Genomic DNA, 72,089 nt, shown 5'->3' with positions numbered 1-72,089 from the left:
AACTATCGTGATACCTTTGGTTCCCTTTTACTTTCATTCTCAGTCTCTGCTGACTTCTTATATTAGAGGAAGGTATGATTCAGATACAATTTGTTTCCAATTCTTATTCTTTCTAAGTTTCAGTGCATTGACCCTGAACAACTAGAAGTTTTAAGGGACAAAAATGGCAGCCTTCTTTCCTTGCAGTGCTAGGCTTTTGGCTCCTCATACATTCTTACACACATCATCTATCTAGGTGTCTGTGAATTTCAGTAAAAGCTGTACATCACATTGAACAGTTGAAACTTACTCTGTGGAAATTAGAATGAATACACAATCATTTCCCATTCACAACATCTAAAAAATATAGTGTGCTTATCTCATGCATTCTTCTAAAGCATTGCTTGCTGCTTCAATACAAATGAATGATACTTATGTATCTACACAGAATAGAAAGTATTATTGATCATTTTGAGTTATTATAAGAGAAAAAGCAATTTCTTTTTGTATATGTGTTGTACCTTTTTTTTTTCTGATGACTTACAGATGTGTTTTTCTAGGTTGGCTAACTTTTAATGACATTCCACATTCGTATGTAGTACAAACCTTTCAAAAATCGTATATTTTGACAATTTCTTTTGTCAAATATAACACAAGACTGTGTCTTTCACTCATATCTTTATGCTGAAGCCTCATGTCTTTCACTCATACCTTTCTCTTTGCATTGGTATCCAAAAGTTAACAAGGGGTAGACAAAATGTCTTTTTGGCTTTACGATCAATGATCTATATTGGTAAAATCTAAAATCTAACATGAGTCATTTAAACATCAGTTTCTCTTTGAAAAATGTGCATAGAGCTGTTTCTGTTTAGTCAGGAGAAGCAACAGCAACAAGAGCAATCAGGTTCTATTTCAGGAGTGAGCAGAAGGGCCACTTGACCTACACTAATAGAGGAGGTATGTAAATGCTGATGTTTAGATTGGAACCTAGATCTCTATCTATATCTGTTCAATAAACAACTATATTTTGATGCCTCATGGTCGCTCACGTAAGCACTCTAGGCCATATTTTTTGCTTTGGATTTTGCATGACTAGTGGTCTTTGTGAATGTCCTTTTTCTGGTGTTTGAAAATCAATGCTAACTCCAGAAGTGATATACCTTGTATGTGAAGGAGAGGAAGTGATGCTGTAGAAATATAATGCCACAGTAGTGCTATATAACAATGCCACCTCAAAATTCAGTGGCTTAACAATAAGCATATGTAATTTTACACACAAGCATATGAGCTTGATGGACCGTGTTTCTAGTTGGTTCTCACTCACACATGTGCCTATTAGCACTGAAGCTTTGCTCATCTTTGCAAAGCTCTTTCCTATTTCTGGGTTTTCAGCTGGGACAGCTAGACTGAATTGTATCTGCTCCATATGTTTCCTCTGACAGTATAGATCAGGTAGGAATCCACAAGAAAAAAAGAAGACAGAAAGCAATGAAGGCCATTAGGCCCAATTTTGATACTGGGATATCATCACTTTCACCATACTCTATTAGTCAAAGCTGATAAAAAAAATCTATCTTTGAGTCATTGTGTAGAGAAACAGATTCCTCTTGTGAAATCATTTCATTGCGTATAGCAAGACACATGGAGAATTGGACTATTTTTTTCAATAAATATACCACAAGGAATTCTACATATACTTCAAAAGATAAAAAAAAATGTTTTCTTATAAATATTCAGTTCTCATTTATAGTCTTCACAATTCACTAAGAAATTACTTGAAATTAATTTCATTTATCTAAATAAAATTTCAACTAGATTATTCTATCATTCTTAAAAATAGAATGCTTGTATGCTAATGTCAGCAGGTGAACAACATTAAAGTTACATCTCTGTGTTTCAGATCTAACACTCATCTGTATAATTACTGATCTCCTAAAAGAGTGAACTCAGCAACTTGGTGTTATGCTCTAGGAATCCCTCTTTGGAACACACATCAATGTAGCAAAACATTGTTTTTAATTAACAAAATGCCAGGTCCATATGTTGCCCATGTCCTCACTGAAACTCCTGTTGACATCAACAGGAATATTTTACACAGCATATGGTCTTAATAGGTAACAATTTTTATTTTGAATAATGATTTTAAATCCCAAGCAATAGAAGCTTTAAATTAATAATTTTGCTTTTTCCTTCAATTACCATTCTTTTAAGGGGTCTTAGGTTTATTAGCAACAACATTGTAAGACATTTTAAAAGCCCATTAATTTGGACAGAAGACAGTTTTGCAATGCTGATATGTGTTATAATAAAATATTATGCAAAAGTAATAGTTGATAAAAAATGTGTTAATTATAGAAGTAAAGACAATTCCCTGTAATTTTACTCATTTCTAACTTTTCTGATTTATTTATTTTAAAAAATTTTTATATGTTTGTATTTATTTTTGAGAGAGATACAGTGTGAGCAGAGGAGGGCAGATAGAAAGGGAGACAGAATCTGAAGCAGGATCCAGGCTCTGACCTGTCAGCACAGAACCTGATGCGGGGCTTGAACTCACGAACCGTGAGATCATGACCTGAGCCGAAGTTGGACGCTTAACCAAGTAAACCACCCTGGCGCCCCTGATTTTATTTTTATACATGCTTGCTATTTGAGGAAGAAAAATATAGATGAGTTCTTAACTAAGTTCGCAAGTTTTATCTGAAAGTAAAATGGACAGATATTTACATCATAAGCAATTTATGATTTATTTTACTAAAGTGAGTTTTAGTGGAGTAACACCATCCAAGAATGAACAGAAAAAAATAGAGTTCAAGAGCTCAAACAGTAGTGTCTGACAGAATAGGTATTAATTCAAACTCTGCAGTAAAATGAGCTGGTAAGTTTTCTTACCAAAGTCACAGTATTTTTACCTATGATATGGAAAAACAGTGATTCTGTAAGTAGATGATGACATGAGGATTAAATGACCGCATGCATAAAAAAGATTTTGCTTAGTACTGGACAGAAAAAATCACCCAATAAGAAAATGTATACTAAGTAAACTGAAGCTTTTGTGTTTTGTACCTATATTTGTCATTATTGTGATAACCTTCTCACATAGTTTTACTTTCTCCATCTTTCCCTTCTTCTACTTTCTTCTTGCTCCTCTTCTTCCTCTTCCTCCTCCTCCTCCTTTTCATTATTAATATTAATATTAGAGGGGCGCCTGGGTGGCTCAGTCACTTAAGCACCCAACTTCGGCTCACGTCATGATCTCAGGTTCCTGAGTTCGAGGCCTGCCTTGGGCTCTGTGCTAACAGCTCAGAGTCTGGAGCCTGCATTGGATTCTGTGTCTCCCTTTCTCTCTGCCCCTCCCCTGCTCGCACTCTGTCTCTCTTTCTCTCAAAAATAAGTAAACATTAAAAAAAAATTAAAAGAGAAAAGAAAATGTTACCACTACAGATGTAATAAAACTAAGTTTATTCACTTTATTACTTTATAATTTTTCCCTTCAAGTAAGCAAACAGAGCAATATATAAGATCACATATCTAGTTAGCATTCCTTTTGGTAACTTGACATGGTTTATTCTTTCCTCATTCTGGTTGCAGATCTTTCACAAAAGGCTTTTCATATATCAGGCATCAACTCACTCCAGAGAATCACTAAGTGACCTAGCAAGATATTCACTCTCACTTTTGCAAATTACAAGAGCCCTTTAGTGAGGTGGAAAATGAAGATGACATTTAAGGATGATTTCCTTTTAGGTTTTCTTCAGTAAAATATTGGACTGATGAAAACTGAGTAGTATGTAGTTCACGATAAGGGCTGCAAGTGAGTTAATTAAATATGTACAGTAATTTTTCCTTTTTCAAAAACAAACCTATAAAAATGTAAAAAATTATTTTGTTAAATACATATTATTTACATAACCCTACATAAATTTGTTTAAAATGTATTTTTTAAACTATCACAGATGAAATGCTTCAGAATAATTTAGGAAAAAAGGACTTCCATTATCAGTGGTTGTCAGTTTTCTTAATCAGCATATGTAATAGAAAAAAAAGATAAATGCTACATCACACAGTTTGTGGAAACAAATATTTATAAATACCAAATCTCTGTATTGACCAAACCCAGGTAAGTAGATAAATACTACTCATCTGGGAGTTGGGAAAAAAAAAGTTTGACTCATGTAAATAAATTTCTAGTTCTGTTACGATATGATTATTAGGATATTTAGAGTTTGGTTGAAATTTTAGTCTAGTTAATTGGCTTTTTAAGTCTGCTATGGAAATAGATTTCATAGCAGTTTACCATTCTCGTTTTATACAAATATGCCACTTGGTAATTCATTAGTTACCAGTTGGTGAGTTTGAAGTTCACATTGATATTTGGAAGCAATCATGGTGTGGTATCTCTTTGTGGGCATATTTATATAAGAGAATGGGGAGTGATGGAGGAGGAGAAGTGTATAAAGGATGTGTCAGTTTCCAATTCAATTAAAATGAGTGAAGAGGAGAGATTTTAGACAAACACCCTATCAGTACTCTCTCTGCACGCCTAATGAATTGGGAATGTAGGTCTCAAAGCACAAAACTACCTTGGGAACCAAAAGTTCTACCTATTTTTCCAAAAGATAACCACTATGTTTAATAGTGAATAATAATTTTATACTACACTGTAATTTTTAACCTCTGGAAAAGTGTGATCAAGACCTTTTGTGGTTCTTTTAATCATAATATTTTTTTTTAGGTTATGACCAGAAGAATTTTAACATAAATACCAAGACTTTGTTGTGTTTATTATGAAGGTTTAAAGTATATAGATGTATATTTATACATCACATAATTACAGATCCCCTCCTACAGTTAATCATGCATGCATATCCATTACACTCAATGCTTCCATTCCTTAATCAAGCATTCTGTGATTATGCAGATTTGAAAGATAATGAGGTACACCCTATAAGAGATAGCAAATCAGTGGTGTTAAATAAGTCCTGAAAAATGAGGAAAATTGACTCTTTTGGTCCTGAAAATCTTAGGGAACTTTCATAATTAGTGGATTATTTACATAGAGGAAAGTGGCACATTGTTATATCTTGGTTTTCTCTTTGCATTTATTTGGATCTTTTCTTATGCTGTGTGACTAAATATTCCCAACATTTCTGGTCACATAAGTTATCAGAAAAATTAGGAAGTACATAAAAGAGTACTTCAATCCAGACACATACTTGGCATGTCTATAGCCTATTTCTAGTTAAGGATTGCTTTTAGAGTTCATTGTCCATGGATTATTTGCCTAATGAAAGTGTGATACTTTCAAGTCGATGCTAGAATTTTAGGTTTTAGTATTTTCTCAGCCAGCATATATTTGACAGCAGACTGTTTTGCAGACATCAAGCAAATAACTGCCTTCCCCCCCACCCCATAATTTGCAGTTTCTTGTGCCACTGTTGATCTGTTGCATGTAATTTAGCTTTAATCATTACAATGGACTATGAAATGGTTATTTGAGAGTTGAAGGGCATTTTTTTTTAATGTTTATTTATTTTTGAGACAGAGAGAGACACAGCATGAGCAGGGAAGGGGCAGAGAGAGAGGGAGACACAGAATGTGAAGCAGGCTCCAGGCTCTGAGCTGTCAGCACAGAGCCCGACGCGGGGCTCGAACTCACGAACTGTGAGATCATGACCTGAGCCAAAGTCGGCCCGCTCAACCCACTGAGCCACCCAGGCGCCCCTGAAGGGCATTTTTGTTGAAAGTTTTCATTTCTTTCCCTTTTCAGAAAGGAATTTATAGCTTGGGAGGAGTTGAAACAAAATGTTAATGTGTTATTTTATTGAGCTGTTTGTGTTAATAGGTCTTTGTTAAGGAATGGGTTTGTAAATACTTCATCCTCAAAAACTGGGAAACATCACAATATAAACATTTTCTGTAAGAGATAGGAAGAGTGTTACAGATTGTTTGAAGAGCGCAATAAGTATTCAGCAATGTAATGTGGCTTGGAATTACTAAGAGGCCTTTCCCATCCTAGGACATTTTCTCCTGCTATATGTGATGGAGCCTGAAATGTTGGTTACTCTTTCAGTTAACATGTTAGTAGAGACAAACCCAGTGAGCAAACCATGCTCAGATTCCTAATAGTTAAAAATAAAATTGTAAGATATTTGATTTCATTATATATATATTTAAATAAATAAATGACAACAGTCATTCTTCTTCAGAATAATATTAAATGAGATATAGGTCTTGCTCTTAAGAAGAGGGAAAAAAAACAACAACCTGCAGAAGTCCATGAAGAAAACAATATTTCAGAAGATAAAATCAGATTCCCTCAAAAGTCTGTTTCATTGGCTTCAAGATGATAACTGGAAAACCTATTAGAATATTATATTATTCTAATATAGAATATATTTTATAGTATTAGAATTTAGAATATTATAAAAGAATAAATTATTTTTTTGTGGAAGAGGCATATTCATTTAAGGTGGAATAGAAAGTTGAAAGTGTAAGAATAATATCCAGTTGCCAGTAGTTTTGGTCTTTATTTGTTAAGTTGAATTCTCTCAAATACATTACACTTTGTTGATTATTTGCATCAGATAGTTACATTTGAAGAGGCCCAGAGTGTTTGTATTACTTTTCTAAAATTCCCATTTTCTCTTTCTTCAATAGTCTCTTATCTCTTTGTCATTAGAAGGTTTAATTTATATTTCAAAGTCTTTTTGATCCCTACTACAATGTTCCATTAAATTTTATCATGGGATAATATTTGAAGATTTTTAAACAAGGTATTTTTTATTTTTCCAGATGTTTCTTGCCATTCAACAAATGATATTTCCCTCCACTTCAGGAGGTAGTAGGTAGGATCTAGAGTAAAAAAGTCAAAGTAATGAAGAGATGCTTTAGCTTATAGTTGGTACTTTGATTTGAGATCAAACACTTTTGAGATGAACAGTGCATATAGACATGTATATGTTGAATTCCAGAGGCTCAATTTGGAATATTCAGACAGGCTCTATTCTGCTAGAATCTAGGTTATTGGACAATAGATTTAATGAGAATAAACTATAGAATAGGGATGGTGCAAATTAAGCCCGAGGCCTGAGGCCTGTGGAAAACGCAAGTCTAGATACGTTGAGGGTCAATCCAGTATCAGATGGCTGTTCCCTGCTTGCCATTTAAAGGGCTGGCAAGAGACCATCTTACTTCAAAATGGGAAATCCATGGGTTAAGTCTTACATTTTAATGAATATATACTCAAAACAGTCAAAGTTTAAAACAGAAGTGAGCCCATATCTATTAGTAAAGACTATTATAAAATGGGAAATTTTAATGCTTTATTATACAGTTATTTATTGAGCATCTGGTATAACATGTAGAAATAAAATAATGTCCCTAGTCTTATGGAAGTCACTTATAGGAAGAATGGTGGGCTGAAGTTAAGAGTTTTTAGATATCAACAGAATTAAGTGCTTCTCAGCTAAGTTGAATTTGTTATGGGAAATTAATGTTACATTTCCCATCTGAGCCATGAATGTATATTTAGAATATAAATTTAGAACTTATCCATGTTATCTAAGGTTTCTGACACAGAGTTCAACTATTTTAATCGTTTACAAAACTTTTAAACTTTAGAGAAGTAAACAAAGGCTCAGAAGCAGAAGCAATCACATTTTTTAAAACTACTTTTTTAATGTTTATTTATTTTTGAAAGAGCGGAGTGGAGGAAGGACAGAGAGAGAGAGACATAGTATCTGAAGCAGGCTCCAGGATCTGAGCTGTCAGCACAGAGTCCGATGCAGGGCTCAGACTCATGAACTGCGAGATCATGACCTGAGCCAAAGTCAGATGCTTAACCCACTGAGCCACCCAGGCACCCCACAGAAACAATTACATTTTTAAAAGCATCACTACTGCGTGCTATTTGTCAGCATTGACAATTTTTCATTAACAGCAGTTGTTTTCACATGACTCCTATTTTTTCTGCATTTCTTGTATGGAGGTTATCAAGAAAAAATCTTATCTATTGAAACCTAAGGAAACATTCCTACAAAACTTAGGTAAAAAAAGAGTGTACTTTTGAGCTAGACAGACAGACATAGTTTTGTTATCTTAATAGCGCCTCCTCAGGAACAGATTCACTAGTTATTTAATTGTTAATAACTCTTAAAGTTACTAACACCTTGTAGATGCTCATGCAATGCTTTAAATGTATTTGCCAATCTCAGCAGTTATGAGATGTGTTGCACTATGGCTAGGTTTATAATATTTACTAATTTAGTGAATCCTGTGTATGTGTTTTCATCTTAGTTGCATATTCCCTGAAGAACTATAACTAAAGTTAGGAAAATTACCATTGTTCTATAGAATAGACGGAGGGCCTTGTTAGTCAGTAGCACTGTATTCATGGGGAGCTAGAGTTGACCCTGATCTAGTAAAAGGAAAAAATGAGAATGTTAGACTTTACACAGAAACCCAGAAACAGAAGAGAGACACATTGAGAAAGTTGGGGGAGTACCAAAGACACGCTTTCCTCTATTATGCAATTTTGCCCAGGGCTTGCTTTGTTTTCCATTTATGATTTATGACTGTGGGAGATCCCCAAGCACTTACATGATTTCACATTATCATCCTTCTGCTTTCTGGAAAGATTTAAGTACATTGGAACAGCTGACATTGACACAAAGTTTTGTTTAGCATGGAAGTGCTCCAGGAATTTTAGTTCATATGTGGGAGACTCCTTGTCACCTAATGGTATTTTACATGAAACTTATGTGAAGAAATTTACAATACTTAAACATCTGCAAATATACATGAAACAATAGGGTGAGTGAAGACACACGACAGTGTTTTAATTGCCCTTTTCTTCCTTAAAGTGGAAGAAGTTTACCTTCCCTGTCTCTACCACACAGGAGGTCACTGCTGCTAAATGCCAACACTGTCACCAACACAGTGTTCATCAAAGATTTGGCCTTTATCATAAATGGAGCCAAGGCAGGAAGTTCTTGTTCCAGCTAGCAGTGATTTCTGGTCTGCCCTCCTCCAAGAAGAATACTTGTAGTAAATGTGGGCTCTCATGTTATCAACAAAAGACCTCACCATAAAAATAGAGTGCCTTGAACAACTTAGACCTAATTGGTAGAAATGGTTCAGAGAAAAGGTGCCAAAGGAATTTTTTTTCTTCTTCATGAATAAGTGATTGTACAGGAAAAGGAAACAGAACTGATAACTAGTGAAAGAGCTAGAAAACCATTGTTCACTCAACTTTTGGTTAGTTGACTATATATAACTAGAAAATAAAACCTATCTTATGGGTTTAATATACCACAAAAGATAATCACTGAAAGCACATCAACTTTACTTGCAAATCTGTGAATAGTTTTGCATGGCCCATTTTTAGGTTTGGGAAAACATCACTATCATCATTATTATTATTAACAATACAAATTTTATTAGGAGACTAAGTACAAAAAGTCCTAGGCTGCACTGTGCTATATCCAAGTAAAAAGGGAAATATTGTTAGATTAAAAACAAAAGCTTACGAAGTAATAAGAATAAACATTTGGTGTGCCCTGTCAGTTGCAGTAGGAAATCCCAGTGATTTTGAGACAAGCTGATTGGGAATTAAATTATTTTTAATAAGTTTAAATCTTAAATATTTGATTTTTGACATTTATAGTGGCATTTAGTATTGGCATGGCAAGGAAGAAAAATCATAGGATGATACCAGTTGACATAGAAACAACATTTGACAGAACATCCACTGAACTCATTAAAATGGCTAACTAACATCATACTTAGTGATGAAAAAGTGAATATGCCCCCCCTAGGATTGGGAGCAGCACTAGAAGTTCTAGGTACTATAAGTCAAGACAAATAAAGGTATAAAGAATGGAAAGGAAAAAATAAGCTGGTCTCTGCAGATGACATGATTGCATATGTAGAATAGCTTAAGGATCTAAAAAACACGTGTGCAACTAATATGTTTGCATGTCAGAGTTGCATGATACAAGAATGTAATGAGGGGTCTGACTTCATTATTGATACTGATTGTGAGAGCTTCTATGTGTCGCTCATCCTTTATTCTCTTGTGACCCACATTTGGACTAGCTGATGAAAAGCCTGGGCAGTCCATCCTTTGATACATGCGAGGAGTTCAAACCATGCAAGGAATTCACTGTATAGGAGCACTTTCCCTAGCTCCACCCCCTAACTATGATATAAAACTAAGCCAGCCTTCTTTCCTTGTTCTCTCAAGCCATTTTGGACCTACTTGAGAGGTCTTTTTTCTTCCCTCAGAGACTTCAGTAATATAATAAACCTTTCATACCTTCTTGGTGTATGCATTATATTGTCCTGTCAAAATTTGAGCTAAACATTTTGTAGTGTCCATCTGCCTCTGCAGGTAACTATTAAAAAGACCAATGTGTTAACAATTGCATTTCCATATATTAATAATGAACACACAAAAATGAAAATTAAAACCACAAAAACATTTATAGCTATGTCAAAGAAAATGAAATACTTTAGTAAACACTTAATAAATATGTATAGGAACTATATGCTAATTTAAAGAAAGCCTAAATACATAAACATACCATGTTTATGGAGTAGAAGACTCAAGATAGCAAATATGTTATGTTTTCCCAAATAGATATTCATGTTTAATGCAATTAATATAGAAATTCCTGCAAAGTTTTTGTAAACACAGGCAAAATTATTCAAAAATTTATATAGAAAGGTAAAGAAAATGTAATAGGTAATGCAATCTTGACTAAGAGTGAAGTGGGACTAGTCACTCTACTGAGTATTGAGTTTTGCTATATAGCTACAGTAAACAAGAGAGTTGCTATTGGTGATGTTATAGACACATAGATAAATTGTTGTATAATCACACAAATATGCCCACCTGATTTTTGACAAGGTGCAACAAAAGCATATCAATAGAAGAAAGATAGTCTGTTTGATAAATGGTGCTGGAACAATTGGTCATCTTTAGGTGAAAAAATGAACCTCAACCTGAACTTCACATAGGATAAAAGAATTAATTCAAAATGGATCACAAACATAAATGTAAAACATAAAACAATGCAGCATTTAGGAGGGAAAAAAGGACATGTCTGGGGCCTATCACTAGTCAGAGTTCATTATCTAAGGATGAAAATACCGTCCATAAAAGAAACATGTATGTTGGATCTCATCAATATTAACAACATTTGGTCTACACAGGCCAGTGTGAAAGTCCTGCAACATAATAGCAAAAACAAACAACAAACAAACAAACAAAAACCCCCAAAAACCAAAACCAAACCAAAACAAACAAAAAAAACATGAAACAAAACCAGATTAAAAAATGAACAAAGAATTTGAACAGACATTTCTCCAAAGAGAGCATACAAATGGCAAACAGGTATAGAAGATGCTCCTACATCATGAATTTTCAGGAAATGCAAACCAAAACTACAATGAAATGTCACTCCACACTTTTAGGATGGCTATTATCAAACAAAATAAAAGGTAAAAAGTGTTGTCAAGAATGCAGAGAAAGGGGAACGCTTGAATATTGTTGGTGGGAATGTAAATTGGTATAGCAGCTATAAAAACAGTATGAATATTCCTTTAAAAATTAAAAGTAGAACTGTCTTATGATCTAGCATTCCCACTCTGGGCATGTATATCCAAAAGAATTGAAATGAGGATCTCAAAACTGTATCATCATTGCAGCATTATTCACCATCACCAAGATATGGAAGCTATCCATGTGTCCATTGGCAGAAGAATGGATAAAGGAAATGTGATGTGTACATCATTCCATCATTCCATGTGGAAGAATATTATTCAGCATTGAAAAAGAAGGAAGTCCTGACATTTACAACAAAATGGATGAAGGACGTTATGCTAAGTGAATGACCTAGTCACAGAAAGACAAATATTGCGTGATTCTACTTATATGAGATATCTAAAATAAACTCATAGAAGCACAGAATAAATAGTGATTTACAGGAATTGGAGGATGGGAGAAACAGGGAGACGTTCCATGGATATAAAATTTCACTGATCCTAAAGAAGTAAGATTTAGAGATATGTTATACATCATAGTGCCTATAGTAAACAATGCGGTATTGTTGTACCATAATATTTATTGAGGGGTTCCTGGGTGGCTCAATCAGTTAAGTGTCCAACTTCAGCTCAGGTCATGATCTCACGGTTCATGGGTCCTGTGCTGACAGCTCAGAGCCTGGAGCCTGCTTCGGATTCTGTGTCTCCCTCTCTCTCTGCCCCTCCCCGGCTCATGCTCTGTCTCTCTCTCTCTCTCTCTCTCAAAAATGTATAAGCGTTAAATTAAAATTTATTGAGGGTTCATGTCACATTAAGTGCTCTTGCCACAGAAAAACAAAACAAACAAGAAACAAGAAAAAAAGCAAAAGCAAATAAGGAAAATTGGGTAGGTGTTGGATATGTCTGTTACATTGCTTGTGGTGATAGTATCACAGGTGTTTGCATATGTCCAAATGCATCAAATTATGCACAGTAAATATATTTAGTTCTTTGTATATAAGTTAGACTTCAGTAAAGTGGACTTAAAAAGGCCTATGTGAAGAAGATGAAAGACAAGCTACATTCTGGAGGAAAATATTTGCAAATATCTACAATAGGATCAATATCTATAATACACAAAGAACTCTCAAAATTCAACAGTGGAAATTAATTAGGAAAAAAAGTGTAATTTGGAAATAGACAAAAGACATGAACAGACATTTCACTGAAGATATTCAGCATCATTAGCCAGCAAGGAGAGGAAAATTAAAATCACAATGAGATGTCACTACATACTTCCCAGAATAACTTTTTAAAAAATGATGATAACAAATGCTGGTGAGAACAGGGAGAAATTGGATCACTCATAATTTGCTCATGGGAATGTAAATGGTACAGTCAATCTGTAAAACAGTTTGCCACTCTCTTAGAAAACTAAACACACAACTATCATGCAACTCAATAGCTATACTCTTGGTTATTTATTCCAGAGAAATAAAATTTGTGTTCACACAAAAACTAATACATAAATGTTTGTTGCAACTTTATTTATAACAGACAAAAACAAACAAATAAACTGCCGTGTTCCCAGATGTTCTTCAATAGGTAAATGATTAAACAAACTGTGTGTATGTACACGTACACCATGTAGCACAACTCAGCAATAAAAAGGAACAAACTGGATGTATTAACAATTTGGATGAATCTGTGTGAAATTCTGTTGAGTGAGAAATACCATTCTCAAAGGGGAAGTATAACACATGATTCCACTTAATCTAACATTTTGTAAATGAAAAACTTTTAGAAGTGGAGGACAGTTTAGTGGTTGCCAGTGTGTAGGAACAGGCAGGAGGGGCATGGGAGAAGAGCAATAGGAGGGAGTCTTTGCAATACTGGAACTGTTCAATATTTTGTCTGTGTAACCTGAGTTTAGAAATAAGTACACGTACACAAACGAATACAAGTAAAACAGGAGAAATCTGAATCAGATTGGAAGATTGTATCGATGTAAATATCCTGGTTTTAATATTAAACTATAGTTGTGTAAAATATTACCATTGGTGGACATTGGATAAAGTGTATGTAGGTTCTGTATTTCTTATAACTTGCATATGAATCTAAAAATCATCTCAGTACAAATTTCAATTACAATAAAATGAACTAAAGACCAAAAAACTAAAAATGCTTTTAATTGTATTAAAATGTATTGAATCACAGTGTATAACAAATGTTTCACTATCTTTCCTGTACAGTCAAAATATTATTTGTTAAACTGCATGTTCTTCAACCATAAATCAAGTTATTCCCTAAGGAGTTCCAGTCATTGTGTCTTTAATACAGTTAGTGCCTTTCTTTGTACTTGCTCTTACACACATTGGACTTAGTGAAAGTATATGCAACTAAGATCCATTAAATCTGGAGATATAGGCATTAACTTATGATCTACAAGGGGAAAATATAAAATACTTTTAGTCATTTTTTAGGTTTTTCAATATTTGGATTTTTTTCTTTTATCTTTTTGGCTATTACATTTTTGAAAAATGTAGGGCAATTATTTTGTAGAATATCTGAATTTGTTTTTCTTATGTCTTCTCATGATCTGATAATGATTATGCAGTTTTTGCAGGAGCATCACAGTTGTGATTTTGCCTTCTCAGTGTCTTATATTCAGGAGGCCTTTGAAATTGGTTTGATGCAATATTGATAATGTCTTTGATCACTTTGTTAAATATACACTAGATTCTCCATGTATAGTTGTAATGCATACTCTTATAAATTGTAAGTGATTTGTAGAAAGATTCTTTTAGACAATATAGATCTTGTTCTTCATCAACTTTTCACCATACCTGCTCTTCACTGATGAGTGTTTAATGTCATCTTTAGAAGAGATTTTTCTTCTTTTATTTATATTTTATTTATTTATATCAGAAAGAAATTGTTCCTATCATTGTAGAACTTAAAAGATATATATGCTTATATATAAATTTATAAATACATTTAAATATTAAATGCACATTTATATATATTTAAAATTCCAAGTAGATCTTTAAAATTTTTATTGTGTAGTTTTTATTCTGATTGCACATTTATTTGCTATTTGTTTTGTTTTTTATCATTAGTATATAAAGTTTAACATATATCCATATGATCTACCTAATATTTTGCACAACCAAAACTAATGTATGTGTTTACAGTCAGATTAGTGGTTACCTTTGGACAGGATGATTTAGTAGCTTTACATGTTTTATTTGTACATTTTCAAAATTTTCTAAAACTTTATAAAAATAGCAAGAAATTCTTCAAGAGGTTATTGATATGAGCTCTGGAAAAAGAAAAAAAAAAGACTTTCCTCTAGAATGTGCATGGCAGATTTCTATTGCATAAATAAGGTCATGCGATTTCATTAGTGTTTGAGTGAAATGTCTGGAAATATATGTACGTAACAGGGTTAAAATTAATTAGAAATTAATGAAATATTCATTAGGCAACTTTTTTTGCTAAGCTTTAAGGCACTTGGGGCATTTTACAAAGGGATGCAAGAATAAATACGACATTACTTCAAAGTTACACAGTTGAGTGGGAGAGATAGGAAAGAGAAAAAATACCCCTCAACTCTCATATTTCATATGAGGTTATTGCTCAAGTTGTGATATCAACCAGCAAAGGATGCTGACAAGAAATTCTCAGAAGAGTTGGGAGGAGTGACCTTGGGGATGAGAATGACAAACAAAAGTGATGAATTAAAATAATACAAGAGGTCATTGGATACTTTGAGGAAGAGCATTTTTAGTGGCTGTTGGGGAAAAGGAAATATTAGGTGAAGATGAAACATACTCTTTTGTTGAGTTTGGATAGAAGAAGAAAGAAACTATTTTTAAACTTGATAATTATAAGAAATTTTGAGGTAGATGGTGGCTTGAGGGTAGAGATACCACCAGAAAAGAATAAAGAAATTTAAAGAAACATAAAGCTTGAATACTTGGACTGTATTTCTGGGAAGACTGTAGAGTAGAGTGATTATCATAAAAAGAACACCTTTTGTCAGCATATCAAATACAGTGACAAGTAGATGCAATTAAAGAGACTTGAAATAAAAATTATTTCCTGGTGTTTTTAATTTTGTCTTTACCTATGAATCCCTGACCACAATTCGCTGTTTTTTATTACTCCCACACGCTTACTTTTTCTACCTCTGTTCTCCATTTCTTTAGTACCTCCAATCCCTGATCCTCACTTTTTTACACTCTCTTCTAATCTGACTGACTGCCACTGGATATGTACCTGATTAGTTACTGTCACTTCTCTCACATTCCATATTATCCTATCAGTCTTAACAAATCCTTTCTTTTATCCTCTCTTCTGTAGTTTGACTTCTCTCTTCCTGAAATAGAGAGTTGTAACTTCCATGTCTCCTGGACTAGGAAAGGTCCAGGTTGAAATCACGAAAGGTGACTGGAGTAGACTGGAGAATGGAACATTACTGTGAAATCCGGCTCCCACACAACCGTGGAGAAATTATCTCAGATGGTGCCAAAAGTTGGATTCAGAGGGAAGGGAAATTGTAAACCAGGTGTTTGTTAATATATCATCTAGAGGTTATAGTCATAAGTAGGGGTTTGAATAGTGCTCTAAAATCATATGAGATTCAGTCGGGGAAGATTTGTTTGTTGGTAGGAGGTGGTGGATTGTCAGCAGGGACATGGAACTGCAGCCTGACTGATGCATGAGGGAAGGAATGAACTCCTTTTCAGAGAGCTCTAAGGGATACTGTTTTGAGGGGAGGGAGTATGTAGAATTCCTGTTAGTGCAAAGAGGGCATGGGAAATAGGGGTACCCTCTAAGTTCCCAATATTTCCCACCAAAAAATGTCTTTGCAAAGTTGGCAGAGATTCTCATGAGCTGGCCAAGTCTTGTCTTCAGCTTCCAAACCAGTTGGAAGCTATCAAAGATCTCAGAAAGATCCAGCATGGGGAATCTATGGTAGAAAGTTTTCCTCTTTGTGTTTTTCTCTTTTTCTTTTCCTAGCATTCAGCTACAGAGGGCATCCTTCTATATCAGTGTATATTCATGGCCTGTAAACTGTGGGAATGGAGAGAAAATTTGTTCTTATTAAGGATCAGGGAGTATTACAGAAAGACTAGACCAGGACTCAGACTTACTCTTCTGTATACTTCTAAACAACCAGAGTTACCAAAACTTAACAAGAAGTAGAAGGTAATAATGAAAAGTTTTAAAAGAGGAACTTCTGAAGAAGCAAAGAGAACCTGGATGATGAAATCCCAGCCTTCCTTAGTATCTAATTCCTTCCGATAGGTCCTGGTCAAAGCTTGTTGCCTTCACAGGAGACAATTAGACTCCCTTGCCAAGCCCACTCACATACTTGTTTTAACATAGGATAATTTAGATGCTGTAGGTTGTTTCCCTAAATGTCTTTCTAAGACCGTTTCCTGTTTTTATGGCCAGATTTAATGTGCTGCCATGTTTTTGGTAGTTGGCTGCCAGACACTATTTTAATACTGGCATATCTCTTGCAAGGAAGCAACCTGATTCATTGTTATTAAGTTATCTTTTTTGGCAGTAAGTTCTGTGTGGCTCAAAGATTATGTAGAAGAAGAAGAATGTCCTTTCACAATCATGGTTGCCTCCTTGACGTTTCTCTGATAAACTTGTTTTGTATTATCTTCTGTTTTCTTTGTACAGCTTTTCTTCTAAGATTTCATTACAGTCAGGGTGACAAGGATTTTGTTGTTGTTGTTGAAGTGAGGTGGCATGTGCTAAATTGCCTCTGATAGAAGAAGAACTCAATCAAAACTGACATTGTCTAGTGCTTCACTAAAAGTCCACTAGGTTGTGATATGTTTTAGTGTTTAGACTTCAGTTCTGCAATGAATATTAAATCAACAATTCTGGTTCGCATACCAATTCGGCGAATTAGCACAGAGCTCAGAAACTCTTGAAAATAAGGTGTGACCCTGCTGAAGATAATTCTGGCTTCCAGGCTTTCATGGAGGATATATTAATTCATTAAATTATTCAAGCATGCTGCATACAAATGCTGACAGGGACTCAAAGGTTTGTTGTCTCCTATTAATCACTTTATTATTCATATCATTCTTTCACTAGAGGCATTAGAATATGTTTGATTAATATCTCATTTCTCTTGTTTTTGTGAGCAATGTTCATTGGCTCTGCTCTAAAGAACTTTGTTTTCTTTGAAATAAATGTGAACAGAACAATAGGTAATTATCAAATCTTGGTGTTGTTTTCTGTGGTTGCACAGTGTCTCCTAACAACCATGGCTGTCACAGCCTGTGTTTAGGTTGGATGATGGTGATAGGTGGTGTCTCATCTTAACCTGACAAGAAATGAAGAGTCCCTGAAGATCACTTGACTTCAGGCAAATCTTAGCAACCACTTAGTGTTAACTGGCTACCTCATTGTTCTCTAATTTGTTGGCTTTTATACTGGGATCCTATCCACTTGGTTTGAATGTCAGATCAAGAGAGACTGTTTCTACTAAACATAAAGAGAGTTGAGGGAAATTCTAGAAGATTCTTGATGCTCCAAATGTTGAGCTCAGGTTTGCATGTATTACTTGCTCTAATCTTTTTTTTTTTAATTTTTTTTTAACATTTATTTTTGAGACAGAGAGAGACAGAGCATGAATGGGGGAGGGGCAGAGAGAGAGGGAGACACAGAATAGAAGCAGGCTCCAGGCTCTGGGCTATCAGCCCAGAGCCCGACGCGGGGCTCGAACTCACGGACCGTGAGATTGTGACCTGAGCTGAAGTCGGACGCTTAACCGACTGAGCCACCCAGGCGCCCCTTACTTGCTCTAATCTTGAAGGCATAACCATTAGGTAAATCTTAATGGTTTATATGCCAGGTAATTTGCTTTGCTTTTTGAAGCATAAATTACTCTAGAGCATGTTTTGAATTGATATAGGAAAAACCCAGATTTGGTTGTGTTTCATGTACAAATGTTATAAATCAGTTTTTGAATATTATTCTTAATTAATGTTTTAATAAGAAAAAAACAACATTTACTATAAAAAAGAAGGTGAGCAAACTAATCCTGGAGAATAATGGAAACACAATGCACACAGAAGCATGTTTCATAGCCCAAAATATCTATTCTCAATTGCTAGTTTTTTTTTCTGTATCCCTAGATTTAGCATCTATTTTATTTAATATAGGTAGTTGCCCCTGACATTAGGGTTCTTCTCTCTCCAAATTGCTTTACCTTTTATTCCCTGGGCTGAGTGGCTCACCACAGGAAGCTCCACAGAACATGCTGCTTAGAGCTAACTCCTCAACATCCATATGGCTCGATCCAGGTCCTTTACAAGCTTGATTGCATGTACATTGTACCTGGTATTTATTGACGCTGCTGCTTTCCTTCTGTTTACCACATTGCCATTGTATGCTTGTTCTTTTTCAGCCTTCCTGAAGTTAATAAAATATCAACCAATTGGGGAGAAGATTGCCCCACAGAAGCTAATACCATCTCACTTATCCTAATTTCAGTTTTCTGTCTGTCTTAATTCTATACAATTTAGGTATGAGCAACCCCAGATGGGGAAGAAAAAGTCATTGAATAAGAGCTTAGATTTATAAGTAAGGGCAAGTCAGCATAGTACTATAAGGGAAAGGAGACTACCAGAAGTATTGCTGCTTTGGGTAAATTATTTCATCACCTTGGTACCATTCTTTACAGTCTTTTGTGTGTTATTAGAAGGGAGGTAGGGAGAAATAGGAAGAGAAACAGCACTTAGGGAGAGGGCATAGGATAATGGAAAGTTCATAAGTTTTTTTTTTTTTTTTTTTTTTTGGGACAGAGAGAGACAGAGCATGAACGGGGGAGGGACAGAGAGAGAGGGAGACACAGAATCGGAAACAGGCTCCAGGCTCCGAGCCATCAGCCCAGAGCCCGATGCGGGGCTCGAACTCACGGAGCACGAGATCGTGACCTGGCTGAAGTCGGACGCTCAACCGACTGCGCCACCCAGGCGCCCCAGTTGTTTTTTTTTTTTTAATGTTTATTTTTTGAGAGACAGAGAAAGAGCATGAGCAGGGGTGGTACAGAGAGAGAGAGAGAGGGAGGGAGGGAGAGAGAGAGAGAGAGAGAGGGAGGGAGGGAGGGAGGGAGGGAGGGAGGGAGGGAGAGGGAGAATCCGAAGCATACTTCAGGCTCTGAGCTGTCAGCACAGAGCCGATGGGGGACTCGAACTCACGGACCACGAGATCATGACCTGAGCCAAAGTCAGTTGCTTAACCAACTGAGGCCCCAGGCGCCCTAGAAAGTTCATGGGTTTTAAGTTCAGAGAGACAAAGTTTCAAATGTTGGCTCTGTCATTTATGACACTGGCCAGTTGTTTAAAGTTTTATTCCCTTCATCTGTTAAATAGAAAAATACTACTTTATGTTTATTTACAGGTTTTTGTGATTTCATCTGAAGTTTTTGACCCATAAATATATCCTTAATGATTGAAATTTTATATTTTCTTTCCTTTAATTTTATTAGTCCAGGTTCCCCTTTCTTGGGGACATTTCCGCATTGTATGATACAATGTCATTTTCCTCATTGTATCTTTCACATCTGGAAGGTGGGAAGAACCCAATAAGCATGTGTTATGTGAATCTATGAGTGAATATGTAATGCACAATGTTCCTTTAAAGAAATATTGGACTTTCGTAAGATATCTTTATAACTCCTAATCTTTTCTAATAAGGCTAGTTATCTCATTTTCCAAGATTCAGGAAAATGGAAAAAGTAAATTAGACTCAAGCTTGCAGACTGTTAGTTAGGCACATAGATAATAGTAAAAGTTACAGCTGACAGGTTGAGGATACAGAAAAACGGAAAAACACTTGAGTGTGACCTATTCTATAGCTCCCCAAGACACACTGATCCCATCCACTGTCATATTACAGAATAGATTGGCATTCATGTAGATAGACGCTTTGAGCTTTAATGGAAGGGTAAAATTATATTAAATTCATTCTGCTTTAGAAAGCATAAATGTGTGTAATATGTTTTAGAAATATTTCTATTAAAATGGTTACTTTCAGTGCTTGAAAAGTTAGGCTTCTATTATCTGTAAAATTAACATATGTGTACAGATCATTCTCCATCAATGTCACATTAATAGAGTGTTCTGCCTATTGCCATTACAAGTCATTCTTCCACCACCCTTTAGTATTTTTCCCCTTACCAAAGTGTGCTACAGTGACGAGTAGATTTTTTTTTTTTTTTAAGAAAGATTCCTTTTATGGAAGGTAAGAAGATCTGCTTTAAAATTAGCGAAGGCCATCCTAGACCTGGTTCATGTGATCATTCAAACTTATGTTTCACTGTGAGGTCAAGGAAATTCCCAGGCTCAGCCTGGCATCAGTGCCATTGTATGCACTAGTAATCTGAGCCAGACATCTGTGAGTGAACTCAACAAGCCCCAGGGCAGGAAGGCTGGCATTTTTCCACCTGAATGACTATTTAAGTAAAAGCAGGACAGAGGAGAAAGACAGAGTAGTCTGTTCTCTTTGTAATTGGTGTTGGCTTCAATGTATGCAATTTATAAACTGGCTCAAAGGCTGTTCATTTTCAAGACTACAGTGCTTTCGCATAATGTAGCAATCATCAAAGAGCTGGAAGATACAGTAAAGTTTTAAATATATGAATAATTTAAACTTTTTCTTATAGCTTTTCATTCATACCTCTCCTTCCCAAACAGCTCTCTCCTTCCCAAACAGACCACTACATCATTCACCATATACATATACCCATGTACCTAAAGTGTGTGGCAATTCCCTTGCTTTCTTGGCTAATTTGATATATATATACACACGCGTACACATACATATACGTATATATATATGTCTGTATATGTCTCTATATATGTATATATATACATATATGTATGTGTATGCGTGTGTATATATATATATATATACCCACACACATATAATATGTAAAATATTTTACCATAAAAGCAAGTTCCAAGTTCTTTTTGGTGGCTTACAGAGTTAAAACAATTATAGATTGCCTGATGAATATTGAATATGAATGAAAAATTCATTACAAAAAGCATTATCCAAATATTTTGATAGTCCTATGTATGTTAGAATTTAGAAATTTGTATGAAATTAAAAAGTGATTAATAGTGTCCAAAAGTAGAAGGTAAATGGGAGGCTAGTGTCAGTAATAATTTCTGAGGGCAACTTTAATATATTGCTGTGAATACTAGGACAGGTTACTTGGTATAGGGCCAGGCAGAAGGTTCGACTGGTGGCAAATTATGTATGGAGTGGCATTCACTGTTGACTGCAGAGATAAACATACTGTGTGGGACTTTATATGGGACTGTATCCTAGCAATGGGACCCTCCTGTATTGCTCTCACTTTTTTATGGGTTTTGTCTTCAGAGAATAAATATTTTTCCCTCCCATTAATGCTGAAGCATTAATGAAGCTTAGCCTAGTTGCCAGTTTTGAGGACACTGCAGGGAAATGCTGTCTGCCTGATACTAGCAGACATTAGGGGTCTTCAGCTCCTGTGGACAAATTGAATGTGGGCAGATCCCTTCCCCTGAAAGGAGGAATGACAAGTTCCCAGTCCTGATTAGGTCACTGCCAGATAACCTGTAATGAATGTCTATAATTCTCATCTTATTTTCCTAACTGCTGTTTTCCTAAAGGTTATAAAATTATTGAATATCAAATTTAAATCTGAGGTTTTAGTATTGCTATTTTAAAGAAAATAAGAATTTGATAAAATTTATTTAGAAAGCATAGAGTTAGGAGGATACTATAATTTTCATCATACCCTTCATTTTGCATGTGAAAAAAAAAAAAAGAGTTTAAGCCTTAAGTACTTGTTGGGAATTTTAACCTTTCTTGGTTTGTGCTTTTAGTCCTAAACCATCTTCTCAATATCTATCAATTTTCCTAAAGTAAAGTAGTTGCACATGTCTCAGGCTTTGCCAGCCACAGGTCACCTTTCTTTCCTTCTAATTTTTTATGCTTTCTTTTTATACTAATTCTGAGTGAAACAAGCCCCACCAGCTTCACTGACACAAATTAACTTCTGTTAACACATTCTCAGTTACTAGGAGTTTCAAGAAAGGTCTCCAGCTCACTCACTCACACACACACACACACACACACACACACACACACACACACACAAATTAGTCTGTCAGTTGAAGTTACTATGTGGCATGTGCCCTCTTTTTCTCTATGACTTTGACATTTTCTTTTTAATATCTGATTTTGTGAATCCTCATCTTTGGCTCTGCCGAAGTTTTGATCTACAGAAAAAAGCCACTGGCAGTTTCAGTTAGTGCAAATACTTCAGTCATAAGGGTGCAAAATCATTTCTGTGTTTTCTGAAAAGGCTAAGAGAATGACCTCTAACATACCCCAAGAGCCCTATACAATAATGTTTACTTTAGCTCCAAAACAAACAAATAGAAATCAAACCAATTAAAAAATCCATCAAAGGAGCTGACTAAATAAACCATGGTAATGTATATCTATACTAAGGCAAGGCTCCTCAGATAAGGAAGTGCGTCTGTGGAAAAATCCCCAGATTATTACATTAAAATAGATGGTCTCAGCATAGTATTTGTACATTAAGAATAACAATGAAAGTCTGCCATAAAATACAATATTTATGATTTAGGTACTTAATGAACCAAATGCATAAAACAAAAAGGACAGAAAAAAAAAAAAAACAGAGCAAGTTAGAAAAAATACTTTCCTCTGAGGAATAAGGAAGGCAATAGGGCTGGGGAAGCTGATCAAAAGGACTTTTATTTAATTTACTTATTAATATGCAATTACAAATTATCTTCTAAAGCAGTACACAGACAAGTAGGTCTTCTTGCTCAGTATCTCTTTTTTCTGTAAACTTCCCTTGGGAATTGTAAGTTGCAATATCAACTCTAGGGAGTTTCAACTGTGCCAGTGTTCCAGGAAAGCTGAATCATTCAAGTGCGCCCTCTGTTGGGCAATATTCAGAGACTGATTTTACTTTGCACCTTTAGGGGTCATCTGAAGAAAATGGGAGTAAAAGAATTTCTTGTCTAAGCAGACAATCCCTTGCTTGAGGACTACAAGTGCTGATGCCTGAGTAAACATTATGTTATTCAGGCAAGCTGTCTTGAACAAGTTTCTCCTTAGTCTCCACAGAACTGCATTTTGAATCAGGAACTCCAGTGCTCTTGGTGATACACCAAACTAACACTTGTTAAGTCCCCACCCCTCCCTGTCCTTTTGGTGAATTTTCCCTTGTTCTGCCTTCTGGTTCTGGATCTCCCCGTCTCCCGATAGTCTATAGGGGCAAGACCCCTGCTGAATAGGAAACTAATTTAAAGATCAACTCCTACTTGATGAAAATTTAGTAGTTTGTTTTTGTTTGTTTGGCTTTGCTCTTTTAGTAACCCGGAGTAAGTATTTCACACTCAGTGATGAAAGTCTCTGAAGTTACAGAGGTGAATTCTTTGCCAAAGTCCTAAACAAATAATTCAAATAAAGACTCAAGAACTTTCTTTACAAAATGTCAAATGAGTTTCTTCCTTTAGATAAAACCACTTAAGTTCATGATTGTTCCTTTTCTTACCTCCTCTGGGGTTTTAATTCATTGAAAGTTTTCTCTTTATTTCTCTGTAGTTCTCTCTCTTGTCTCTCTACAGTGAGCTGCCCCTCAACTTCTAAACTTACTCAGTCTTTCATATAAAATTAATGGACTGCCTAGCAAATGGAATGTTCCTCAGCTGTTGTTTACTCTCTTTTGCTTCTTGTGGTGCTCATTTCCTCATCTGTCATTCTTTTCATCCCTCAGTTAACTGTAATTTGTTTTGGCTTCTCTCAGTGAGGCAGGCAGGGAATTTTTAGGTATTAAGGTAACACATTGCTCTGAGAATCTGTTTAAAGATTTAGGGTCCCACTCCCAGGGAAAAAAATGAATATATCCATAGTATACTCACAAACAAAATTTGGCAGAGACCTATCTCTCTGTCTGCCCTGACATTGATTAATCCTCAATTAAATACATTGAAGGTAAAATCCATGAGTCCAGGAGACACAGATTTCTTTTTCTCTAGTACATCCTTAACAAGCATAGTTACCAGAAGCTAATAGGCATTTAATAAGCATTAAATGATTAAATCAGTGCCCTAGTTGCCATGGGTTATGAATATTTTTTGCCCTATTAATAACTAGAATTTATTGAATGGTAATAGTGGACCATGCAACGTACTAAGCCTTTAAAATTTTTTTTTAATGTTTGTTTATTTTTGAGAGAGAGCGTGCACGCATGCATGAGCCGGGAGGGGCAGAGAGGGAGGAAGACACAGAATCCAAAGGAAGCTCCAGGCTCTGAGCTGTCAGCACAGGCTGTACTAGGCTTTTCATATAGGTTTTATATATGTAACTCACATGCATTTTGGAATTAGTATCTGTCCATTATTACCTGGGAGGCATTCAAACCATTCAATTCAAATAGCTACAAAGAAAAAGACAATCCAGTCCTTACTTAAAGCACATTAAAAACAGAATGCAATTCTTAACCTCCAGCATCATTTCTCAGTACCTTAATTTTCACAATTTGAACTTCTCTGAAACTTTTTATCCACTGATAACATCCTAATTTCTCTCCCTGGAACTGCCCTCTATTTATTCTATTTACTTTCATCTTTTTTTCTCCTCAGAATTTAGTAATTTAGATTGGCTTAATCTCTTCATCTAAGTAATTTTCTCTCTCTTCAAGTGTTAATGACTCTGCCTTTTTGTGCTTGTCATATTATACTCTACAAAATTCAGGATTTGTCTGAGGAAGATCAATTTTATACACAAGTTGGAAGAGAGAGGAGGGGGTGTGTGGAAAGAGACAGCATTCTGTTTCTGAACCCTAAGTAACTGTAGGCTTTATTAATACTCTTCTATAACTTACCAGAAACAAAAGCTAAAAGATATAAAGCTGCTTTCTCACAGACTCACCAGGGTGACACCAAGACTCATCCGGATCTATTTGATTAAAAAAAAAATTAGCACCATACTTTGCTGTCCACTTGAAATGATATTTATTCAATACATCTATTGTGTACCAGGGATACGGGATTTAACAGAAAACTATATAAAATTCCTGACCTTGTGCATCTAATTTTCAATTGGGGAATACAAAATAAAGAGTAAAAATAGCAATGTAAATGTATGACATTTACAAGTGCTACAAAATATAGAAGAATATAGAACAAAATGAGGGAGTGTCTGGGGCCTGGGAGAATAAAGTTTTCAATGAATCTTTTGAAGTCATCCATATGAGAAGGGGACATTTAAGCAGGGACTTGAAGGAAGTGAGAGAGCAAACCAGAAAGATAATGCCAGGAGGATCATTACTGGTAATGGAATTGTCTGTGCAAAGGCACTAAGTGGTTCTGGCTGTTCAGAAAACAGCAAAAAGACTACCATGGCTAGAGTGGAATAAGCCAAGAAAAGCATAAGATATAGAAATGTATGAAATATTTTGTGTGTTTGTGTATTTTCCTAGATTAATGGCACATTATTAAGTCCTCCAAAGAGTCTTTGAGTCCAAAAAGCTAAATTTCACTGCCTTGGGGGAAAGAGTGTTGGTAGAGGGTTGGGGTACTCATCTTACGCACATTAGCTGCTAAATTTGTGTGTTATGTACTCCCTGAAATTCTTTACTCTTGTTTCTAAGATCCACTGCTCCTGGATCTCCTCCAGCTCTTGGAATTTGCAATTTATTTCCATCATGAGCTCATATTTCTCAGCCTAAGTGGTTGGAAAATGTTCATTGAAAAACTAAAGGAAAGAGAAACTAATGAATCAAATATTTGGAACCTGTGTATTTAGCAACAAAATAGAATATTGTGTTATAGGAACCTAGCAGAGAATTGATCCATATAGTGACTTTGAACACTTGTCATAAGCTTTCTGAGACTGACACTTGAGAGGCAAGCTTTCTATATTCTCAAAGTTCTGTCCTTGTCAAGAGTTAACTCACCAAACTGGCATTCCTGAGTTAAGTTTTCAGTTGTCCTTGACTTTTAAAGTGAAATGTTTTGTAAAAGAGTATCTACCTGAAAAGTGTATTTTGTCTTGGGAAATTATAATTCAATATATTTTTCAGTAAGTTCTGTTCCCCCTTACATGAGTGCCCATTTGACATAGTTCTCCTGGAACTCGTTGAAAGGTAAGTATTTGTTTTACGCATTAAGTTTCATGCTATTGTTTTGTTTTGTTTTAATGAGAACAACTTAAGCCCAACCCTTTTCTTATGTGCCTGTCTTCTGTAGAGCTTAAAACTATATTGAATATTTATGGAAAATCTGTAAGAGGATAGAGATTGGTACAGAGATTGATTGGACAGTGATACTGTTTTCACAAAGCCTGCAGCACAGTGTTATACTTTTGTGTGAATAATCATGGCACAAGAATAAAGTGATAATGACTTTAGTGAGGTTAAGGAGACAGATTACATTCAATAGTAGAGAACTATAGCAATTAACTCTTAAAAATGAGTATCATAGTTTAAAAATCTTTTTCCTTTTAGTCATTTTATTCTGTATGCCAAAGCTAACTTACATCCTTTCCACAGATAGGCAAGAGATATATCATTGTTAATAAACATTGCAGGCCCTATCATACTTGCAAACCTATATGATAATGACAATATAAGGACATCACACATCCCAATAATCTTCTATGTAATTTTATTTTATTTTAAATATTTATTTCAAAGAGAGAGAGAGAGAGAGAGAGAGAGTGAGAGAGGGAGGGAGGGAGGGAGAGAAACAGAGAGTAAGCAGAGGGAGGGGGAAACACAGAATCCAAATCAGGCTCCAGGCTCTGAGCTGTCAGCACACTGGGCTCAAACTCACAAACCACAAGATGACCTGAGCTCAAGTCAGATGCTTAACCGACTGAGCCACCCAGGTGCCCCTCTTCTATGTAATTTTAGGATTTGTTCTAAATTGGATGCAAACAAAGACAAATGTCACTCTGTAAGAATGATGAAATAAGAAAAAAAAATTAAAGAAACTTTTGAAGATTTTGTGGAAAAGACTGAGTAACAACCTGTTTTGTATTGTATAATTGCTTACCTTTCTTTTTTAAAAAAAATTTAATGTTTATTTATTTTTGAGAGAGAGACAGACAGTGAGTGGGGGAGTTTCAGAGAGAGAGGGAGACACAGGATCCGAAGCAGGCTCCAGACTCTGAGCTGTCAGCACAGAGCTCAACATGGTGCTGGAACTCATGACCCGTGAGATCATGAGATCATGACCTGAGCCAAAGTCAGATACTCAACTGACTGAGCCACCCAGATGCCCCAAATTGCTTAACTTTCTGAAGTTAAATGAACCAGATAAATTATGGGGTCAATTGTTTTCATAGGTCTCTTTGTTATGCTGTTGATTTTCCAGATTATAGTAAGAGAATCATTGTCTATGCCTAAATATGTATGCAAATGACAAGGGGAGTGTGTGTTGTCCTGTGTCTCCATGTGTCTGTGTGTTTCTATGATTCTGACCTCTACATCTATATAGGAATTTTTGCTTTGGCATCTGGAGTTTTATCCAAGATTTGGTTGGCTTTTGAGTAAGATTTGACTTAGTGTGAAATAAATAAAATCAGCAACAGGATAAAAATAATAAAGCATGCTTTGGGAAATAAGAGAAAATAAAATACATGTTTTAGAGGGGGTAGAAGTAATTACATGGTTTTTCATGAAGGTAGCTATCTTCAGATCCTATATGCAAAAGATGGAATTTTGGTGATTTCCATATTTAACATTCAGTTTTTTTTTTTTACGTTAAGAGGAAGTATGCATTTTTCACAAGAGTATTATTTGTTCAGTATCTCATTTAGTTTCAGAAATTATAGTTTGCCGAGCACCACAGTATTTACATGAAACCCCTACAGAGATATATTCTCTTACTCCCTGTCATAGATAATAGCTAGATATTGTTGAGGAATTCATAATAACTGGTCAAAGCCTGACTTAGTTGACCTTCAGCACTAGGGCATCATCTCAATCTCATGATAAATGAATCCAAACCACATGGAGTAAACTGCTTTTATGATTAAACTGTGTGTGTGTGTGTGTGTGTGTGTGCACACGCGTGGGTGTGTACACAAAAAGAATCATGGTTGCTAACAATTTTGGAGTCAGTCAGTGTATCTAGAGACTTTTCCTGGTCTACATTTGCCGTTTTCCAATGCTGCAATCAAGGCTTAGCTTCCCATTATGATTTAAAAAGCTTGTTATAATGGCATGATTCCATAAATGTGATAACCACTGCTAAAGAAGCCTTGGCTAGCTAATTCATCTCATTTCACAGTTGAGGTAGGGGCAGGGTAGCTATGTTTAGAAGTCCTTTAAAATAGGGGTTCCATGGTACTCTTTTTGTCTACACAATAAGCTCTCTGTGATGAAAGAGGATCTTACATAAAATACATTTATGATCTGAAGAGTACATTCTCATTACATTTTTAGATCTCCATTTCAAAGACATCAGGCCTACTTTCCTCTCATGAAGTAAGACCTCTCTAAAGAGCATCACAAATGGGCTGTCATGAGCTGGGTCACAAACTGCATATTGGTTGATTAGAGAAAAATAAAAGGTAACGTTGGGATTTGCTCCCCTGGAAGTTGGTATTCTTACCAGTGACTTTTACCCTTACCTGTCTTTAGCACCTCTCCCAGCACCCCATCTCATTTCTTTGAGATCAAACTGGTATAAAACATCCCTGTAGGTGGCTTTATTCTCATGGTAAGGCTTGTGAATTTGAGTTCTTTGTTTCACAAAAGCCTGACAAATTCGGCTTTCACTCAGCCTCTGAACACAGTTGTAAACCAACTCTACAAGAATAGTAAAAAGCTGACAGCTGACAGCCTTTGCATAGATTTTATCTGGAAGTAGATATTTCAAAGAATTTGAGCCTGATTATTTTCATGAAAACTTAATTAATTTACACCATACATTGTTCTGTCAGCTGCACCGTAATACTTAAAGGTTGGGGAACTTTAGGGCTAGGTCAGATGAACCTGAACAATAAAATGTCTTTGTAGTAAAAGAAAGTGATTTGAAAATGTCATATCTCAATCATTTGTTGATTTCCTCCAGAACTCAGTCATATCTCAGACATTCCTATCCCATCTACAGACGGCAGTGGTTTCTGTCTCCTAGGCTTCTAGCTATTCTTAAGGAAAAGGACAGAACAAAGTAAAAGTAAGTAACTGGCTGAGGATGGAGTACAAAAATGAAAGACTTGTGAGAGTGGTGTCGTTAAAAAATACAGTGAGTGGACTTACTAACAACAAGTATATTTTTGGAAACGAATAACCAAAACTTGAATAAGGAAGCGTAAAAGTTAAATACTCATGAAAACATGGCTAAGTAATAAACAAAATGTTGTGAAATATTATTAGCGTGACTAATGTGTAAAAATGTCATCAATTGTGGAAAACATCTAGAAGGTAAATGTTAAAAACTGGACAATAGGTTAGAAAAAACAGTTTACTAACACCAATATATAGATTAAAAGACAACACATAAATTTAAATTGTTCTTTCATGAAATTATATTTTTCATAAATTATGGCAAGTTTTAAGTGTGTGTGTGTGTATGTGTGTGTGTGCCTGTGTGTGTACGCGCGCATGTTTTTCCAGATTACTTTTAAGTACTGGGGAGAGGAATGGGATGGGAGCAGGTGGTTGGCAATATTTTGGGAAAGAAGTTAATTTTGAAGCAGCTGCTGGCAATTTTCCTACAGTATTATTCATCATTTTAAAAAATTAAAATGATTATAATTACCCTGATATGTCACATCATATGTGACTGAAAAGAGGAAATGATGGAGATGGAGAAAATGTCCATATCCCTGAAGTAGATGTTCATTACCTTATAAACTCCTGAGTGACAGGCTTCCATGGGATGTTACCCCGATGAATGAAGCTCAGGTGAGTAATAAACTAGAGCAGAAGGCCTGCAAGTGCCAGTGGCCACCTAATCGGAGCTCATTTAGTGATTGTCATCACTTTGTAGCAACCATGCAGTTAATACCCAGTGTATTTGACACCTGCTATGTTAAATTAGTACTTGCAGAATTAACACCTGCTGTCAGCCACCCAGCAGGAATGTTGCTTTCTTCAGAATAAAAGGGAAATGAATTATTTCCCTAGAAATTTGTGTAAATTATTTTTGTGGATGGAGAATTACTTGGAAAGATCTTGGGACTGGCAGTCAAGATTCCTCATTTTTTTTTTTTTTTTATAGACTTGGCACTGTTAGTAACTCAGAGTCTTTTTATGGCTGTCAGAATAGAGGTCTCAAAGTGAGCTTCATATCACTAAAGTGTATTTTCTAGAGTATGAAAACCTACACAGATGTGATATATTGTGATAACATAGTGATATATTAATTGTCCATTAATAATAAATTTTTTATTTTAAATTTTCATTGACTATTTGTTAATAGGAAAATCTTTATCTCCTGCTGTACATTTTATTAGATCAGGGCATGGGATAGTTTTTATTGATGTTTCTATCTCTTTCTGTTTATAGTGTATGTAATACTTAATGTCTTTTCTTAAAATGCTTTATCTATAATAATTGATATTAATATTATTCAATTACATATTGTCTTATAAAATATATACACCTCTGCATAAACAGTGGGCAAATTATTTAACTTCTCTAACATGTCTCCTTATACATTAACAGTAATAATAATAGTATTATTGTAAAATAAATAAAAAGCACATTAGCACAATGTCTAATATTATAGGAGAGCATTTTCCTGAACAAACGATCAAGCAAAATAAACCAACATAAAACAAACCCAAAACACCATTATACTGCGAAAATGTCTATGGAACTATAGAAAATAATGAATGTCTAATACTTGAAAGTTGCCTTTGATTTGCTTATTTATTTTGATTCCACAAAACTGTATTAAATGCTGTGGGAAATAGTATTAAGGAAAAGATACAGTTTCTGATTTAATGCAGCTTAAGATACCATTGGAATAGTAGGAGGGCTTTTTTTATTGCAATAGGAGTTTTATTATTTCCTATAATTCAAGGAAAATTAAGTATGTATTCAGACGGAACACAATAATAAAGAAGTAGAAGTTAGGAGATTTTATTTTGAAAAATAACAGGACATTTATTAAGAGCTTGGAATTAAAGCAAGAAAGTTGCATTACCTCTAAGCAAGTAATTTAACCTTTTGGGCTTGAGTCTCTTTATCAATAAAATGGGGATGTGACAGTATCTGTGACATGTTAGCAGGTGGATTAAGTGTGTGGAACAATGAGTCACACATAGTAAACATTCTAAAGGTATTCATTACATAATTGAAAAATGGGGAATTTGAAAAAGGCTTTATCAACAATTTTAATTTGGGATGGACCTTTGGGAAATTATACTTTAAATCAACAGAATCAATGGGAAACAGTGTGAACATAAGTAGAAGACTTGGAAATGCCTGGCCATCTGTATATTTGTGACAAACCATATGGGGATAAATCTGGAAGGCAGAATGGGGGTCTGCCCATGGAGTCCCTGAAAACCATAATGAGAAGGATACTTTATAATCCATAAGTGATAACAGCCATTGAAGATTCTAGAACAAAATACCTCTTGTTTTCAAGGGAAACAGTCAAGGAAATTTAGGAAATTTAGGGGGAAACAAAAGGTGTTATCAGATAGAGAGAGAACTGGACCAACAATGATAACAGTTTCTGGTCTCCTGTCAGAATCTAAGTCTCCTTAGTGATTATTACTGAGACAATTACATATAAATAAGCCAGTGCCTGGAATCCAAAATATAAACCCATTTATCTTTTTTTTTTGGTCTGACACTCATGCCATGGTTATGACCTCTAAGCATCTCTTGAGTATTAGCTATGTGGGGAATTCTGTCAAGAACTCATTGGTATTGTGATGTGAGGGCTGCAAAGAATATATGAAACTTGAAGAAACAACAGTTTTAGATATTTAGTTGCCACAAACCTACCACTTCAAGTAGTTTCTAGAAATCTTCTTAGTTGGATCTGCAGGGATCTAGCTTAAGTACATTTTGCTTTGAAAGCTATTCACAGGAATGGAGAGATGCCAGCTTTTGGAATTCAATCAAATCCAATGACTTTAAGTCTAAGATCAATAACATTTTTATAAAAGAATCAAAAATCTAGAGTTAAAGACCATACTGGCAACTTCTCTTTGCTAAAGCCTGACTGAGAAAAAATGGATTAATTGAGCTAATTAATGAAAATTATCATCCCTTCAGAAAATGACAAAAATTCATGTCCAAGTTGGCTTCAAGAGCTCCATAGAGGGAATATATCTGGTAGAATGATCTTAATAAAGGAATAGGATTATAAGTACAGTGCAGTACAATCCCAGTTATTCAAATCTAACCCTTCTTTTGCCTCGTGGCTATGGTTTTTAGTCCTGTGGAGAGATAGAACATATAGTTTTTAAAAATACAAAAGTGATTTTCTTAAACTCTGAAGTACATTGGGGCATAGTCAGTATTGGGAATCCTTAGTTATAGATTATTACACAGCTTGAGATTTCTGAAATGGTATTTATGAATCACAATGACCAGAAAAAAAATTATAAGTATTAAAATGGACTCGTGAAATGCTACAGATTTCTACAAGCACAAAATATGGGGAATATACCTTGTTGACCCTCAAAATAATTGGGATATTTTGCAGAGGGCTGTATTGGTAAAGATTCAGAAAATGAAGACAACTTTCAGTAAACATTGATGTAACTTGTCAATATGACCCCTCTGCCCATTAGACCCTCCAGTGGAGTTCAGTCTCATTTTGGGTAAATTCAAAATCTTATGATGGCTTACAAGGTCCAACTGAACTGGCCTCTTCATTATCTTTCTGTTCTTATCTCCTTCAACCAGGGCAGCTTCCTGGGCATGTGACCATAGCCTGTGTTTGATACAACGTTCTGCTGCCTTCTTAAAATTCATAATAATAGTATCCTTGAACATGTGAGTTATAAGTGAAATCCAATGGGTAAGGAAGCAAGCGAGGAAATTTGCACAATATGTACATTGTCTCTTGCAGTCCCATTCTCATATAGTCTTTGCAAAGGCCCAGGAACACAGAATTCCAGTGCTTGCATAGTGCGTGAATCTTTATAAGATCCAAAGTGACAATACGGTCAGTGTGTGTCTCTGTGACTGAGCAAGCAGTACGGTGCTGATAGCTGCAAGGGGCTGCTCTTCCATTTGATAACTTAGTTTGAAAGGGAAAAAAAGGCACTGGGGTTGTATTCTAAGAAACACGCATGATTAAGGAACCCTGTCGTTCCTTCGTCCTCATGTTCATATTCACGTAAAACATTTCTATATTAACTAACCTGTTGCACTAAAAATGGTGGGAAAGAAGGAATGGGAAAGACAGGTCAACCAATACTTCTTTTCTTTTTAGTCCATCTTTACTTGTCAGTAAGCTGAAGGTAGAGAGGGTTGGGAGAACATTTGTATATCAGGAAGTGAAATAACAGTTGAAGATATTACACTGTTTTCACTGTTCTGATATATATGTGATATGAAATGCAAATTGTGTTACTTCAGTGATTCTTCATGAGTTCATTTTCCATATGTTTGCATTTAAAACTGCTGTTTCACAGTGTAATCTGTAAAATTAATGTTAATAATCTAGAAGTTTAATTTTTCTTTACTTAGGACAGTATTAAAAAGTAAATAAAAAATAACATGACAAGTCAAAGAGAGACCATAGGAACAAAGGAAAAATTTTAAATTTCAGTGTCCTTACCAGTACATTTTTTCAGGCTTTTAAAGAAGAAATCTCATATTTTCATTTTGCACTGGGCCATGCAATTGTTGTAAGCCAGGCCTACCTGTTCCTTTACAACTACCTCACCCTTCCTCATGCAGCTACACTTGCTGTCTTGCTTTTCTTTATACATGTAGGTATTTCTACCATTACAAGGCCTTTATATTTACTCTTGCCTTTACCTGGCATGCTCTCTTTCCAAATGTCCGTGGCAGGCTTCCTCACTTTGGTCTCATTATTTCCTCCAATAAAACTTTCCTATTAAAGCCATCCCTGTCCACTCTGTTTAAAGTGTAGTCTCTCTCAACAAAGGAACTCTCGATTTTTCTCAGAAATTTATGGTACTTATCTTCTAACTTGTTACGTATTTTACTTAATTAGCTTATTATCTGTCTACCCCATAAATCTGTATTGAGAGAAGGGATGGATTACCATCTAGAGACAATGGTCTAGGGAGACACAGGGTAAATTATTCATGATTTTCCCTATAGGAAACATCATTTTAGCCAAACAGCAAGTTTTAGGCCTCTCACCTTTTAAGTTAGCATTCAAAATGAGATCAAACTTGGTGGCCAAATGACATCTTAGCCTTAATGTAAAATTTTATTTTTCTGGAAATAGGCTAGATTCATATGTTATGTGTGGAATAAAATTTAATTAAGACAAATACAAGTTAAGATTATAGTTTATTTACCTTTAAACCTTCAACCAATTTAAAGCCTCTAACTTTTTAGTTTCTCTTTGAAATTAGTGAGTTAGTAAGCATTCTGAGTGGCAAATGGCAGGTGTTCATTGTAATTTAACAAAGCAGGTGTCAAATATTGTTTACTGGGGCTAGCTGCTACATTTGCTGGAAAGCTCTTTACTTTGGGGTTTCTCCTAATTAAACAATATCTAGCCATCACCTGTCAACTTTGTCTCCATGGAACAGTGAAACCTTCAGGGAACATGACTTGAGCAATCTTTCAGATAAAGAAAGAAAGGGGGAAAATGCCATTAATTATTTAGAGATAATTCTTTCTCTACTTCTAGAATTATAGCTGCATAATATAATTCACTCCTTCTGGAAAAATATTTTTCAAACTCTGATTTCATACCATCTGATAAGTAAATTAAATCCCAAAGATGATGCATAAAAAAGAGCCAAAAATGCAATGTTGGATTATAAATTTCACATGTCTTGCATTATTCTGTTTTCTATAAAACTTCGAATACTACATACAGGCAGTATGTTCTGAGAATCACCCAGAGAGACACAAAGAGGTCAAGCGTATAATTTAATAATTAATTGTATTTTCTAATAATAGACATGTTCCTAGTTTTTTAACTATAAGATGATACTAATTTCCAGGTAATTAATATTTTGGATCATAGCTTGTACTCACTTTACTGTGATTATAGTATTTTAAAGAATTTATATATACTATGATGTACGTTGCAAAGACAGAGCATGTAACTTCCTTTGTCTTTACAAAATAAAACTTGGTTAATGGGACATTTTCATAGAGAATGGTGTTGTGAAGTTAAGGAGTAGTTTTTTTTTAGTACCTGGGAAATGTTTATTAAAAAGTTTGCATCTACTCACTAGGTATAAGTCAAGTTTTTACTAATTTTCATCTCATCCTCTTTGAATTCTACCCAAATACACAGCTGTATTGTGCTGTACTTTCTTAAATATGTAGAGCTCAATTGTTGAGTTCTATCAGTTTCATGAAGTGCATATTAGGTTTAACCATAAATAACCTGATGAGATAAACACTGCCTATTTAATATTTAACCTAACACATCCTTGCTAGGATTAACTGAACATTGATTTTCAAGTAAGCTTGATGCTGTCTGTTCTTGGGAGAGGTACCTGTAATAACATACATAGGGAATAAGCTGAAGGAAGTGTTCTAAAGCCAACTAAATAAAATTTATAAAACTTATTTTCTTTTAGATAAATATTTGAACAACAAAATATGTTTAGTCATCACACCCTATATTTTCCATGGACTTGTAGATTTCATACTTATTTTTTTCTCGGTATGAACTATGGTAGCAGCAATCACACATGCACACACATTCAAAAATTGCCATTACATTGAAGCTAACCTCTTGAATTATGTATCTTCAGCAACAGGTGTAAGATCTGTACATAGTAAATCACTCAAGGTATTTGAAGTGACTGCTGAATTAATTAAAATCCTTTTTAGAAATTAGCAAAGACATTTTCCTCCATATCCTACTAACCCAAAAAGAAATTTATGAATGAAATAGCACCCAAAAAAGTAAACAGTTTGGTTCTACGAACAAATTCAGCAGAATCTGTAAAGTTCTAGAGTATACAGTAGAGCAGGTTATTAATTCCATTGGATGTTTAAATCCATATTGTCTTTTGTTATCTTGGACTTTTTCTTTATGTAGTTGGATAGAAACTTTATCTTTTATGGATAATATTTTCATGTTTATAGGAGTTAGTTTTTACAATCCTCCTTCTGCTCTAGGAGCTGCAGTGGCCTTGATTTCAAACTGATAGTCAAACACCTCGGCTTCACCCAGTTCAAAGTTACTAAGAATTAAAAAATAAATACAGATCTGAGAAAAAAAGAGCATATACATTAATAGCACAAAAATATGCTGTGACTTCCAGGCACAGCTTCTGGTGTCCCTGTCATGCTGAACTGTGACATATCTGAGGCTGACTGGGCGTGCATTAGCTCATGTCAGTGAAACCATCAGCTTGGGATTCTTTCAGCTGTCATCCCTAGTTGGTCATGCAGCCTCTAATGGGACGTACTAGCTCCCATTACCCAGTGCAGCTGTGCATTTTTCATATAGGTCACTCAGTACATAATACATAGTATCTGCAGTGAAGTGTAGATACTTGGGCCTATGCATAATCCTTAGTGGGCTTTTCATTCATCTTGGATCTGATGAATTTCTCACAATCCCGGGAGTTAATGTTATAGGAGGAAATTACAGATTACATCCAAAGAAGCCCCTGAGCCCACAGCAAAGACCTTAAACCAGTTGCTGACCCTTCTTTTCATATGTAAAAGGTGTAGTGTGTATGACTAGAGTGTCCACTAAGATTTGAAAGGATTAAAATAGATTAATTATTTCTTTACATTTCAAGATGAGTTTATAAAGATCCCAGAGTTTGAGAAGTAAAGCTTTCATTTTTTTCTCTAAAATTAAAGTGATAGAATTGAAATTCTAAACAGTTACTCCCTTATTATTTTGTAATGGTATAATATGAATGATTGATTTTTTTATACTGAGTAATTTAATTTTTCAAGTCTATATAGTAATCGATGTCAAGTTGAATATCGTGTGCCTTCTGTATAAAAATGTACTTAGGCATATACATATTGAAATTGTAAAAAAGAAAGAAAAGGAAATAATATTGTACACATTTTCTTCTCATATATTTGCAAAAAACTTGGTCCATTGCATCACTTCCAAATGTACTTTCATATAAAAGTGCTCATTTTAGTAACTGATGAATTTTCATTGGTTCATATTGACACTATAAGGTTGTCACTGTTACTGCCTCAGAGAGCAAACCTATTCTTTTTAACATAAAAAAGTCAATTTTGTATTCTAAATCATATTTAATGTATTGTTTATTAAATACTTTGACAAAATTCATAATCTTTTATTTTCAAAATGAAACATCTTAATTTGAGTAATGTGAGTTTGATAGCAATTATCTTGTTTTTCTCTCACTTGAATGCAATTGTTAATGTATTAGTCAGAAAAATACATGACTTGTTTCAAATCATTTTAATAGATTTAAGAAGACTCTATGAGAGTTCTAGGTACATACTATACTGATAAAAGAGTATATTTTACAATTTTAGAAATCTGTTGATGATGGGGCACCTGTGTGGCTCGGTCAGTTAAGCATCCAACTTTGGCTCCAGTCATGATCTCAGGATTCATGAGCTCAAGCCTGCGTCGGGTTCTGTGCTAACAGCTCAGAGCCTGGAGCCTGCTTCAGATTCTGTGTCTTCCTCTGTCTCTCTGCTCCTCCCCCACTTGTACTCTCTCTCCCAAAAATAAATAAACATTAAAAAATTAAAAAGAAATCTGTTGATCACCAAGTTACGGCCTTGGTATTCACGATGAAAGATTCAGGTCAGAGAAAGAATCTTATCTTTATATATTCAGGCAAGTGATGAACCAGTTTTCCTTATTGAAGGAAGAGTATAAGGCCCTTAACTCAGTTATCTTGCACATGAAAGTCTCCAGTGTTGCTAACTCTCTTGTTTTAATGTGAAACTGGAGGACTTTCATAGCAGTGGAAACTATGGGTATCTGTTTAGTTACTTTCATTCAGATTATATAAATCAGTGAGATTCCACTTAACTGCTCAACTGACAGTACCATGTTTCTAGAGTATCATAGTAAAAGATGACCAAGCCATGAGTAGAAATTCAAGAAGAAAATAACAGCTGGGTTTTGGTAGATCTGATTTGAGTCTAGTCCACTATAAATTAAAATCAGTTAGTGCTTCAGGTGTAAGTTAAGGGCTAACTTGTATTGTTATAATCACAAAGAGTGTGCTATAAATGTCAATAAAAGTTATCAGATTACCAAAACCATGAAATTGATCAGAATATACTAGCATCGGGTAAATAAACATTCCAGCCTTTTGGACAGGTGAAGCAACAACTATCTAATCATTTATAATTGGTTTTGGAAAAATCATATATCACAGAATTGGTACTTATGAAAAAACAGATTAGTGTCTGGGATTATTATCTTTTATCATAATATTTGTAAGGATTAACTAATAGTGAATTTTATAGACTATAAATTGGATGTTTTAGAATAAATAAGAGTGTGAGTGAATGGTGCACCAGTCCATATGGAGTTATGATAGATGATTAAAAAAAATCTTTATTACTAAAACTACAGTCTTAAAAAAATCATAATAGTAACCTAAAGCTGCATTTATCTTACATAAAGGTACTTAATTTTAACAAATTCAGAATGAATTTAATAAATTATTCTAGGAAATTCTATATTATAAATCACTTTAAGATCCAATAACCTGTTGAATAGGATGATCAGTAACCATACGCTATTCTTTCTAGTAAAATCACAAAGCATTTCAATATGATGAAAGTAGTTCAATATTGGAGTTTATAAAGGTATAATTTTATCTGATTTTATCTTCTTACTGCCCACAATAATGGCCTGGTTATTTTATTCACTTAAATATTAGAACTACTCACTTGAATCAGCTGATTATAGTAAGATTGAGTGCTTGGTATTTGACATTAAATAGCCAATCCATTTTATTATAAAGATCCTGCCTTAGGTTCCCCTTATAGCCATTAAAATTTAACTTGTCTTGTAATTTAGGCAATGAGGGATCTGTTTAATCAGTTGTAATAATTTTAAGTGACTGTGTTTGACAAGCAGTCCTTTCTGCTTTCAATTAGTCCCTAATGTAGACAGCCAGATCTGATAATTCAAAAGTGTTTTTTTTTTTTTTTTTTAACCTGAATTATCTGGTTTGGTTTACTACATTGGCTGAGTTAATTGAAAAGTTGCCAAATATCCACTTCATGCTGTGCTGTGCAGACAGAGCAATAACGTATTTGATATACCAAATGATTTCATGGATAAATATGATGAAAACAAGACACTTTATTGCTGTGTTTATCTTCAGACCTTCAAACAAAGCAAGGCTTTACAAATTTGGTCTCCCATTTTGGTTATCATTGTAATTATTGCCATTTGCCAAAACCAAATTGACGAGTTGACAATTTACAATAATTATCCAAGCCAATAATTTATAATTTTTATAAAAGGAAAATTTGAGGAATTACTGCCTTAGAAATATATACCTAATTATTTAGAATCAATTCATTTAACTGAATATATCTTACTGCGGAAATTTGGTTACTAGACCATCCTTTCAGATTATTTATGTTTCTTTTTTTCCATGTTTTTTTATTTTTAAGAGAGAGACAGACCACAAGTGGGGGAAGGGTAGAGAGAGAGGGAGACCCAGAATCTGAAGCAGGCTCCCGGCTCCGATATGTCAGCACAGAGCCCTATGTGGGACTCAACCTCACAAACTATGAGATAATGACCTAAGCTGAAGTCAGATGCTTAACTGACTGAGCCATTCAGGCACCCCATGTTATTTAGTTTTCTATTGCTATTTCCTTTGCAGTATTGTTTTATCACATTTGTTTCAACTGCCAATACAAATACTATTCACTGCTTAGAAATTTTTTTAAAGTGTGTATTACACAAATTATATTATTTTTTTTGACAAAGCTTTGTAAATAAATTAGAGTTACCTTTGCTTTGCTTATTGATCTTTTATTAAGCTTCTTGGTGACCAATATATTGACATTTAGAAACTATACATATACTTAAAAAATGGTATGTCATAATAACAAATTGTTGAAAAGTACAAAAACAAACTGGAAAGGATGCTAGCTTTCATGATTTTTTAATATTGATTCTCATTTTTATAGAATGAATATTTGGTTTAACTCACTACACCTAAGTTTTATCATTTCTTTATTTTCTTAAAACAAAACACAATTTGACACTCCTGTGAAGGAGGCAGGAAAATTGAATCTTATAGATGTTTTCTCGGTTGATGAGACCATGTGGGAATTCTGGGAGGTATGGAGTCCAGAAAAACATGGGCACTTAGTTCATACCAAGTTATCCTTGACCTTGACTAGTACAATCCTGGCTGATTTCAAGTCAGCAACTATTTTCTTCCACTTTACCATGAAAGTGACTCACTAGCTCACTTTCAGCCATTAGGTTTTCCACACAGGAGTCAGACTACAGTTCAATTTTTCTAGCTTACTGCAGGGCATACTTATTAAATTCTCAGAAGAGTTCTCTTAAAGAGAACTTCCTTTCTTTCTTGTCTTTCTTGTCTTTCTTTCTTTCGTTCTTTCGTTCGTTCTTTCTTTCTTTCTTTTGTTCTTTCTCGTCTCTGATTCTTTCAGTTTTAATATTGCAGAACAGATAATATGAACATCTGTACTATTTTTTTCTGATAAACTTTTAACTAATTATGATCCACCTATCTTATTATTTCAGATAAATAATAATATGTGATATAGCAGGCATTGCTAGTTGCCTACATGGTCTCACATTATTGTTAAAAATTATTGTTTTGGGTACCTGGTGGCTCAGTAAAACATCTGACTTGATTTCAGCTCACGTCATGATCTCAAGGTTCATGATACCAAGCCCCACGTTGGGCTCTGTGCTGTACTGTGCAGAGACTGCTTAGGATTCTTTCTCTTTCTCCACCGCTCCCCACCCCCACCCCTCCCCTGATCACACTTGTGCTCTCACTTTCAAATAAATAAACATTTAAGAAATAATAGCTGTTGTTTGCTTTTTAGGAAATTATACTTCCTTGTGAAAATGGTATCAAACCGGCTTTAGCCAAAGAAATATGGCCAAAGTGTATGTCATACCCAAGTGTTATGACACTAAATTACTAATCTTTTAGTGTATTTGTTGGTTAAGTTTTTACACACAGACACTCATAGAATCACATGGATCACATAATAAATTATGTTTCTGAAAACAGACTAGTGACTTCTGGATTCAAATAGAGAAATGAAGGGGTGCCTGGGTCAGTTAAGCATCTAAATTCGGCTCAGGTCATGATCTCCTGGTTCATGGGTTCGAGCCCTGCTTCGGGCTCTGTGATGACACCTCAGAGCCTGGAGCCTGCTTCAGATTCTGTGTCTCCCCCACCCCCTCTGCCCTCCCCTGCTTGCACTGTCTCTCTTTTATTTTTTATTTTTATTTTTTTTTTTGTTTTTTTTTATTTTTATTTTTTTTTATTTTTTTTATTTTTTAATATATGAAATTTACTGTCAAATTGGTTTCCATACAACACCCAGTGCTCATCCCAAAAGGTGCCCTCCTCAATACCCATCACCCACCCTGCCCTCCCTCCCACCCTGCCCTCCCTCCCACCCCCCATCAACCCTCAGTTTGTTCTCAGTTTTTAACAGTCTCTAATGCTTTGGCTCTCTCCCACTCTAACCTCTTTTTTTTTTTTTTTTCCTTCCCCTCCCCCATGGGTTTCTGTTATGTTTCTCAGGATCCACATAAGAGTGAAACCATATAGTATCTGTCTTTCTCTGTATGGCTTATTTCACTTAGCATCACACTCTCCAGTTCCATCCATGTTGCTACAAAAGGCCATATTTCATTTTTTCTCATTGCCACGTAGTATTCCATTGTGTATATAAACCACAATTTCTTTATCCATTCATCAGTTGATGGACATTTAGGCTCTTTCCATAATTTGGCTATTGTTGAGAGTGCCGCTATAAACATTGGGGTACAGGTGCCCCTATGCATCAGTACTCCTGTATCCCTTGGATAAATTCCTAGCAGTGCTATTGCTGGGTCATAGGGTAGGTCTATTTTTAATTTTCTGAGGAACCTCCATACTGTTTTCCAGAGCGGCTGCACCAATTTGCATTCCCACCAACGCACTGTCTCTCTTTTAAAAATAAACATTAAAAAAATACAAATAGAGAAATGAAGCCAGTTTATAAAAACTACCTTCATATGAAATCTGATGAAATTAAAATATGAACATGGAAAATAAAAGTAGACCAAAGAAACTACCAGAAACTCTCAAGCTAAGGAAGAGAAAAATTACCATAAAATACACTTAGACATGATCTTTATTGAAAAAGGAGAGACAACTTTAGAAACCAAGACAATTCTTAAAGCAGTGCAGGGAAAGGGAAGGATTTTCATGGAACAGTGAAAGATCTCATTGATAACTTTCCCTAGTCCTGTGGGTAATGTTGGAAGCCTCACAGGGAGGAATAGAATTCTCTCTGAAAACTACTGACAAGAAAAAAATTAAAGCAACCACAACATTTTTTTTCTATTTTAATAGAACAACAGAGGAGATGGATCAGTAAATAATGATGATTACACTAATGTATTTATTTAACAAGAAGAAGGTAGATGAATTGTCAACTACTGAATAGTATGTAGAAAGTTAACAATAAGAAACCCTTGTCTTCAACCTAACACAAAAAACAAGACATATGCTAATAAAATCATAGCTACTAGGAAGCAGAAGATGGAAATAAAACCAAAGACCTGAGGAACTAAAATGCAGAGAGTGATTTATAGGATAGAGATGACCTACAACTCTTTTCAGCCCAATTGGAATAATGGGACAAGGTGGATTTCTACATGGATCTCTGGAACACATGGGTATGAGTAGATTGTTAAGTAACTTTCCTTCAGGGTCTGAAAGTAACTATGGTGTTGTAATTAACCATTCAATAATCGCATCCTAAAGAGAACCAAATACAGATAGAAGTTAACAGAAAAATAAGATATTAGGAAATTAGGAAAATAAGAGTAGCTAATCATAAGGGAACAATAGCCAAATCATTAATGTTTAGACTGGCTTGATAAAAAATAATTCTGAGTTACCCTAGTCACAGAGCAAGTCTGCAGCTCCTTGTTATTGTTTTCTATGGACAATTCCTGAATGAATATAGATATCAGATGGTATGCCAAGATAAAGGGCAGGGCAGGTGAGCGGAAAAACATAGCCCCTCAGATATGTGAGAGATGTTCTCTACCTACAGAGCAGTAGAAACTGAAGTTTGAAGACAGATCAGAAGAGCTAATCCAGAACAGGCAATGTAGATTTTTTGTTCAGAGGCAACTATATACAGGTCTTTGGCATTTCTGCATATCTTGTGATTTGAGATATTGACAGCCTTTTATCCTGGATTATCTTTTCAAGAATGTTTTATAGCAAAAAGCCTTGAAAAGAAAAGATAGCTGTTTGCCTCTAAACAAGAAGACGATATTTTGCTGTCCAGTATAACAAACACAAAATGTGCCTTTAGGACAAAGGTTCTACAGGTTTGCTTGCAGCTATTATAAAGATTTGGGTTTCCTAAGCTCAGTGTTAGTTGTGATGCACGCCCACTATGTGTGTAGCATCCAGCTGGGTCTACTTCCGCCTTGTAACCATAGGACTTGGTGGGGAAAGGGAAGAAATGTGAATATGCAACAAATTTACCTACTATCTTGTGACCCAGGAACCTCCTGCCTTTTTCCAGCATACGTGAAATTGTAGCAGACTAATATTTTAGCTTGCAAATAGAGAAAATTTTTACACTAAGAATCTTGATAATTTTCACCAGTTGTAAGGCATAAATTATTAAAGGCTGGGATCAAGAAAGCATAAATGAGAGAGATTTCACAATGTGTGGTAAGACCAAAGAGATTCTGGAGACCAAAGAGAACTTTCCAATGACATCAAAATATGACAGACAATTGGAAATCTCTAAAAAAGATCATGATTGCACAAACTTTAAGCCCTGTAGAAGGAAAAGTTCTGATATCGCATTCAAAATCAAAGCACTGGTGAACTGTATCAAACTAAGACTGCAACAAAGTCCAAATGCAACTGAATTAAATAAGAGAGTCAGCACTACAAACTACCAGTTCCCCACAATAAATCGTGTACTCTTTTATGAAAATATATGACATGATAATGTTAATTTAATTAAATCTCTTGGCCAAGAGAAGAAAGCATCAGTAAAGGAGAATCAGAAATTACCTAAAGATTGGAATTATCAGAAAGATACTTTAATACTGATAAATACATTAATAAATAAAGAACAAAATATGGATACTCTGTATTGGTAAGGGTGCTTCAGAGGGAGGAAGGTACAAATTATGTAACCAATGAAAGAAAAAATATGAAATAGAAAGTACAAAATATGAAAAAAATTTGATATATTTAACAGTAATTCACACATAAAATGAATGAATCTGTGTGGATGAATATAGAGTCAATAGAAATTATAAAAGTGAAGTATCAAGAGAAGAAATGTGAAGAATATAAAAATGTATATTTGAGATGTGGTCAATAATAATTGGTATAATATTTGTGCAGTGAAGTACTCAACAGGAGAGACAGAAGAAGATATTTTTAAAAACATTATTAAATGGATTTGCCAAAACTGTGGAAATACTATAAACAACAACAACCAAAAACAAGCAAGCAACAAACCTCAGCAAACATACACAGAATGAATACAAAGTAAGACACACCGACGCATACCAAATCAAGTCACAGAAAACCAATTAAAGAGAAAAAATTTTAAATATTCACTAGAGGAAAAAAAAAAAAAGACCCATGATGTATAAGGGAACAACAGTTCAAATCCAAATCAGAAAGAAAGAAACAAATGGCCTCTGTTTGCAGATGATACGATCTTATATATTGAAAACCCTATAGACTCCCCCCCCCCACCTCCCCTACAATAAATACTGTTAGAACTAATTAGAAAATTCCTAGGAGCGCCTGGGTGGCTCAATCGATTAAACATCTGACTTTGGCTCAAGTCATGATCTCATGAGTTGAGGCCCACATCAGGCTCTGTTGACAGCTTGGAGCCTGGAGCCTGCTTCAGATTATGTGTCTCCCTCTCTCTCTAACCCTCCCCCAGTTGTGCTCGCTCTCTCTCTCTCTCTCTCAAAAATAAACATTAAAAAAAACTAATTAGAAAATTCCTAAAGTTGTAGTCTACAAAATTAATATACAAAAATACTTGTTTTTACCGAATAGACTATCTCAAAGAAAGAGAAATTAACAAAAAATCATTAAATAAGATTTATGAAATTAAGAAAATCCCATTAGTATCAGCATCAAAAACAATAAAATCCTTATGAATAATGTAAAAAAATTTTTTAATGTTTATTTACTTTTGAGAGAGAGAGAGAGACAACACAAGTTGGGGAGGGGCAGAGAGAGAGGGAGACACAGAGTCTGAAGCAGGCTCCCGGTTCCGAGCTGTTGGCACAGAGCCTGACTTCGGGCTCAAACCCTCAAACTGGGAGATCGTGACCTGAGCCGAAGTCAGTCGCTTAACCAACTGAGCCACTCAGGTGCCCCCCTTATGAATAAATTTAACCAAAGGGGTGGTAGATCTGTATGATGAAAACTATAGAACACTGATGAAAGAAATTGAAGAAGACATAAATAAATGGAAAGATATCTTGTGTTTTTAATTAAAAGAATATTATTAAAATGTCCTTTTTATCTAATCTCCCACAGTTGATGCAATCCTCATCAAAATTTCAGTGACATTTTTTTTTCTTTACTATTGCAGTCATCTCCTAATTGGTGTCCTTTCATTTTGTCCACCTAAAACTCCTTCTCTGCAGAACAGCCGTTTTGGTCTTTGTAAAGCTTCAATCAAATCACATTTGTCCCTTGCTCAAATCCTCAAATGGCTTTCTATCACAATCAGAATATAATCCTCATTTTCAAATATGTCTCACAAGGCACTTCATAATTTTGCCCCAACTCTCATCTCATACTCCTTCACTCCATGGTCACTATGTTTCAGCTATATTGGCCTTTTTATTCTTCAGACATATTGGGCTTACTCCCATCACAAGTGCTTTTACACCTGCTGGGTTTTGTTGTGACATTTTTTACACAAAGAGAAAAAACAATCCTGAAATTTGTGTGGAACCACAAAGCCTGCAAGTAGCCAAAGCTGTCTTGAGCAAGAACACACCCGAGCTTTCATACTTCTTGGTTTAGACTATATTACAGACTTACAGTTAGCAGAGATAATGGTACTGGTATTAAAAAAAACAAAAAACAAAACAAAACAAAAACATAGGCCAATGGAACAGAATAAAAAGCACATAAGTAAACCAAGCATGTACAGTCAACTGATCCTTGATAAGGGTGCCAAGAACATACAATGGAGAGAGAGTAGTCTGTTTCATACATGGTGCTGAGAAAACTGCAGAATAAAATGTGCTTTTACACATGCAGAATAAAACCAGATCCCTGTCTTACTCTACTTCTAAAAATTTTTTCAAAATATGTTAAAGACATATACAGGTAAGACCTGAATCATAAAACCATAAGACACCTAGAAGAAAACATAAATAAAACCTCCTTGACATTGGTCTTGGCAATGTTTTGTTTTGGATATCACACACACACACACACACACACACACACACACACACACACACACAACGGGCAGAAAAAACTGTGCAACTACATTAAATTGAAAAGCTTTAGCACAACAAAGGAAATCAACAAAATGAAAAGGCAAGCTACAGAATGGGAGAAAGTATTTGCGAACCACATCTCAGAAAAAGGGTTAATCTCCAAACTATGTAAGGAACTCATATAATTCAATAGCAAATAAATAAGTAAATACTGATTAAAAATGAGCAAAGGGCTTGAATAGACGTTTTTCCAAAGATGTCATACAAATGACCAGCATGTACATGCAAAGGTGCTCAGCATCACTAATTGCTAAGTAAATGCAAATTAGAACCATAATGAGATCTCACATCATGCCAGGTAGGATGGATATTATAAAAAAGAGGTTAAAAATTTCCATGAGAATGTGGAGAAAAGAGAACTCTTGGACACTATTGGTGGGAACATAAATTGGTATGGCCATTATGGAAAACATTACAGAGGTTTCTCAAAAAAATAAAATAAAAAATAGAACTAAGTATAGTGAACTTTGTTGGGAGGGATACTTTCAAAATAAGGGTTCAGTGTGGCAGGTAGTCTAAAATTTTTGAGGCAAAATTATCTTAATTGGCAGGCACCTTGTATGGCTTTCAGAAAAGTTTTTCTAATGTTTACCTGGAATGAGGTGAGCTCTTTTAGAATTTATAAATATCTTTCAATTATGAATTTATTATTTTTTCTCTTCCAATCAGTTTTTTCTCACCCATGGTGAACTGATTAGTTTACATTGTCATTAGCAATGCATATGAATTCCATTTTCCCTACAAACTTACCTGGATTTGAGATTCTCACCTCTTGGTGAATTATCATTGTTAATGCACTGATCTAAGATACTAACATATTTATATAGCAATTCCTTATAACTGTCTGTTTCAGTTTCTGGGCTTTCTATTCTGTTAATCTATTTTCCTAATACTGCTGAGGTTATTGCACGTATTGTGTGTTGTTTTAACACTGTGTCTTCACAAAATAATTAAATATTTGTTAGACTTTGCTCCTGCATTAAAGAGACTCTTAGAATCCCCAAATAAATGTTTTATTCCTTTACCCAGATAAATAATTATGCTTACTAGAAATCATTTCTTTCCATGGACATTCACATGCATTGGCTAAGCTCTCAAAAACACTGTTGAATAGTTCTGATAATGGACACCTTGTGTTGTTACTAATTTTAGTTTTACGTTGGGGAGAGTTACACCATCTAGTGTAATGTATGCACTGTTTTGGTAGTTTTCTTTTGCCAAATTAAGGAAATTCACTCTACTTTTTTATTAGGAGGTTGCTTGTTTTCGTTTCTTTGTTTCTTTGTTCATTTTATCATGTGGGTGTGGGTGTGGAATTTTATCAAAACACTCTAAATTTAGTAAGGGTGTCTAAGCAAATGAGAGAAAAGATGATTCAGAAGGTAACTTACATCATCAGCTTCTCTACTACTGAGCCATTTTCCCTTTTTTTCTTTCATATTATTTAATAGTTTATGTCAGACCACATTTTACTTTTCAGTACCTTTTTTTCCTGTTATGTCATTGATTTCTTCAGTGCTTAGTGAATTGGTTGGGTTTTTCTCTTATACATTTCCTGAACCATTTCATGTATTATAGAGAGTCTAGTTCATGAATGTTTGACATATTGTACATACAGAACTGTTTAAGCATGTTGTCTTTTGGGGTACAGTATTTTTTACCTCTTCCATTCTTTAATCTTTACTGGCCGTGCCATCATCTTAAATATCTGCAAATACATTCTACCAAGTGTACTGTACTTTAATTGCAATTATTGCTGAAAAAGTTGTGGTTTATAATTTTAAATATTTATAAAAATGGCATTCTGTATATTCAACTAAATAAAATAATTGTTCTATATAGGATATTTAATTTAGGATAATTAGTAATAGGTTAGATAGAATTAATAGATAATTCTAGGAATTAAATGGTGGTGCAAAGATTTTACACTATTTTAGGATTTTCAGTATATATTACCAAGTCACCCTGTATAATTTTGCATTATGAATCCCATGTGTGTGTGTTTTGTTTTTTGTTTGTTTTTTGTTTTTTGTGTTTTTGCATACTCAGTTTCTGAAGCAACTAAGCTGCTGAAATAAAAATGTTATTTCCTTTCTGATTCTGTGCTGGGAATGTAAGAGTTCATGAGGTTTGAGAAAGTTAGTAACCATACACATTTTTATGCTAAATACAAAAATTTAAGATTGTTCAGTGGAGAACTGAGCTAAGTGAACAAGCAGAAAACAGAGGAGTTGTTCTATAGGTCTGAAAGCAGTGTCTCCTGAACCCTACCCTACTGAGTAACTCAGGAACTCTGTCTAAAACCCTGGAAAGGTCAGAGCATGGGGATATGAATGGGTCTATATTAAACAACCTTTACTACTGCAGTTGTGGTGAATAGAGAATAGTTACTTTAGCTTAACTTTGTCCTTCATCTTTTTTTTCAAAGCCAAATAAATTGTTATAAACTCTCAGTGTTCATTTATTTTTTTTAACTGGGTTCTACTTTTAAAAACTGAAACATTGATTTATTCTTTTTTTTCTATTTTAATAATAAAAATTCGGATGCTCCTTCTCACCATAGCAAGATACATACAATTCTAGAATAACTTTGAAGTCTAGTTCTTAGTGCAGGAAAAAAGTAAATACATAAAATTGTTTGCTGAAATTCCTTTGTGTCCTCTCATGTTGGAATGTTGCTGACATATGAAATACTATCATGTTTGCATAGCGTGACATCTTTGCAAAGAGAGGGATTCTAGGAATACTTTTCATCTGATATTTTCATCTAAATTGAGTTACATGCATAGATTTTAGATTGCAGGAAGCTTATGGATAATTATCCCCTTTATGTTGAATTTTATTTTATGAGAATTTAGTTATATTTGTTAAGTATATAAAATGTGTATTAAAAATGGATGATCTAAAACAAATTATTGCTAATTAGTCCATCTGCAATTTGTCAGGGGTTTTAGAGTAAAAAAAAAAAATAGATCACATACAAAATCAACACAAACCTACAGGTTAGAACCACGAATTCTTATGTGCTGCTATCTTCCAGTCTGTGAGAAAAGGTTCTTGGTTAGTTTTGCTGCAAGCAGGCCGGAATCAAGGACCCAGAGTGGGTCCCACAGTACCAACCAAGAGGGTCCTTGACTTCCCATAGGATGGAAATCAAACACAAGCCAAGATGAAGTAAGAGCAAAGTAAGAGCAAAGTTTATTGAAAACACGGATAGAGTGTTTGGAAAACTCAGAAAGGAAAAGGCACAGGGGTTTCATCTTTGCTTGGGGTCTGGAGTTTTTACTGAGGACAGTGGTCTGGTGTGTGTGTCTTCTCAGGCATCCAGGAACTGATCGAACAAGGACAAGTGCTCAAGTGTCCTCCATAAGTCATTTATACCCTGGAGCCAGGGGTCTTGGCTTCAAGGTATTTGGAGTTGATGGTCTTGAAAAATGTTCATGACAACATTTTATTGTCATGGAACATGTTATTTTTGTCTGGAAGATTCCAAGGAAATCAGTAACTAAACTCCTTGACCTTTACATGGTGGGTATTCATTAAGCCATGTGTAAAGTGAGGGTACAGACACTAGCAAGAATAGAAGCATGAAAAGAAGCAAAGGAAAAAATCAGCTTTTTCTTTCATGGGGTCCCTTTGGTTTCCCTTTCTCAGTTTCACACATTTCTCCTCATTCCTATAGATTTCTTTGCAGCATGACTTTATCTTTGATGTTAGTGAAACCAGTAACCTTGGATTAGCTCTGTGAGTATACTAGATCCAAAGAGAAATAGGCTTATTTGACTATACTTGGAATCAGTATATGTAAAATCCTATCAAAGAGCTACTGCCTTGACAAAGTACCACACTGGGTGGCTTCAAACAACAGAAATTGATTGTCTCATAGCTCTAGAGGTTAGAAGTGGAAAATCAGTGTGTTGGCAGGCCATACTCCCTCTGTTACCTGTTGGAAAGAATCCTTCTTGCCTCTTCTAGCTTCTGAGGGTGGCTTAATCCTTGGTGTTCCTTGGCTTGCAGCCACATCATTTCAGTGTCTGCCTACATTGTCACATGACATTCTCCCTGTATGTCTGTATTTTCACATCTACAAGGACTCTGTTTCCAAATAAAGTTACAGTTCTGAGGTACTGGGAATTATTAGGTCAATGCATGTTTCTGAGGGAAACAATTCAGTCTGAATGCCATTTTATATAGCATGTAGAGAGCCTTAAAAGACTATCATTGGCCTTAATGGGTTGAATTCTTTGTATATGAGACAGACAAGGATGGTTATATTTAGGGTAATACACAGAATCTGATGTCTCATACTCTAGAAATCACCTGTAGTTACACAAAACTAATAAAAATTATCTGAGACCACGTTTCACATTTTCATTTCTAATAGAAAATAATTATTTCTACAGAAAATTATGAAAGTTTTCTTTTATCTTCTGTATATTTACTATGTAGCTTTCTTGTTTTTTGAAAATAAAACATTTTATTTCTGAAAATATTCTGATAAAAATTTTGATTTCCTAAAATGGCACATGTCAACTACCTGACCTCTTGTTCAACTCTGCCCTGATATCCACTGATAATATTAGATAACCATATTCAAGTTCTTTTAATATAAGGTTATGTAACAGATTTTTTGCACCTTATGTATAGATAATGAGTCTATTTTACTGTCAGTATAGTCATCATTTTCTTTTATCACGGCTAAGCTAGAGGAATGATCAAAAAGCATATTGGAATGAAAGAATAAAATTGATTGTTAAGCCATAAAGGAACAGTATGCATGGTTAGTAGGGTAATATTTCCTAAATGAGTTTTCTTAAGTTCAGTGACCTAATAATCAGCTCTTAAAATTATTGTAAAGGTATAAAATTTCAATATTCTAATATAAGTCTCAAATATAAGCCACATTTTAAAAAATCTCACTTTTTTAAAAAATGTTTTTTAATGTTTATTTTTGAGAGAGAGAGAGAGACAGAGACAGAGCATGAGAGTGAGCAGGAGAGGTGCAGAGAGAGAGGGAGACACAGAATCTGAAGCAGGCTCTAGGCTCCAAGCTGTCAGCACAGAGCCCGACGTGGGGCTCGAACTCACAGACCACGAGATCATGACCAGAGCCGAAGTTGGATGCTCAACCGACTGAGCCACCCAGGCGTCCCTAAAAATCTCACTTTTATCTAATGCATAATTATATTATGATTACATTAAATCACCCTTGTGAACATTATGTCTAAATCTTTTAATACCTTTCATCAGACTTCAGAGACCTCAGTGGAAAATTTGTATATTCAATAATTATATTGGGAAGACTCACACAGAGAATATTTTTCTTAGGCCAAATTAATAATTGCTTTGATATTGGAGTGGCATCATCATCATAGAATAAAAGAATCCCTGAAGGCAAAAAGTAGTGAATATCACTTTGCCACCCAGTTTAGTAGCTAATACATAAATCCCCTTTCCAAATTAATATGTATTGACAACAAACAGTATTCAATATATTATTCTGAATGGGCAAATAAAGTATCCGAAGGTGTAGCTCAATGTTTTAATAAATATTAATGATTCTCTGATGACCCTAATTTGCTTACTAATTTTTTCCCCTTGAACTTCAAAATCATACTATTCATCTACACTTTATTTTTTACTATTGTTCTCTATATTAAAATAATGGAAAAGTAAAGGGAAGGAAGTTCATGATCAGTAATCAGCCAAAGTAGACATGAGTGGGACCTTAGTCCTGTGACCGACAAAGAAACTAAATTAGAATTACCAAAAGGAAATAAGACTTTATGATAGATTATCTCGTAGCTTATATTAATTTTGAATAACATAAAATCCACACTGAAGATGTAGAGAGACTCTATCACAATTTAAAACATTTGTAAAAATAAAATATGTGGCTTATGTACTGGGGCATAGGCATTCATATTGTCTACTAATAGTAGGCAACCGTGGCCTACTGAGGAGCTGTCAAAATTATTGACCATATTGAACACCAAATTCACTTTAAGATTTGAAATTTATTTGTGGTACACCCACACCCAAATTCTGACTTGAGATCAAAATAAGGACATGGTAATTTTTAAGTCTTTTAAAGTAAGACAAAACACGTTATAAGGAAATCATATCTAAGTTGAAAAACACAGGAAGGGAAGGAATGTTTCTTTTTGACACCTTCATAGATTTAGGACTTAGTTTTAACAAAAGTTGTACTTTAAGCATTTTATAAAGTTGGCAAATAAGAAAACAACTTTAATGAATTATCTTATTGTCCTTTTCACAAGCCAATCAATAACAACTCTTTCCCTCTAGAGATAATTAAAGTTGATCTAATTAGATTGTCTTCACTTACAAACATGCCATGTAAATAAAGTTAATTTATTATCACACCTAGTTCACCTCTTGGCATTATTATAGTGTAATAATGGAATTATTGTTGCAAATCTTATGACAAACTATATATAGATGCCTAACATTTTTGCTTGAGGCAGGGTCCCTTCTTTATTATGTTATAATGAAAAAATATAGCTCATTTTCTGTCACACCATGTATAAACTTGGGCAAGCACATCCAACTATGTGTCCTTAAAACATTCAAGTTTAAATGTTGAATACAGCTGATACCTTTTATACCAGGAAACTGTATGTATGAGTGTATTAATGCACATTATTATTTAAGATCCTATACAATGTTTTATATTTATATAATGAAATAAGAATTACTATCAATATCGTTTGTAATCGAAAGGAAAGAAATATACTTAAAATGGAACTATTTTATATTGTTACTTAAAGCTTTCACTAATTCAGCAAACACTTCTTCAGATTTTATTCTGTATTACAATATGCCAGTTAATAGTTTATGGTGGTGAACTATAATTATGATGCCACAATATGTAGGATATTTATTTCAGAGCTTAATTGGCATGTGTGCAGATTGTAACCAACAGAAATTAAACATTAAAGAAATTCTTTGATGTTGTTTCATGGAAGAGAGCAGAGTCCCCCAAATCAGGCATTATTATACTGTCATCATGATAAGTGCCATGAACACATATAAGTGAAGATATTATTTATAAAATTTCCTTCAAATTGATTTTCATATAACATATTTTAAAAATTTTTTTCAATTTACCTACATATTTATTATTTTCTTTGTTCAACATCTCTGTTTGTACCTAAGAACCGCCTTCTGGAATAATTTTCTTTTTCTTGAAATAGTTTAAAAGTATTTTAATAAGGGAATTTTAATTGAATTATCTCTTAAGATTTTTACTTTTATTTCACCCTCATTTGGAAACTATAGTCAACTATAGTTGTTATGTAATTGTGTGTTCCCTAATGAAGAATTTGCCCTGTTTCTAGCTTTTTTTGTTGGTTTTGAGAAGTCTTACTCATCCTACTTTTCATTCCTTTATAAGAAATCTGTCCTTGGTTTTTAAAGTTTTATTTTTTAGAATATTGTTTTTAAATATTCTTTGTTTTTAAGGTATTCTGTTAATATTTATTGTTTATGTGACAGTATTTATTGTCTTTTGTTTATCTGTTTGGGATCTGTCTTTCTCAATGTAAGGATAGTCATGTTTAATTATTTATGAGAAAGTCATAGTCTTAATCTCATTGATTATTGTCTTTTCCCATTTCTGTCTCTTCAGTCCTTCTGGACCTAGTGAGTCCTGAAATCTCTCCATTGTGGGACCAAACCTTTTCTTCATTTTACCAAATATTTTTTTTGAGCCACAGTGATTCTTTCTGGGTAATTTCTTCACACTATATTCTCTTGAACTGTGTTTAATGTAATATTTTACTTAACCTGTCATTTGAGATGCGAATATTAATTCTTTATTTCCAGAAGTATATGGCTTTCCTTCAAGTTTGCATATCATGTTTTATCAATTCTTATTCCTTAGTAATGCTCATTTCATACTTTATATATAAAATATTAGTATTTTCATTTTTAGTATTTTATTTTGCAGGTTTTTTACTTGATGGTCCTCTTTCCATTTCTCTCATTTCTCAATTTTCTGATTTTGTCTTTATTCTTCTTTTTTTTTTCTCTCTCAGATTATAAAACTTTGACATTTGTGAATAATCGTTAATCTTTAAACAACCAGTTTAAATTTATTTTCCAGTTAGAGTGTGTCTTTGCATGTATTGGGCTCCCAGGGACATTACAAACCAAGATCACTTTAAATGAAATTTTCAGCTCTCATTTTTGAGGCATCACAGGTAGAATAAATTCATGTCTGAGAGTCATGTCTTCGAGAGCTCTCAGAGGATGCTTTTTTTTATTTTTGTTTAATTTAAAGTTATAGTGGAAACAGGCAAACTTCGCAATAGCTTCATCTGCAGGGTAGATTTCTTACTACTTTGCCACCAGAGTGTCATGTTTCGATGATTGAAGGATCTCCACACATAGCTCCCAACTTGCATGTATCCCAGGTTGGTCTTTACTCCCACATGAAAACCCAGGCTCTAGGCTACCAGAGATCAGTAGATGTCTACTGCACTATTACCTTTCATTTACCTTTCTGTATTTATATTTACCATCCCTTCTGGGCTGCAGACATTTCCTTTACTCTTCAGTTAGTTCTTTCAAATATTTAAGATACATACATATATATATATGTGTGTGTGTGTGTGTGTGTGTGTGTGTGTGTGTGTGTGTATGTATATATATATTTAAAACATGTTATAAAACAATTTTAAGTGTTTGATGGTGAGAGCTTTTCTGTGGATAGCTAGGCATCCTACTCCTGAAATGGATGCCTCACATTTTACACTGAAATGAAGTTAGCCATGCCCTAGGCAATAATATCTGTGAATTCACCAGTTGGCTCCTCTAGTCAGTGTCTTATTTTAAGGTACACTTAAGAAAAATACATGTACTTACAAAGACATGTACCTGTGTGTTTCATAAAATCCTTTTAATAGCTGAGATATATGTAACACATTTCTTGAAATGTTGGAATAATAAAGAAGTCTAGTCTGAATTCTATTTTCATCACTAAGTATCTGTATGAACTTTGGGAAAATTCTAAAAAGTTTTTGTATTTACAGTTTATTCATATAAAACCAAGAAAAGTGTATTTACTTTAAAATATTCATGTGATTTTCAAATAGGGTTATTTATATTAAATTCTTAGCACAACTCCTAAAACAAAGTAAGTGAATAATTATGCTCTTTAACTTATTCAAAACACGTTTATTTACTTCTGTCCATGTCTAGGTACTCTTTTAGATGTGGTGAATACACAGGTGCACAATACAGACACATTCCCTATCCTCATGAAAAGTCAGGCATTAAACATATATATATATATATATATATATATATATATATATATATATATATATATATAAAATCGGGAGTATCACATGCTATATTCTGAAGAAAAATAGAAAAATGATGCTGGATAGCAGAGAGAGTGACAAGGGAAGGAATGCCACCTTACATAAAGTAGTTATGAGGACCCTTTCTAACAGAAAGAGGCCAGATCATCCAATGTCTTGTAGATGATGTAATGGAATTTCTATTTCATTCTATTTTGTCTTAGAGAAACTATAGGAAAATGTTGAGCATAAGGGTGACAGAATCCAATTTAAGTTTTATGCAGATCAATCTGGCTACTCCAGAGAAAATAAAATGTGGAAGAACCACAATAGTGATAGCTACTAGAGCAGTTAGAAGGCCATTTTAGTAATGAAGGTGAGAAATCATAGTGACTTGGATTAAGAGAGGTTGTGGAGGTAATGAGAAGTATTTCGTTATCTTCAAATATATTATGATGTTAGAATTAATAACTTGCTGATAGATTGGATGTAGGTTATGAAGGAAAGAGGTCAAAGGTGAGTCATAGTTTTTAGCATGAGCACTAAGTGAATTATGTGGCATTTATTATTAAGATGGATTATCGAAGTCATAGATAGGAGTCATGGGAGAAATGGCCATATATGTCACCTCAATTTGCCTAGGAAAGTCCTATATCCCAGCCACTTTAACATCATTCCTAGATTTTAATTTTTTTAAGGATGTATATTTATAGTGCTTTCATTCAAATAAGCTCCGTCGGTTTGATAGACCTTCATTTTGTACTTGCTACTTTTGCCATTGTCTTGTCTAACAGTGTCTTATTGTCTGTCTGAATGCACATGCATTTTTCTTGTAGTTGTATGAATTTTTGTTTCACATATTTTGAAGCCCTATGAACTGCACATACATTTGTGATTTGTCCATTTTCTTGATTGAGACTTTTAAGAATATGAAATTACCTTATTTATCCCTGGTAATATACTTTGTTATGAAGTATACTCTGATAGTAATATAACCACTCCTACTTTCTTTTGATCAGTGCTCACATGGCATAACTTTTCTATTATTTACTTTTAACCTTTTTATATTATTATAATTAGAGTGGGCTTCTTGTAGGCAGTGTATAGTTGGGTGTAATTTTTAAAAATCCAATTTCAGAATCTCTGTTTTTGAATTGATGTACCATTTGCATTTATTGTAATTGTTGATATGGTAGGATGTAGGTATACCATTTTGATATTTGTCTTCTATTTACCCTCTGCTCCCTGTTTACCTACCTTTTATATTTTCATTATATTTTACTATATGATTTTAATCTGTTTACTGGCTTTTGGGCTACATTTTGTTATTTTAGTTTGCTAGCATTCATTTCAAGGAGAAAATACACATAGTTTAGTCTAATGAGAGCTAATATTACAAAATCACAAGTAAAACATGGAACCCGGAATTCAACACACCTTGAAAATCACCTGCACAATTTTATTTTGTTGTCATCATCCATATATACTTAGAAAATTTAAACATGGAACTACACACTTTTATATTTACACAGATATTTTCCATTTCTATTGCTTTCTTACTCCAAAAGTTCTGTGTTTCTTTTGGGGATCATTTGTCTTCAAGCTATAGACCTTCTATTAGCATTTATTTTAGAGCAGTTTTGCTGGTGATGGATCCTCTTTGTTTTCCTTCATCTTTATTTATTTAGCTTTATCTAAAGAATATTTCCATTTGATGATGGATGTTGACATTCCATCTAACACTTCATAGACATTGTTCTACCATGGTTTCTGTTGAAAATTTACTGCCATTTGAGTCACCACACCTTTACATACAGTATGACATTTTTCCTTTATTGTTTCAAGATTTTTTGCTTTGTATCTTATTTTCTGCAATTTGATTATATTTTATATGAGTGGGCTTTTATATTATTTTTTCTTTGTTTTTTTGGAGTTTATCTTCTGTGGGACGCGCTGCTTCTTGAATCATTCAGTTTATTATTTTTACCCAATTCACAAGTTGTAAAGATGTATTTCTTAAAATACTTGTGATATGCCAGTCACCTTATCCTGTCTCTATGGGGCTTCAGTGACAAGAGTATCAGACCTTTTGATATTGCCCTACAGGTCTTTATAAATCTATTCATTCTTTTATTTGTTTCACTCTGTTCTTCATATATGTATTAGTTTCTTGGGGCTTCTGTAACACAGTACCACACTGTCTGGCTTAAAATAACAAAAACATATTTACTTATGGTTTTGGAGGCTAGAAGTCAAAAAGCAAGATGTCAACAGGGTTATACTTCCTCTGAGACTCTGGGTAACATCCTTCCTTGCTTCTTCATAGCTTCTGATGGTGAGCATCAATCATTGGCATCCTTGATTTGCAGCTACATCACTCCCGTCTCTGCCTCTGTCATCACATAGTATTCTTCCTGTGCATCTGTCTCCTCTTCTTATAAGGACACCAGTTGTATTGGATTAAGGGCTCACTCACTCTACCCTAGTATGACTCATCTTAACTAGTAGCATCTGCAATGAACCCATTTCCAATAAAGTCACATTCTAAGGTTCTAGGAAGGACATGAATTTTGGGGGAGACGTTAACTAACCCAGGACAAAATTGTATAATTTCTACTGATATATGGAAAATTCCACTGGTCCCCTGACTACTCTCATCTCCATTCTGATATTGAGCCCATTACAGTGAATTTTTTATTTCATATATTATATTTTTTAGTTAAAAATTTCAATTCTTGGGGCACCTGGGTGGCTCAGTCAGTTAAACATCCAACTCTTGATTTAGATTTGCTCAGGTCATGATCTAATGGTTCATGGGTTGGAGCCCCACATCGGGCTCTGTGCTGCTGGTGCGGAGACTGCATGGGATTCTCTCTCTTTCCTTCTCATGCTGCCCCTCTCCTGCTTGTGCCCTCTCTCTCTCTCTCTCTCTCTCTCAAAATAAATAAATAAATAAAAACTAAAAAAATTCATTTCTTCCTTTTCTCTTATTTTCTAATTTTCCTTCCAGGAGCGTTCCACACTCATTTATAAGTTAAAGAGAAATGAGATATGACATACATTCAGCAAAATCAAGTGGTTTACTATGGCTGAAGGGATGTATGTCTGTGGTACTTTGTAATACAGGAATAACAAAGTAATAACAGTAAAAAGTAATAACAGTAAATGGAGAGAGGGGAACATACTTTTGAGGATTAAGAGTTGATTGGATGTGTAGGGGTGAAAAAGATAAAGATTAGGGTGTTTCCTAAATATGTTTCTTGGAAAACTTTATGGACCTTGATGCAACTCACTCAGATGAGAGCTATAAGAAGAGGAACAGAATAGCCTAAACAGATTAATAATTATCCTTTCAACATGTAGAATTTGAGTAGCTGTGAAATATCCTAGGAACTATTAACCATAGGCAGATAGATATACACATTTTAAGCCCATGAGAGAGGTCTGTATTAGATATAATTTGCTAATTATTGTAGTTTTTCTGAAGCTTAGAACATAAGCCTCATGAGAGGCCAAAACTGTCTGCTTTGTTTACTCCTATGTTCCAACACCTAGTAAAGTACCTTCCCCAATTAGACATTTGATAAACATTTGTTGAATCAATGAACCAGTTTGTATCTGATATTTAGTTTGTAGGTGTTGATGAGATCACCTGAGTAGATTATATACCATGAGAACAGAGGACCAAGAGCACAGCCATCCAGATAGTGCATACATATGTAATGTCAATTCCATTACATACAATTGAAACTTGAGGAGAAATAGCCACTGAGATAAATGGGAACCTAGAAAATGAAGTATGTAGAAGTGTAGAGAGAGAAAGTTTCATAAAGTTTGTCAGAATGAAGTCAGTGACTACCGAAGTCATGTAAGGAAACAAAGAAAAAAGGGTCTCCTGATCTGGTGTCACTACAAAGATTGGAGATGACCATATTGAGAATAGCTATTGGAATGATTAGGCAAAAGTGAGATCGAGGTATGTTGAGGAACGAATGAGAAAGCAAGTGAAACATGTTAACTTACTTGCAATGAAAGGAAGAAATATGAGTTATAGCAAAAGCAAGGTACAAAATTTGCTATTGTATGTGTACTAAATGGAACGAAAGAATAATATGGGAAAATTGGAGGACACGAGAAAAAGTAGGCATAAAAGAAGTGCAAATTTACAAAATTTAAGTTCAAATGCTATTACTCTTTTGATTTACTAGTGCATTTCTGAACACACGCACATTGTTGAATGGGCAGTTATACATAGGAGGATTAGACAAAGTTTTAATTAAGAGGTTTTTTGGTCAGTGTCTTGCAGTGAATGCTAATGAGGTATATTGCATACATTGAGACTGATTTTCATTTGTGCATCAACCCTGTTAATAAGAGTATCTAATTAAGACATTCATTAAAAGTCTATAATGTTAACTTAATGGGAAAAAATTCAATAGAACTCCATTAGGTTCTCCTTGTTACCTTAAAATTATACAAGTTTAACAAATGCCTTAATTAGTAAAGGAAAGGAATATTAAACAATTTAATTTAGAATTATTTAATGTAGAGAATAACATTTTCTAGTGCTGATGTTTTATTTTATTGATACATAATGTAGATATATTTTTAAATATCTAATAATTTATTTCATTACAGGTCAGTAATACATGTTTCTGTGGAGGTTGTAGAGCTGTGATGTATAAAATAAAATTCTAGAGAGACCATCGTAAAGCCTTTATGGTAGTTCTTGTGTAGGTGTAATTCTCATTATTTTGTTTCCTTCAGAACTGGAAGTTCAAGTTGATAATAGATATTTGCTCAGTTTTCAAAGACTTTTGACATCATGTTGTATTAGAACAAAGAAGAAAGAACAAAGAAAAAATTTTATTGAGATAAAAGTCTTTGGGTTTTCGTGCAGTGGATGCAGTCATGATGCTTTCAGTTCCTGTTGCAGCTGTGGTTGCATTTTTTCCCTGTATTTTAATCCAGTGTTTTCCTGTTTCCTCATAAGGGTTATTTGGATTACTAAAAATTTTACGATTAATCATAACATTAGTAACAGTATTCATCTGCCAACAGCCCTGAATAAAAGATTTGACACAGTTATAGAACTATAAATCAAACATTTTGGAGAAGGCTTACTTCAAGGAATCTGATATTTGAATATTGAGTATTGAAGGTCATAATACTCCTTCTCAGTAAGTTCTGAATACTAAAAATTAACCAAAACTAATGATTTTAGGAACCTGCCTCTTACTTTTGTATTCTGATGATATCAAAATTCTTAATGAAAATACTACATGACAGAATCTATTCAAAACCCAGTAGTTCCTGTAATCTGATACCATTCTGGATATCAAAGAATTTTGCCATGTTAGTCTGGGAATCATGACTGGCTTACCATAAGTTTGCGCCAAAGATTTGCATTAAGTAAATTTCCTTAGAAGTAGAGCCTGAGATGGGGAATCTTGATCAAGTGTTGTACTGGGGGAGTATTCTCAGTAAAGAAGACGAAGGAAGCAAGTAGAAGGAAAAAAAGCAAAGTAAGAATGCCGTTATAGCTGGGAACTAGCTGCAGTTTGCACAGGAAAGTGCTGAAGCGCAAGTTGCACCATGGAATTAGTAGCACCTTGACACAAGAGAACTTTTTATACCCTTGTATCAGTCAAGTGACTCAATGCTGCATCAGAACTGGAGAAAAGAAGAGTCCTCAAACATGTAGCACTCATTCATCTAAGCAATTTGCTGGGTAAGGGAGTAACTCAAAGTTATCTGCTAACATTCACAGCAGCTGGTAAAGTGTTTCTGGGAGTTCATTCTTTGAATAGTAATTCTCTTTTACTTATTTAAATATTCCCTAGTTCTTGTCTTTACCTAGAAATTTTGTATTATTGTAACTTATATTGAGTGTTTCAAACTGCTGATAGATGATTTTCAAACTATTCCACGTACATTTTGTTTTTCCTTTTAATGAAAGTAGAGGCAGGATATAGTCTCAGATTTGATATTTTATGATTTTTAATGTTTACTTATTTTTCATTTATAGAGAGAGTGCAAGCAGGAGAGAGGCAGAAAGAGAGGGAGAGTGAGAATCCCAAGCAGGCTCCATGTTGTCAGTGCAGAGCCTGATGTGGGGCTCGATCTCATGAACCATGAATTCATGACCTGAGCCTAAACTAAGAACCAGATGCTTAACTGACTGAACCACCCAGGCTCATAATTTCTGAGTAATACAGACTAGAAATAATAAAACTGTCTAACACAGTGTGATACCGATTTCATTTTGTTAAGATTTTACTAAAACACATGCCAAAGAGACAAATGCAGCAGAAGAGCTAAAACAAACATAGAAAAAATGTATTGCAACACATTTTTCTCTAAGTCAATGAAATATCTAATGTAAAATAGCTAATTAGAGTCCAGAATATTTTCTTTCATTTTTTACACAAATATGTGGTGGTGTTTTTGTTTCCTCACAACTTCTGGAAAAGCTTTCTTGTGGGACAACCTACAGACTTTGCTGTAATAATTTGTCCTGAGCATATAAGTGATACTAATTACCTTTATTTTGGAGAGGATACTCAAGCCTTTGAAAGCAGTGCTAATCTCTGTCATTCACTTCAGAGGTGTGGAATTGCTGTTGATTTACTATCTTGGTGAGCAGCTGTGTGTGTGAGAGAACAGTTTCAGCATGTATGAGATGAGGCAACGTACAAAGTAATTCAGAACCTACCAAATTTATTTAAACATGCCAATTGAAATACACAAACCAATAACTACAGAGTCAATCACAGAACCAAGTAATAGCTTAAAGTTAAGGGTAATGAGAGATTCATCAAAGAGGTGAAAATACAATATTCAAAAAATAATAAAAATTGGACAAATAAGCATGGGTTATATAGAGAGAGTGTGAGCAGGGAAGGGTCAGAGAGAGGGAGAGGAGAGAAAATCTTGAGCAGGCTCTGTGCTCAGCACAGAGCCCGATGTGGGGCTCGATCCAACAACCATAAAATCATGACCTGAGCTAAAATCAGGAGTCAGATGCTCAACTGACGGAGCCACCCTGGCACCCCAAGATAGTTTTAAAATACAAAGATAAAGTATCGTCAGTGTATGGGAGCAGAGATGTAAAATGCATGTGCAGTGAACAGTAGGCCAGGTAGGTTGGAATTGGGTACTGTTACATAGAAAGAAAAAAACAAAAACCAAAACCAAACATTAGAAAGGGGATTATATAGAGTCTTATGTAATAGGCTCAGAAAACTGTTGTTTTTTAGGGAGCAGAAATATATGACGGACTTTTGAAATATAGAATGACATGAACAGAACTAGGCTTTTAAAGATGGACATAGCTATAGCATTACTCAGTGGTATGTATGTGGTAAAGAAACAGTTTAGAGAAGCAAGTTAAGTAACAGTTTTAAAGTGGTCCCAAAGTAGACTCCCTCCCCAAAATAGTAAGGACTTAATTTCATAATTGCTTTTGAAAAAAATGCAGATGTTCCAGTCACATTGCATACAGATTTCTTTTCATTACAACCACAGCACAGAGGTCACTGACATGCTAAATCCCACCTCTTCCTTCAAGGAAATAAAGAAAAAAGGGTATACATATGTGCTGCACTCATTTCTGCTGCTCCTTAGACTGACATCAAAGAACCTGTGTACATATATGATATTTGTAAAATTTAGATTCCTTTAATTCAAAATAACGTTAAGGTCATAAAGGTCATTACTGTGATAACAAATCTGAACCACCTTGACATTTAGGATACTTGTTTAGTGTGTGTAATACACACACACACACGTGTGCACACACACATACTTTTTTTCATTATTTCTGGGAGATGACAGAATCAAAGAATTATTACAGGTTGGTGGGAGAAAACTGAAAATAGAATTTCATACAATTCCATAAGAGGAAAAAGGAAACACAGGGATCAATTAGCTGTGTCAAGGAGAATGTATATTAAAGAAGCCTCAGTAGGAATTAAATTATTTTGATTCAATGTATCCTTTTATTTATAAGTCCTCTTTCTTTGACACATAAATGACATTGTGAACACTGAGGTCAAAAATGGTGTCTTTGCAACCATAATATATACTATGTGCAGAGTTCTCAAATACTGTGTTCTAAATTGAATTATTAATATTTAATTGAATAAGTCAGAGAAAAGAACAAGAAGAATTTGTCTTCAACTTACAAAGGGGTTAGGTCCCTTAAAGTCACATAAACCAGTGATGTAGAATAATAGATGCATGTTTATCATTAAAATAGCAAGAATTGAATTCATTCACTTATTCATTTAAGCAATTACTTGTTGAGTATGTACTTAGTCACATTGCAAAATATTACCCAAAAAAAGGAGGGGGGAGATATTAACCCTCCTCTTAAAAAATGCCCTTTTCTAGCTTAGTGGAGAGGAAAACATGACAGCAATTCAATCAACATAACCTGTCAGATTCATAGTATAATAAATGTATAATTGTGCAATGGAAATAGATAGGCAGGCGCTATTTTCTACTGAAACAGACACAAAAAGGTCTTCTGAACAGTCAATGGTAATGTCACTCTTCAAGGCTTGTGGAATATTACAAGTAGATAGATAGGAAGGGACCGAGAAAGAACATACCAGACAGAGGAAAGAGCACATGCAATGGCCTAGGTCATTAGGTATAATGACATATTTGTGCAAAAATAATTTGTTATGATTGAGCAAAAGAAAAATTGGCAGAAACTTAGGCCAGATAATAAGTGATTGAGGAGTCATTGAGAAGTTTTATGTGGTGGAGGAATGTGATACCAAATAATCAGTGTCTGTACAGGGAAGAGATTAAAAGCAGAGAAAATCGTTAAGAGGCTTTCACAATAGCCAAGAACAAAAAAACAAAACAAAACAAACAATAAAACAGTGAGAACATGAACGAAGGCAGTATCATGGAGTAAAAAGGAATATTTTGTATTTTTCGAAAGAAATTAGGGCAATTGGTGTTAAAGGGAGGAGATGAAATCCAGGACATTTTTCACCTTTCTGGGTTAAATGGCCAGTGGGCTGGATGACAGTTTTTTATACCAGCCTATAAAATTTTAGCTAGTCCACAGTATTGCTAAAGTATTGAGTTTTTATATGCACAATCTAATTTCGGTGCTGTCTCCCTTGGAACACTGTACCATAGGACCAAAGAGGAATGTCCGTGAATCTCCATGTTTCTTTCTCAGTGCTAATATAGCATGATAAAGCTGTGGTAGTGAGATGAGAGACAGTCTCTGTCTTTTCTTCTTTCAGTTCCCTGATTGGAAGATATTTGTCCTGAAGCCCATTTGGTTCTAGGGTGCCCCTATTTTCATTCTTTGTGTGTCATAAAAAAACTTAACCTGCAGAAACCATTTTGTAACTGATGACTATGATCCTAGGTTAAGCTGCATTACATATATAACAAAGTTTTGTTCTGCATAGGAACATCGTCAAAACTTTGAAATTAATACAAGTTCTCCCAGACAGAGGGAACATTATATAATCAGGAGCTATAGAGAATGGAGCTAATCACAAGTTTCTGGCTTTTCTGGATTCATAAGTGAAAGTAAGTGAAACAATATAAGATGTAATGCAGGTTGAGTGGGCATTATAGAAATAGAACATGCCAGTGTACTCCTTTTTAAATCCTTTGTCACTTCATATCATAGTCCCATTTTCTGTAGCAAATTCTGTTTTTTCTTTGATGAGCCTTATATTTAGGACACGTTGTGCATTTTAGTGTCAGGTACCAAGTTAAACTTTATGTAAAGATTAGAAATCATCAAATTCTCAACCCTTCTGGGTGATACTAAAGGGGAAGTGAGAACACATAAGCAACAGATCAAGTGTTTTTAGCAGGGAAAGAAAATGATCTTCCACCATTTTTCAATTCATGGGTGTTTCCAGGTAGTAGTGTACAATAGTAAATCAAGTGAGACATAATTGATATGCAACTTATGAGAAATGATATCATGGCCGACTTCAAACAAATTCAATGGAAAAAAAAAAGAAAGAAAAGCTGTAACAACCAAAAGATGTACAACTTACTTAAGTATCCTTAATTATGAAGCTTTTATTATTTCCTGTATAATTTTGATTCTATCCTTAAAATGATAAATGATTTTGTTAAATGATATTGTGTCATATTGCAGAAACTCCACCCAAATATTTTCCCACTTTTTTTAACCAAGATAGAACTAATTAAGCCATGAATTATTATTTTTCTAATTACTATTCAATTTTTTTTTTATGGTTTTCAGTCATAAAGCCATCATCATAGGATAGGTGCCTTATTCCCAGGGTACAGAATTAATGGGTGCATTGGATCAGACTCAGGTAGTTATTCTGTTACATTCACTTAAATTTCTTTTTCTAGTTAAATAGATTTTCTACTCAGAATTATTTTATGATAAGTATTGTCCACTCCAAAAGAAAAATAAAAGGCATTATCTTAGTATGTTGCAAACCATTTAAATACATTCACAGATTTATCCATAGTACTGTAAAGTGTGCGAGAAAAATAGTTTCTTCATTTCCCTGAAACTATTCTAATTTATTTCAGTATAAGAAAATATCAATTTTGGTTGACTGTAGTAATTTCAGGGTGATCCTGAAGTTTGATCATTTTTTTTTAAGTAACTCTCTCTTTTTTTAGATTAATGTTCAGTCCTTCAGTCTTTAAGAACCCCCATCTCCAAGTTAAGCTCTCTCTTGGGTCCTATTGGTTGAGGGAAAGATACTGCCTCTGATTTGTGCTTAATATTTTTTAACTGTTCTCAGTCCTAGTATCTATTGTAACTATCAGTTTCTTTCCTGAGAATTAGGTCAAGATTAGCTTCTAAAAGTTGAAGCAAAAGGAATTCATGGTCTGTACTCTCTCTCTCTATGCTTAGTAATATGCTATAGCCTCCTAGGAAAGGCACTGGTCCAATTTTGTTTTTGCTTCTGCTACTAGTGCTGTGAATTTTTTTTTTTTTTTTTTTTTTTTTTTTTTTTAGTTCTACATGGTACCCAGCTCAGGTTTTCTGCTGTACCGCCATCCATTATACCACCACTTTCTACCTGATGATGGAAATTCCCTTACCGCAAATTATTTGATTATATAATGTCAGCTAAATACCGTGCCTCCCACAGGGATAATCAGGAGTGTCCTGGTCTCTTCTGTGAATCCTGGCAACTAAAAAAGCTCAAGACATCCTAGGCTTGGCATGGTGTATCAACTGTTTTATATTGATGTCCCACATTCAAAATAAATGCTCTGGAGAGCCTGTAGTATGATCTCTTTCAGGAGTCTCAAACATAAAATCTGAATTCAGGCAAAAGCCCTTAGACTTGCCATTTTTTTCTTAAAATAACCTCACATACCTTCATCACATTGCACTGAACACCAAAGAACAGAGATCACTGCCATGAAAATCTTTCCTTCCATTTTTTTCTTTCCTTCTTATATAGTAATCACCTTTGCTAAAAGAAATTCTGTTGTTCTTCCTTCCATTTTTAATTAGGATTAATCGATGTTATATATACTCTTCCCCTGAGACAGAGGCCCTCATGACTTATACCATGGGCACAAAATCTATCCTTTCTACAGTGAGGCTGAAAGTTGATGTGAGCCATGCAGTATTGAATTAATATGATAAAGAAATTCAGAATCATTTCTTTCTATAAATCATGGCCTTAAAGTGCTCTCACTTTTCCTTTAGTATTGCCTGGAAAGGTTAGGCCTTTGGTAATGATTTCTAATCTTCACATAAAGTATAACTTGGTATCTGACACTAAAATGTACAACATGTCCAAAATAGGACTTTAGATATAAGAATCTCTGCATTTAAAATTTTAACCATATTAAGGAAAAATCCTATTGGATCAGAATTGGAATATTTTTCTCTTTCCTATTAAAATAGCTCTGAAACATTCCCTTTCTCTCTGTCCTACCTGCCTTATCTAAAATAAACTAAACAAAAACACAGAAACCTCAGAAAATTGGATGCCTCAGGGTAACATCAGCAAGGATTCATTAATATTTCTCAAATTATTACCCATATTTTACATTTTATGATATGTGTTTACATCCTGATTAATTCAAATTATTTTTATGATATGGACATAAAACAGTAATATAAACCTAGTTCTACTTATCTAATCAGAATATTTACCAAACCATTCTCTTGTGGTTCATGTATGGTTTACTTATGAGTCTGTGTATGGATTTTGGCTAAGAACCTTGTAAATCTGAGTGAAGTTTTTGTGTGTGTACCTTCATTAATCATTTCTGAACAAAAGAACAACAACGTTTTCATCAGTTTCTCACAGGAAACTATGACACACAAAATATTAAGCATCTTTTCATGGAAGAGATAGTAAAAAAATTGTAAAGAATTATGACAGCCAATTAAAATAAGAAATAAAAAATGAAGAGGGAATGCTCATTAAAACATTGAAGTGGCCAAGCTATAGTTGTGTTAATGTAAGGATTATGTTAGACTTTCTCCCTTGTCAAATGCACTGGTCTTCTGCCCTGTCTGTCCCCAATGATCATTCATTGCTTTCTCTAATCCACTTCTAGCACAGCTGTCAGAGACATCAAAATGCAAATCTCATCACATCACTCCTCCCTCCATAAATACAGCAAGAAATCTATAAATCTTATAGTCTCATTTTCTTGTTTGGTATTTCACAAGTGTTTGTATTTTAATTTAATAAGACAATAAAAGGGCAAAGTATGAAAGTCAAAGGGAGGAACTGGAGATACTTGTATTTTAATGTAAATAACTGGTTTGTCATGATGTATTTTTGATTACATCTTCATCTTATATTGCCATTGTCAATTTATTTTGACAATTTCGGTTTTTATTTATTTTATGTATTAGCATCCCAGAAGATAATGGATTGGCCGACTAAAAGAAAAAAAGAAATGATACAATTTTAATAAAATAGCTGATTAAAAAAGTGTAGAACAGGGCGCCTAGGTGGCTCAGTCGGCTAAGCGTCCGACTTCAGCTCAGGTCACCATCTCGCAGTTCGTGGGTTCGAGCCCCACGTCGGGCTCTGTGCTGACAGCTCAGAGCCTGGAGCCTGTTTCAGATTCTGTGTCTCCCTCTCTCTCTGACCCACCCTGTTCATGCTCTATCTCTCTGTCTCAAAAATAAATAAACGTTTAAAAAAAATAAAAATAAAATAAAAAAGTGTAGAACAGGTTAATGGGAATCAAAAATCATGGAGCACTTTCAGGGTGACAATTGAGAGAAACTAATGACCACATCTCATGAAAAAAAAAAAAAAGAGAAGCAGGAGTTACCAAAATTCAGGGAAAGCTGGTAGCTAAGAGAGAGCTTAGGAGAGATCCAGGCATACAGAACATGTGCTCTTTATTAAATAGAGGAATGGAGACAATGCCAACCAACATCTTACAGATGGGAAGGAACTAAGGCAAGAATATGTTGGGCCTTTGGTTCTCCTTTTGATGCATCTCATTAGTCATATCCAATCAGAAACCAGAAAGCAAGAGGATCCTATTGATGTAGTGTGACAAGGTTCAAAGTCTAGACCACAGGGCTTGGTGGAAAAGGGTGAAGAGTGAATCTGGAGGAGAAAAAGAGTAACTAGATTGTAAGTATAGGATCAAAGAGGATGAAGAATTAGTCTGACCTTGTGAGAATATCTTATCTTGGCTAAGTTGTTAGTTTTCAATACCTGTTAACAAATGATCGCAATTAGTGACTGCTGTCATCTTTTATTTTTTCAATTCAGTATTTTTATGTTTTCTCATAGGTTTGCAGAATACAGAGATTATATCTCTTATTTCTGTATAGCCAAAAGAAATCCAGTTAACTTTTAAAAGTAACATTTTAATTATATGGTATGCATGTGTGTTTGTGTATGTGTATGTATTAGCATTGAATCTGTTGCTGGTATTGTTTAACCCTTACACTCATTGATTTGTGAATAGCTAATAAAATGATTCAGTTATTAAGATAGATGAAAATGTTAACTTAAGCTGTCATTTGATGTTGTTACATGTTACTAATACCAAATATGATGCCATCTGTAACTTGATTACATATTTTTATATTAAGCAGTTAAATTTTCATTTAAAATTAGGTATTTATAAGTATTCTAACCTAATGAAAGTATAAAGAAGAGATTAATTATATTACAGAAAAAGAATAAAATGTATCTATGTTGGAATTAATTTCTTTCAGGCTTTAATCCACTTACTTAATGTTTCTATATTTATCACTGAAAAATCAAATACAACTATAGAATTATTTAAATACATTCTATAACAATATAATTACTCCTATTATTCCTTAATTAATAATTATTCGTATTTATATCTTTTGCTTAATAAATACCTTACTTAGGATTCTATTTAGCTCACCATGCCTGACAAAAGCTATTGTTTTAGTTTTTATTTGCAACAGAAGTTAAGCACTTTATGCAATCTCTGTGGAAGGTGGTGTACACAAATTACCAGATTTGCAAATGGAAGATTTCTGACTTTTTCCTAAGTGTAAATGTGAGGAAATAAAAATTGATACTGCATTATTAATGTATTTTAATGTATAGGTATTATACATTAAACGTATAGTACATATCATTTTAGGGTGTAACACGAGTGTCTCAATGAACTAATGGCCTCATTGTCTACTGCTTAAAGATGTAACAATACCACAGGGGCTCCTACTTTCTGACACTTTTTCTAGGCGCTACAGAAAGCCCATTCCAGGCTAATGATAACTATGGAATCAGATGTAAAGGTTAATGAGAGAGTCCATATTTTCTTACTATGTATTTGAAAAGTTACACAGAGACAAATGGGTAAGCAACAACAGTAGATTTATCCAATGGTTGGACAGAGATACGGAGTATTGCATTTGTTAGAAAAGAAGAAATTTTTGACATTTAAGATGCTTAAAAGTATTAACTTTTCACATTCCTTTTTTAGTTTTTTTTTCTGAAATACTTTGTGTCTTAACAAACCTTTTGTTTTGCTGTCCTCCAGTATATATATATATTTTTCTGTTCCCAGGATGACTTACTAAAATATAATCAGATAATCTCATTTCCCTGGTAAAAAAAAAAAAAAAAAAAAATGTAGGAGTGAGTCTCCAAGACTCAGTATACTCAGGATTAAATATAAACTCAGGTTTCAGGATTAAATAGAGACTCATCAAGTTGATAATGGAAGCAATTGTGTATGTGTAGGCACCATTGCTTACTATATAGTATACTACAGAAAAAAGGCATATAATTACACTAGTAGTTATTTTATGGATAAACTATTGACTTATTAAGAAGGCATAAATAACATG

Source organism: Panthera tigris, chromosome A1, assembly GCF_018350195.1.
Source record: "Panthera tigris isolate Pti1 chromosome A1, P.tigris_Pti1_mat1.1, whole genome shotgun sequence".
In the NCBI taxonomy this organism is placed as follows: Eukaryota; Metazoa; Chordata; class Mammalia; order Carnivora; family Felidae; genus Panthera; species Panthera tigris.
This window is presented reverse-complemented; position numbering follows the sequence as displayed.